Below are 72,089 nucleotides of genomic sequence, written 5' to 3' on the forward strand. Positions count from 1 at the left end.
TGCCATGTGTCAGCTGGCGGTTAAAGAGCCTTTGCGTTGCGCGACTGCATGACTCTTCCACCGTCACGTAGCGCGACGAGACCTAAATCAAAGTTTCTTCGTTTTTTGTGCCGGTTTCAGTCGTATGTGTCCGGGGTCTTGATTATGAATTGTTATGAGCCTTATTCTAGGGTTGTTATATCCTACAACCCCCTTTCTGTCGCAACCCCGACCCCTACCCCGGGAGCGGGCGGCCGCGAGATCCAGATTAGTGGTATCGGTGTTTATTAATTTGGCAGCGGAAATTAAACATCAGGACCGTAGTTAGGAGATAGTTTATCAGAGTTAAAACACCACACTTTTATAAATAATAAATACATGGGAAAAACCCAAGTTTTCATTAAAATATGTTTATAGGGATAAATCCTATTTTATTGAAATAAAACTTCTTGCTTATTTAGGTAACTTTTTATAGCCACTTTTCCAAGCCTCCAGTGCTCTCCAACTGGCTTCTATTTGGCTTTCACATTTTGTTACCTGAAACGCGTTTAAAAAAGTTTTATCAGCAAGAAAAACTGGCGAGTGCATCCCAGTTTAATCAAAATAAGCTTTTATAATTTCACAGTATTGAGAGCGATTACAATGTTTTTATCTACCCAATTACCACCCACGGTACTGTCAATCCTGACTTGTGGTCATTCAAAACCCCAACATACCGGGAGTAATTGTAGAATACATAGACTCAATCAGTGTTAAATATACTTTAAAATAATTGAGATTTTGTAAAAACAGTTTATAAAAATAAGATGTACTCACATTGCTATTTTAGATAATACTACTGCTTTCTGGTGACTTCCTGGTTATAATCTATTAAAATTAAACAATTCACACGTGTTAGTAAGATAACCCAATTTACATTAGCTATACCCCCGAGACAGAACTCCAACGATTGAGTCAGGCAGAGCCTTGACATGCGTTACGGAGCTCTAGATCAATCGGGCAGAGTAACTAATACGTAACCTGGGGGTTATAATACTTACAACGAGGCAGAGCTTCGCTTTTTAGGGGTATAATACCCGAGAGTTTTAGCTATTATATATCTTGAGAGAGAAAAGAAATTGAGCGACGATGAACTGAGCCTGAGGCCCCTTTTTATAGGGCTGATCGTGCTTCTCTCGCGCCCCGCGAGAGATAGAAGGGAAGGCCTTCGCGGCCCGCGAGGATGCTAGGGTAGGCCCTAGCTTTGTCGACTCAACCCACTAGACCCAACACGTTCAGGACACGTGGAGGAACCGGGTGCGGCCTGGTGTCACTGGGTCGCGGCCCGCGATGATCACAGAGAAGTCTGTCGCGCCACGCGAGCGACATAAAATTTTGTTTTTAATTGATTTTTATTAATATAAAGGTATTTTAGGGTTATTTTTCGTACACGGGGTATATTTTAGGACGTATAGGAGTATTTAAATGGTTTTGGGGGGACTTGTTATACTTTCACTTCAACAAGAAGATCAATCAAGTGAGGGTGAATTGGAAGTAAGTGAGGGTGGAATAGAAGTATAGTAGGGGATTCGATGTGATGTGGGAGTAAGAGGAGGTACATATCTACAATGTTAGGGGGAAAGACCACATGTAGGCAACCACAAACTTAACATAAGCAATTTAATTCTTTCAATTTTAGCTCAAGTTTGAGGTATTTGGGGCAAAATGAAAGAAAACGAGTATAGTTAATTAGTTTATGGGTTTTCATTAAACTGGATTGTACGTGTTTAGTCATCTTTGAGTAAAGGTAAGAATTTCTAAACAAAGTATATGCCTATTTGTTCACGTACAATATTTGTTTCTAGGTAAAGAGCTTTGGCCGGGAAATTTTATCAAACTGTAATAATGATTTCCCATATACGAGAGCTTACCCTCCTTCTAGACTAACTTGTTTCCCACAACATGATTCATGAAACTTAAAAATCAAGAGACTGGACAAATAGAAAACATCTCTCGAGAATTCGGACAACATCTAAGATTATTAAACGAAACCATGTGAACCAATAAAGGATACATCAAGTTCTCGGATATTAGAAATAGGGCTGTAAACGAACCGAACGTTCAGCGAACAGTTCGTGAACCGTTCTGCGGGAAGTTCGTTTATGTTCGTTCGTTTAATAAACGAACGAACACGAACAAGGAATTTTGTTCGATTAGTTAAATGAACGAACATGAACAAAGGTCTCGTTCGTTCTATTGTGTTCGTGAACGTTCGGTAAGGTGTTCGTGAACGTGTTCGTGAACATTCGTTCATTTGCGTTCGTTTATGTTTGCATGTTTTTCTTTTAATGAAATATTTTTGTACTTTCATATATTTTATCTATACTTCTTTATATAATTAAACTTATATTTATTTATTACCCTAAAAATTAAACTAAAAAAAACCTATTTAACCTTGTTTATGCACCATTTCCCTTTCATTTCTTATTATGTATATCGACGAATACGATCGACATCCGTTCCACAATAAGGAATTCAAGTTCAAGTGCTACTCTCTAGGCCATCCACCTTTATCCTTCGTCACATTCGCCAAATTTATTTGTGTTCGTGAACCGTTCGCGAACACCCTCATTTCCTTAATGAACGAACACGAACATAAAATCTCGTTCGGTAAGTGTTCATGAACCGTTCGTGAACACATTTATTTCCTTAACGAACGAACACGAACAAGGCCTTGTTCGTGTTCGTTCGGTTCGTTTACAGCCCTAAGAACCGACAAATAATAGCAGCAACCAAGATCCAAGAACAACATAAATGCAACCTTCTCAACATAACATAGACAATATGATCTTATCCGATATTGTTGCAACAATCCCTCAAGAATCAAAATAACAGACCAAAACAACTAGGATCATGCATTAGATGTATAAGACACTTATGATAATGTTTCCCTTGCCTTCATTTGTGTAAGTTTTTTAAAATTGATTGTGGTTATTCTAGTTAGTTAAATGTATTAAATATGTGTTAATGGAAATTGCTAGTGTAACTAATGTATATATGTGATGTCATATATTGACCATCAAAACTCTTGTTTTTGCTCTTTGGTTGTTACACAATAGATGGATAACATGTAGAGTTGATGAATACACTAGACTTTGACTCAAAAGATTGCTTTTCAAATGCTATATTAATGACGAGAAATCTTTATAATCTCTAAGGCTGCAGGGTACCGAGAGAGACTCAATTGTGCCATGTCAACGACACTTCAGCTCCACGTAAGCACACCAGTGCTACATAAGCAAAGGAGCCCCCCTAACAACCAAGGTATGGGTTAAAGCCCCCAATAGCGCCCCCAGTATTCAGTTTTTTTTATGTTTAAACTTGAAGTGGGGCCCACTTATCATACGCTAATGCTTGCTATTCCTATGGCTAGCATTGATTAGCGCCCCCTTCTAAATAGCTAGCATGATATGGTGTGGGGGCACTATTGAACAAAAAGTTGCTGAGGTGGATGGGCGATGACGCCCCCATACCCTCCGGCCTAACCATGTCGCACAGAATCCAACAGGGATGCGAAATCATAGGTAGTCTAGAATTAAACAAATTGATGTTAGCTTTTTACTAATAGGCAGTGTTAAGTGTTAACAACAAAAAACGTAACAGAAAGAACAAACATTCAGAGAATTCTTCGTGTTTTGAATATGTATTATGCACACTTTTCCTCTATACTTTATAGACAGTGACATCTTATCATAGTTGTTATTTGTGAGGAATGTTTTGATAGTGTTATCTAACAAGTTCATAATGGTATCTTCTTTTATGATAACTCGTACAATTAAAATCATAGATTTACTTCCCTCGTCTATTCTAATTTATTAAAGGCTAGCATGAACATGGGTAAAAGCAAAACAAATTACAAAGAAAAAAACATGGAATAAAAAATAAAAGAACATGGGTAAATTACTTTTTACTTTTATTTGAACAGAAAAGTTCTTAAAAATATTTTAACATACATTTACTTTTGAGTTGACTTGTTTTATATTTTTATTTATAATTGTAAATATATATTATCTGTAATCCACATGTAACAAAATATATGAGAAGTAAGCCATACATTCAAAAAATGTTCTTTTGGGGCTACTTTTATATTCCTCAAATGACAAAAGGTTATTTTAAAAGCTACGTATACAGAATATTTTCAGATATCGTAGTTTAACAATACTCTCTCGACATCAATCAATTATATATTTACTTACGTGTAAATATCAAATACGAATAAATCTTATTATATAAAATATCCTTAACGGAACAAATGTAGGAGAGATTTTTTTTCTGAAATTTTTTTCTCTACTACCTAAGAATAACATTTAATTGAAAAATAAAAAAAAATTCGTGATTTTACAGTAGTAGCATAATTATTATAGGGTAATTATGTAAGATCACAATTTTTTTTTAAATTCCAAGACTAAAATACGTCTCTAATAAGATTAGAAATAAAAATTCAAAAATAAGAAAAACAATATTTCACTTCTTACGTTAACAATATTTTATATATTAACACACATTTGTACAATAACTTTAACGCAATATATTTATCAAATAAAAGAAGCTTATTTCCAAAAAAATAAAAATAAAATACATTTGAATATATTCCAGTTTTATTATTTCCCACCTTTTTAAAGACCTCGTGGGACCCACTCACCCGTGCTTCAGTGCTTGCTTCACCGTCTATAAATACCCGCTAACATTTCCACCGTTCGGAAAAATAACCACTTCTCACTTTCCGGTTTCTAACTCCGTCACCGGAAACCTAAAACCGTCACCGGAGATTCAAAACTTTCACATCAGACCTCAAAATCTTCAAATTGGAGCTAAAAAACGAAACGAGATGGATATTTTCGATATTCATAACGTAAAAGTGGAGAAAGCGAATGCGATGCTACAATACCGAAGGTTTCGTAAAATCGCGAAGCTGTTCCGGCTCGTTGAGCTGTTTTTCGCTGTGATTTTGTTCTCGTGGACCTCAATTCGCTTGCCGTTCGTCATCGGAATACTTTCCGACTACTTCCGGCAGCTTTTTTCAATCATCGTCAGTCCGATCTTCATATTCCTGATCGGTAACGTGATTATTGTGTTTCTCGTAGTTAAATCCGGTCAAATTACTGAAAATTCTAGTGAATTAGATGATTCCGGAAGTGATTTGTATGAAAAAATTGCTAATAATGTTCAGGAAGATGATGTTCATGTTCATGATGTTCAACCGGTTATTGAACCGGAACAAATTGTTTATCAGGATAAACGAGTCGTATCTGAAGTGAATAATAAACCGATTAATGATAACAAAATTAAAGTTCGTCAAGCTACGAACAAAAATTTGAAGCCTAAACCGGTTTCAAATTCAGATCTGGAATATATGAAAGTTTACCGGAGGAGTCAATCGGAGAATCTGACGAAGAACGAGTGTTTTCCGGTGCCGGAAAAACTGAAGCGATCGGAGACGGAGATCGGACGGCGAACAGTTGAAACTCCGGCGACGGAGAATGTTGCGAACGACCTCGTCGTTGAGGAGCTGAGCAACGAGGAGTTTCAGAAACGGATCGAACGGTTTATCGCTAGACAGATTAAATTTCATCAAAAAGAAAAACTCGCAATTGTTGCGCATAAGTCATAAGTCGTAACTCTAGGCTTGGTAAAACAGGTATTATCGTGTTTAACACCTCAGGAATTGCTAGCGTTATTTGCAATTGTTACAGTGTTACTCATAAGTCATAACTCTAGGTTTGGTAAAACAGGTATTATCGTGTTTAACAGGTCAGGAATTGCCAGCGCAACGTTATTGATAAATGAATGTGATTGGTCCGTACAATTTTTGGGAAGAAAATGTGATAAGAGAAATGAGAGATCTCAGATTATCGTTGAATTGATGTACAGTTGTTTTAGTAATATCCAGATTTCAAATTTTACAAAAGTTACTTTGCAAGCTTTTGTTTTTTATTTTTGTTTTTCACTTTTTCGAGAATGCATGGATTCCGATTTTACTTTCGAGCTTTGAACTGCGTATCGTATGGTCTTTTCTCGTTTATGCATGGATTCCTATTTTATCTCTCACATGTGTATGTATTTGTGTTATATAACATAGGGTGTCTCTATTGAATAACAAAGTTTATATTCACATAACTAGTTATTTAAAATTGATTTTATATTGAATATGCCTGTATGATATAATTTATTCTATTGTTTAGCGTGTGGTTCATGGTAACTTTTCGACCCCTCAGGGGCGTGACTTTGTTTTTAGTAGATTAGGGTTTTCTATTCAGAAGTGGATGGCGGCACAGTTTGTTGCTCGTCAACCTACTATCCTTATGTAATTTGCCCTGATGATGTTTTGGATAATCTAAAGTTTTACAGTTAATTTATAACAGAGAGACATAAAATGTAAGACTGGAGATGTAAACTCGTGTGTAAATGCATCCGCGAGGGAGCAACTTAATTAAGAATTCCTTAACGTCCATGGTCGGTTGTGACTGTGAAGAGGTGCGGGAATTTTCAGGGTTATTGTCTTTTAAGCTAAAATGTAAGACTGGAGATGTCAACTCGTGTGTAAATGCATCCGCGAGGGAGCAACTTAATTAAGAAATCCTTAACGTCTATGGTCGGCTGTGTGACTGTGAGGAGGTGCGGGAATTTTCAGGGTTATTGTCTTTTAAGCTAAAAACTATATTTTAGGTACCATATTTCTACTTGCTCTGAGCCATTGCATTTTTAGAGATTCTCAGAAATGGTCATGTTCACGTCACTCTTGTCCGACGTGCCACCTTTATCTAATTCGAAAAAAACAAAACGCAAGTATCATGTAAATTTTCTCTCTTTTTTATTTTGAAAACATGTGAAGTTCTTACTCCATTTACATGTGGCATTCGCCTGGTTCGTGAATTGGAAAACCCTCTAAAGTAGTTTATGTCCAAACTAAATTATATAAACTAACCATGGAGAAAACTTTTAAAGCTTTATAATGTATATTAAATTAATATTAACGAGTTACCTTTCATTGCCACAAAGGGTTGTGTGATACCTGGATATGTCTAATAAAAATCAAATAACAAAATTAAAGAAAAATATGAGAAGTAATATAATGTATATATTTGTTTCCATGTCTCGAACATGAATGGCAAACATGCACCCGCACTAAAATTTACTTCTAAAATCAATCTATTGCTTGATATCTGAGACTCGAGCCTACATCTTTTTAATGAGGATGAACATTTGTTACTACTGGGTTAAGAGGCTATATCAGCATCCAACATATATATAAGCACATATGGGGTACTATCTTTTTTTTAATAGCAATTTTGAATCACTGTCATCGTGCTACCAGTGGAATCACCCGATCATATCTATCTCCACTAAGCAATGATGCATATATAACGTACCAATTTAGGAGGAAACCACCATCCGATCTCCATCTCCACTAGGCAATAATGCCTATACACCAATTCAGAAGGAAACCCAATAAACAGAGGCGCAGGATTTAAGGGGCGGGGAGGGGCGCCCGACCCCCCGAACTTTTCGGTCAGTAGTGTTATATATGTACGTTTTGTATAGGATTTTGTAGGAATATACGTTTTCGACCCCCCGGTTTTAATTTTTTTTTATTTATATAGCTCAAATAAAATATTTAATTAGCCCAAATATTATAACCCAAATCAAATCATTATATAGCTCAACTTAAAAGTCCACCCTATAAAAAAAACCCAAATTCGTTTACTTTGGGACATCGACCAGAAGAACAGAAGCCACAAGCCAGAACTGCAGAAAGGGGGGAAAACGCAGGTTCGAGAATTGTTTGACTTCAGCTTCTTGTTCGAGAACAAAAGCCAAAACGCTGCTCGTTGTTGTGGTCTTGTACTCTTGTTCGACTTCTTCAATCTTCATAAGGTTAAAGGTATGTGTTTTTTTATCCTTAGGTTTAATTTAGGGCAATAATTTATGTGATTTAGGTTGAAATTAGGAGTGAAATTGGTCCGAATTTTTGCCTTAAACTTGTTGAATCTTTCTGTAACTATGTCTAATTTTATTTGTTTAATCTTATTGTGATTTGATTTAGATAGAAATTAGAGTTTGAAATTTAGGGTGATTTGTTATTAGATTATGCTATGGGGAAGAATAAAATGATAACTTCTTTTTAATGTTTGAGAACGTTTTTTATTTGATATTAATGTTTGACCCGACCTGAATCGAATCACCGACGTTCGACCAGAACATACACCTCGAAACTACGCCATAGAAAATTTTGTTAGGTCCGTTACCTTCCGACCCCCCGAATTTTTTTTTCAAGCTTCGCCACTGCCAATAAATCTGGAAAAATCCTCCTTGTTGGAATCGAAACTAAAAGCTAATGATTCCTAAGTTTTATCCCACCCAAAGATGACACTATGCTATATAAACCAATTGGTGATACGTGATGTAGTCTATCAAACTTATATGTCTATAGTACAAAATTTGTTTTTATTAGATGTGGGATTGACTTTACACCTAACTATACGTACATCTCATCAGTTTGAACTGAGAACCTCTAATTCATAAATCGTAACTAAGAACAAAAACTGGACATAAAATTTGGTATATCTAATTAAGTTTACATAGTGACCAAGGATTGATTTCAAAAAAAAAAAAAAAAAAAAAAAAAATCCCTTCTAATCTTTCACATCTTTTGTCACAAATAGTTATCATCATTGTCATCTTCTTATAAGTTATTTCTTCTTGAATTAATACATTGATATCATATTTCCATTGGAAGTGACACGTTTAATATTTATAAATGAATACATTTACAACTTCATAATAAAAACTAACTACAAAATCATAATATTTTCCTTTAACATTATAACTTTTTTGTATAACAAACGAAATTATAAACACCATAATTACATGTGCACATGAATTTTTTTAGAAGCATTTCCATTAGGAATATGGATTAGACATTTAATAATCACTAGTACAAAAGTGAGCAAAAGATGCGGGTAAATTGGCTATAAGATGCGGTTTTAGACCCGCATCTTATGGCATAGCATCTTATGGCTATAGGCCAAAAGATGCGGTTTCAAGAGATGTGGTTCTAGACCCGCATCTTTTGATAATTTAACCAAAAACTACTTTTTTTCAATATATTCAAGAGATGCGGTTCTAGAACCGCATCTTTTGGTGTTTAAGCTAAAAAATATATTTTATTTTTGGTTCAATTTTCAGGAAATTTTATTAATAATTCCAAATAAATTCTTATTATATACATATTATCTAAAAACAAAATTAAAATATACAAAAACAAATTAAATTAAACCAATATAAAATAACCCAAGAATATAAATTACCAAGGTTTCAAAGTAACATAAATTTACAAAAGTTTCAAAGTAACATAAACTAGTAAAAGTATCCAGCGCGTTGCAACAGGGTACATATTGGCACATTAGACGCTTTCATTAGTGCTCGAACAAAAACTTTTACAATAAACTTGCATCCGTTTCTTCTAAATCAAATCAACAACAATATTCACCCATAAATAGAGAATCTCATGTCAATCTCAAGTCGGACAAATAGTAGATTTCAATCGTTGTAGAGAGTTATGAAATAGAGGTAATTAACAATCTTTAGCAACTTGATTAGATCCAGAATCATCAGCATGATCGGCAAAGTGATCCAATATACGTGTGTGGCAAGCTTTCTCTAAAAAAACTACGTACACAACCATATAAAAAAGGAACGTTATAGCTGGTATGGAAGCAAAAAAGTAGAAAATTATAAAGGTTGCGAAGGGAAGTACCATCCGTTTTTGTAACACTTGCATTAGCAACCTTTATAATCTGCAATCAACTGATGATCATACAATTGGAGGGCTAAAACAAAATTTGTCAAAAAGAAAGTTCGACTATGAATCAAATGACTTTCAATGCTTTGTGACTTCTATTCCATATCAAAGTGGCGATTTAATTGATTTACAAACAAAGTGCCATCAAAGGATTTAACTAATAAAATTGTAACTAATGACCTAAGAATAGAAGTCACAAACTTTAAGGATCAAATTGCATCAAGTAAACAAAGATAGGCACAAACTGAGAATTAGGAACCTGTGGAAACTCTAGGTAAGCTGTACCTGTCAGGTCCCCACATCACTCCATGAATCATCTTCTAGACATCTTTCAAGTAGGCCAAAGCCCGATGTGCCACCAACTTCGTTTAGCCTCTTTCGTTTCTATGATAAATCATAAAAATTAGTTTTTTTAAGAATGGGTGCTTCATCGATTTACCCGGTATATCCCATAACTACATCACGGAATCTCATGGCAGGGTCAACAATCACCTGTAAATTCCCATACAACAGAAAAATTAAGTGTTTATAAAAATAAACTACTTAATTTTAAACTCTTAATATAGAAAATATATCAAGTCACTACTAATAATTTTTTAAATAAAAATGATCTAAGGAGTTAAAGGATTGAAAACATACTTAAGGCCACAATGAAACCATTTCTCCTATTTGACCCATTTCCTTTTTAACTAACATACATTTTATCCATTATATATATATGAAGTATACCGCAATTGACTCATTCCTAAGTAAATGGAATGAAAATGTCACCTTAAATAAAACATACATTCTACATACCAGCAAAATCATAATGTGGTTGTCCTTAACGTCAAGCCAAACATCAGTTGTTCTTCGATCCGTTGCTGACGGCAACTTCATAATATACGAGTGGCATCAATAGCATCACAACAATTTTAAAGCCTCTAATATTCTCAAATTTGGATTTCATCTGTGTGAATTCCTTGTATGTTGTCAGCCATTGGAGGTGGTGGAGGAGCCCACATTGTTCAATTAACAAACCAAACTTTCAAGTACTAAAATGTTCAGAATTTTGTATTATGAACCAAGAGCTAAAGTAAATTGATGACATAAGAGCCAAGGTTAATTCACACAAAAAAAAAAAAATCATTCATCACCATTTAAACCAAAATCCTTTTACACAATCATCATCTTTAGAACTGGCAAAATCATCCAAGCAAATAAAACATAAAAAAAAAAAAAAGATCTTCAAAATCCAACCTCAGTTACTTCATAATCTAACCTCAAACCCTCTATAAATCCAGTAAAATCATACAACATACCATTTAATACAAACTAAATCAAACATTTAAAAATATCTTCAGCATAATTACAGTTCAATCTAGCCAAAACTTTCAACTAATTCTAGCATAGTTCACAATCTAAACGAGATATACTCCAATTTCAACAATCGACAAAAACATAAAAATTCATACAAAACAAATAAACAAAAGTAAACATGTAATATCTAAAAAAAAACGACGAATCTAGGTCAAAAAAGGGGGAAATTTACGGAGAGAAAAGGGGCTGATTCCCCGGGCTGTGCCCTCGTACCTTCTACAGGGTCTCTGCAACATAATAATATCTGGATAATAACAAACCAATTTCAAACACTATTAGTCTTTCAAAGATTTCAAATCCCCGATAATCTTGACTACACACATATAGTACAGATACACACACAATCCGATAACATACACATTAAGAAGGTTAGGGGTTTTCATCACCTCTTCAAATAACCGTGATGTTCGATTAGAGTTTAGGGTTCGTCGATTAGGGCGAAATTACCATGTGAGGTTGAGGTTGCCGTGGATTGCGTCCAGTCTTCTTCGGATGGATGGCTTCGAGGTTCAGCAGGCGGCAGACAGACGGTGGAGAGGAGAGGTGTTTGGAAGATGAGAGGAAGTTTTGGGGTTTAATTTTTTGGATACAGGAGGGAAGTGAATTTTTGTGAGGGAAATTGGGGTTTAATTTTTTGGAGATGGAGGGAAATGAATTTCGTTGGGGAAAATTAGGGACAATAAGTGCGGTCAACCATCTGCGCATCAAATGATGCGTGTGAAGCCATAAAACCACTAAAAACGCCAAAGAACCACCCAAAAGATGCGGTTTGAAGGGTGACCCGCACCTTTTAGCAATAGTCATTTGCATCTTTTGCTCTCTTTTGTACTAGTGAATTACATTTGCACATGAATTTTTTTTTAGAAACACCTCCATTAGGAGTATGGATTAAAAGGACATTTTGTCTAGCATTTGCTTGTGAAAAGGGTAGGAGAATGATGCATGTTGTCTCACAAGACTCTAAAGGCATATTCCTTTATAACTGTGTTTTGTGGTTAGACTAAGTTACGTGTATATGAAACTAACATAACCGAATCATGTGTCACATCTTTCTCGAACAGATAAATGTTTGTTCGTCATAAAATCTGGTTGGATTTATTAACGTAAATGAAATTGAAATAGCCGAAGCTTAAATCATTGAAGGGACTTCCCCTATAACAAAAGAAAAAAAAAATTCTTACTTCAAATTAGTGATCAGTTATGATAATCTAAAAACTAGGTTTAGTCACCGCACGACCCATTTAGGAAAAATGGATGGGTGAAACAAGAGGAATGTGTTCAAGATTCCTGAAACAAGTGGTGAACATGTCCATATGATGATGATGGGCATGGTTTACACAAGAATATGCCTAAAGGAAATTGTTCATAGTTACACTTTAAACCACTACAAACCTAATCGATTACACTTCATCATTTTGCATAAATGCCTTCCAGATATTTATTTTTCAAGTTGTTCTATGTTTATTCCACACTATCTTCAGTACTAATTCTACATGTGATATTCGGTCTAAGATGTCGGGATGGAGGAGTTTTGTTTCCTTCCGGCTTTGTGATGTGAAAAAAACTAACAATTGACCATGGACAATACGTTTAGAATTCGACAAAAAATGTTTTGTTTTATCAACGTCATCAGGATTCGTCATTGTTTATTTTGCTGAATATATAATATAGTACGTCTTAGAGATTGACTGGAAAGGGATAAATCTTAATATTTTATGTAGTTTAATTTGGATTTATGAATTAAGTAACTATTTTGAGCATCTTTAAATTATATCCATTATATCCTAAGTTGTTATGATGCTCTAAAAATAAGTGACAGGTGATAAATCTCAACCCTTGAAGTTGGTCATGTCATATCACATATCAAATCTTGTTACAAAGACATATGACATGTTAACTTTCAAGGGCATATGTTCTTTCTCACATCGGATATGGTTAAAAACATTATCACAATAAGATTGCTACCATGTATCCACTTTTAGATTTGTTGCATTTTCATTATTTTAGTTATATAATATGTTTTTTTGGTTGTCTTGACATTCACCAAATGGACATTTGTTATTGTAACTAAGGTTTTGGTCAAGTACCATTGCCAAAAAATATGTATAAAGCCATTATAAACAATTACTTGGTCAACAAATGTTCTACTAACTCACAAGTTCTTCTAAACAACTCACTTTTTATCTTTGCATCTTTTTGCTTGCTGAGTTCCACTAACAACTTGAACTTTAAAGTTGTTTTAAAGGGTTAGTAGAAGTTCTATGACTTACAGTTTTAAACACCTGACTTAGTGGACAATGCTTAGGAAGTTGTTTTAAAGGGTTAGTAGAAGTTCTATGACTTACAGTTTTAAACACCTGACTTAGTGGACAATGCTTAGGATGATCAACATATGATCACCTTTTTACATACTCGCGCGCGGTGCTCATTGTTACAACGTTATGTTTAATATACGAACATAAACTAAAATACATTAACGACGTTATGTTTAATATATGAAACAGAAATTAAAATACATTAGGAGTTTAACAAATCAAATTGAAGAAAAAATATACCAAAACAATAAGAAAAGGCAACTACACATAATAAGGATAAATTATAGGGTAATTATGAATCCCCATCTCATGTTTCCCTAACCTCAATATCTCTCTATAGATGAATAGTCAAATTTACTTTTCTATTATTTTTTAAGTTTATGTTTCCTTCATTAACTTATACTATTAATATTTTAATTGATGAAAATGTCTTTGGTTAATAATTCCACAATGTAAAATAAAAGGGAGTTTTAAAGTAAATTAGTTATGTCATTGGAGGCTAAAAGTGACCCTAACACATCATTTTTCCATATTCCACAATGTATATATCAAACACAATGGCCCGTTTCTTCTATTTTCATTCCTTTTGTGTTCTTTTGTCTTCCACATGCTCATCGCTTTGTTTTCTACCTAATAGAAAAGGTTATGATATTTGTTGGTAATAAATCTAGTAGCACTCTTGTATATAAATTCAAAACTTAAGTAATCAACACCCTCACAAGATTTTCTGTCATAAATATTTATGCAATCATCATGTTTGGGAATAAATATGATATATCAACCACCTTGTTTATGTAGACGGTTAAGGTGCTTCAAAATTTGATGTCGTAAACTCGTGAGGGAAATTACAATCTTTCCCTAACGAGTTATTACAAAGACAACACCACATTTTGAAGGTCACAATGTCATATATCTAATTTCATTGCTTTTGTCGTATATAATGAAGATGGTAGATGTGTTACATCTAGATTCTCAAACATGATAAATTGGGCAATAAGTGGATTTTATAAATGAATTTTAAGAGGGTGTATGTGTTCGTGTTAAAAAAATAGTATCTAGCGTTTTGCCTTGTTTTGTTTTTACAAACTAGAGTTAAGCAAGTTAGGGTGGAAGGGGTGCCCACTATTATTATATACATATCTGTGTAAACTAAAGTTGGTTTACGTTTCAACGTTTTTTTTTTTAAATAAGGTCAAATATATACGTTTTCAGTTGTTTTACGTTTTGAGATAAATTTTGTTTGGAAACAAGTGAGGTCCATCTTCCACCTTCTCATCCATTACATCTCTATACATACATGATTAAAACACATAATTATTAAGAACATGTAAAAACACATAATTATTAAGAACATGATATAATAGTTATTCTGCTAATATGGTATAATCTTCCAAGTTTTCCCTAATGGTCATCTTTTATAATCTTAGGGTTTATGGAGCTTAGTTTGATGACATTCAAATTCATCCATTCAATTTTAGTGCTAAACAACTAATATTCAAATCTCTATTCCTCTAGCTTTTGTTAAAATAAATAGTTGTTGGATAACTAATATGCAATGGGCAATGGCTTATTGCCCTAGTGGTATAGCTGTTTATCTCTGTCAAAGTGGTGTCAGTTCAAGTATCAGAAAGTGAATATTAGAAGCAAATTTTATATGATTGTCCTCGTTCTTAAAAATTAATATGCAATGAGAAGTCTCATGCTCCCAACTTCAAATGAAGAAATAGTGTTATATAGAATGCGCGCAAAAAGTGGTGGGCACCAATTAAACATCATGATTAGGGTTTTCCATGAGAATATATGTTGTTCAATGTTTTCTGAATGCTTGTTATTTGTGATCCATTAATACTTGCAAAAGTGCTTTTATGTATTTATTTGTATATTGAAAGGAAACCCTACCACTATATCTTTATTTGAAACAATTTTTTCAATCAAGAGAAAAGAATAATCATATAGTACTACTTGTTGCTGACTTGTTTCTAACTTTGAAACAAATATTATTTGAGATCAAGGATAAACACAAACTAAAACAAATCGCGATTTTGTGATATCCTAGACGCTTTAGCGAACTAAGGCATATATTCTATGTTAATAATAATCGAAGCATATATTCGCATGTCGTTTCAATCAAGTTAGATAAGAGATTCAGAGTATACTATCATAATATAAGTATGTTCAACTTTATAAGTTACAAAATGTATGGTGGAATATAAGTTAATTTGACGTCCACGATACATTCTTTAAAAGGTAGAATATATGCCAAGACTTCCCAAATCCACTCAATTAGAATAAAAGGAATGGTTGTTTGGATAATATGGCATAAAATTAACCAAAAGGAGCAATTTAGTTAAGTGTTGTAAGGCTTCTTTTTAGAAGAATGTTTTATTTGTGATGTTTGCCCCGTTTGCGGTATGCGCATATAAAGTATATATGTGTGAGTCCTCGGGGGCAAAAGTGAAAGTGCACTAATTTTAACGTTATTTTACCAATTTCGTGAAAATAACGTTAAAAGCGGGGGACAGTTAATCATTCATCATGTGATGGCGTTGATAGCCGAAAGACAAGGGGGTACATGCACTAATCGGCATTTGTGCTAATTTATGTTTGACATAATTAATCATGTATGTTTTTTTTTGTTATTCTTAACAATAAACAAGCACATCATTAAAAAAACAAGATAGAAGTTGTCCATGAGGCAAAATTTGTACTCCAGAGCTTAAAAAGAATCTTATATATTGTCTTTGTCGATATGCAAAGTTTGAAAGATAGTAGAAGAGAATATAGGAAGTAAGGATAACCATTCTTCTCAGCTTAATGTGTGTGTGGCTATATATCTATGAGTATGATAATAATCAGATAACACTGTATTATTATAAAAAAACAAAAGATCAAATATTGACGGTTTAAACTTTTTGATAAATCATTTATATTTTCTAATCAAGTGAACAACCCTCTTGATAGTAAACACTAGTGAACTAATCTTAACCCTTGATTATCAATTCCCAGATGCAAATCAATGGCCATGATTTGATGATAAAAATACACCAGTGTATTTTACGATTTGATGATGTAAATCAATTGCCAGGATTTGCTCACTCAGTTCACAAATATACTAGTGTTCACTCTATATATATGTATATACACACACACTAAATTATGTCCATTTAATATGCAAAAAGGTGTTTGTGGTGGAGAGGAGAAAACCATCTCATGATGATAATGTAGAGTGTCAAGTTCATCGTCAAGGTTTTTTTTTTAATTCATTTCCTCTTTAACCACAATTTTGGGCCCAATAACATAACCATGTTCTAGCCCATTTTGTGCCTCACAGACACAGAGTAGGCCCATGTAATGACCCATATAATTTTGCAAAGCTTGAGTTGAGATGGGTTTCAATCAAAATTTTAACTTTATGTTGCAGTGTGCCTAAAACTGAATTTAACCTTTTGAACAAGGCTTACACAAAATGGTAATGATTTTGAATTTTGTATTTTCCCTCATTAATTAATCAATACCCAATTTATATAAACCAATATTATTTGACATTGTATTGATTTGAAAAATACTCCTCATAAAATTCACTCAGATTTTATATAAACTACTTTTTTAGACTTTTTGGGTTTTTATAATTATTTGACCAGAGTAGGAAACTTATTCTTTGTACTCAGTGTCATGAAAGAGTGTCATTCATTTTGGCCCAAGATATGTTTGAGTATCTAGTCAATTATTCAAATTTATCTAGAGGTGATATATTCATCCACCGTAGAACCGGACGGACTGCAGATGGTGCTGATAACTTTTTTTTTGAACGGCGTACGGTTAGAAATAGTGAATGCATATGTAATAACCATTGTTTGGTAACCTTTTATCCAACAAGAATTAATGATTTCCTTTTCAAAGAGAAGTTTACTATGCAATGAAACACAAACTATGGTGTTAAAAAGACCAAACATTTTATTTGAACCTTACAACAAAACAGTAACATTTTTATTAAACAAATCATCACTAATATAAAATCATAATGTTCACCCTTTTCGAGTCATCGAAACAGTGACACAGACGTTGACGAGCTTGCTATCCTTTAAGGACAAGTGGTTCTTAAGTACATTCGTGTACCGTGTGAACACCTCCTCGATGATTGACTCGCCAAAGTGACTCAAGAGTAGAGGCTCTGCGACAGCTCTCATAGTTTTTCCCATATTCGTTCCTTGTGCATCCTCTTCGGATAACTTAACTTCAAAAACTTCAACGCAATCAATTACGAATGATCCTTCTTTATTCACTTCATTACTGACTTCTTTATGGCTAGGAAGATATTGTGGAATGTTGAATGAATCCATTTTCTCTTCTTTTATAAGTCCCTATTTTCAAAAGCATAATTAAATTAAGTTGTTTCTTTTCATTTCTCAAAGATGGGAACAAACAAAGCAAAAAAACAAAACAAAACAAAACAAAACAAAACGAAAGAATATATTACAAATATAAATGTTACCTCAACAACCATATTATTTAGGGTTTCGGCTAAGAGGTCCCAAAGGTAACAACATTCTTTGCTACAAGGATCGTCACTTCGTCTCCCTAGTGTTGTCAAAACCATACGACCTCCGCTTACCATCTCTTCCGCACGACACTTGAGAAACATCAAAAAATCTCTTTGAAATTGCTCGTGGTATGCTTTTATTACGCTCGGAGGGCTTGTTTTTGAGATGTATATGTTTCCTTTGTTTGTATTCTCCATTTCAGGAACCTGTTCAATAAATTTTTTTATTCCAACATTAACTTGTCACACATACCATTAGATAAAACATACAGAAAAAACTCTATTCTATCTCACATTTGTATTGAAATCATACTACGGATACCGTAATTACAAATATCTTATTACTAGAAACTTCAACTACAATGGAGCTACCTTAGTCATTTGGATCGTCAGACAATTTTGAACCAAGCTTAAAATAAATATATATGTAGGGATGTTAACACATACATACATAGATATATATTACGTTGAGAACTGTGAAAACTGCATAATACATTTGTAATAGTGCTTTGAATATGATACATAAAGTGTTTAGGTAACCGCCCCACTTTCTTAATGCCACTGCTTTGAGTATCTCGTATGTATCATGTACATGTGCATTATACGTTTCTCAGAGTGGTACCCATTTTACCCAATTTTCGGGCCGGTTTGGGTATCAGGTTGGTACGGTACCTGTATTTTGGTTAATTATTGATAAATACCAGTACCGGACCGTACTGATTATTTTCGATACCGGTACCTGTACCCATTTATCTAGTTTTTTGGGACCGGTGCCATGCTCATCCCTAACTTCCACTTATAACCGAATCCAAGGTTTCTCTCTCCTTAAGTGTGAGATAAGTTCTCACTCATTTCCCTTTCAGATTTTATAGCTTTCATAGCTTCAAACACACAACTTTGAGCATCCATATATTATTCATGTTGGCTTCGTTTTGGAAACGATTTAGATTTATGCAACTGTCTCACAAAGTATAATGCCAAGCTAGTAATAATTATAATAATCGTAATTACATATATTAAAGTTCTCAGATTTCTTATTTTCCGAGGGTTTTAGTGCGAGATTAAACCTAAATCGTTAAATTTTTCATGGTGGTTCATAGATTTTTTAAGTTTTTACCTTTTACATACAAATGTGTATGTTACATACATATACATAAAAATCAATTACATTAATTTGTTGCCATTTTTTTAACGTTTAACTTTTCCTACACATATACAGTTTATGTATAGGTAATTAATAATCCTATAATGAACTTGCACATGTGTAGATGTTACAATAAACAAAAGACTCATGTTGCTTTTTGGCTCATATTTTAATGGATGGGTCTTATCTAAGACACTTAACTGCTTAAGTATGTCTCACTTGTAATCATTCCCTTTTTCTAATTTGAAATATGTACAGATAGAGAGGAGAGAGAGAAGTAACCTGGGAGAGCCACATGAGACTATACGAAGAGTGCACAAAATGAAGGCTTTTGTTAAGAAAAAGTCTAGTATGAAATGATCCTGGGACTCCAGAAAAGTAACATGGTGGTAAAGACGAGTTGGGCTCCATCGGTTGTGTAAGGTTCTTTTGAAATTTCGACACCAAACGAAAAATGGTGTTGAAATCATTATGTGGAAGGTCATTCAAGTAGAATTGAATTTCGGGTGATTCATCATGACCTAACTTGAGTCTGATCTTGTCAATTGACTTGATGAGCTCTGATGCCACTAGTAATGTGTTGGGTCCAGATGAGCATCCAAGATCCGCCATGACTAGAGTTTTTGGGAAGTTCATACCACAATAAAGATTGGTCAAAGCATCTTCAATTATGGGTTTGATCATTGATATCACCTTTCTCTGTCACATATCAATATGTTGTGAACAAGAATTAGCAACCATTTCTTTATATGGGTGTATGCATGCATAAATTTATGAATAGGTCACAGTTGACGAAGTGGCAGAACTAGAACTTTTTTTTAGTCGTAATAGATTTCTTTAAAGGTTGAGAATAACTATAAGTTAATTGCTATAACATTTACTTCCATGTCCTGTAATAGATGTAAAATTGTATAGTATTCAAATGCATAATTTATTTTGTTATGTATACTCGTCTTTAAACTTTAATACGAAATACTTTAAAAAAATATATTTGTATATCGAATATAGTAATAAAGCAAAAAGAAAAAAAAACATAAACCTTATTTTATACTACATCAAATAACAGAAGCATGAATATTTTAAAATCAATGGGTTTATTTTGCCTACAATTCTTACTTAATTGATCAAAGAAGGCTGCAAATAGTAGTCCTACACATTCCATAGAGGTTTGAAAAGAGAAATAAATTATTATGTATTAGACTTTTTTTAAAACCAGCTTAATTTTGAAAAAGCCCAACTTAACTTTTTTTTGAACGACCAACAAAACCGTGTTTATTCATACACCAACCAGCGGGTAGCTGGAAAATTACACAGATTACAAACACCCGACTTGCCAATAACAAAAGAAAAGACCAAAGAGATTACACCATACCCGACCTAACTAAAATAGCCCAACCTAACTAAAATAGATATCTAAAATTCCACTTTTATATGGCGCAACCTCCGACAAATACCCAACACCACTTATCGCTTCCAACATTGTTGTCTCTTTTAATTTAAAAACATATATATTTGTAGGTAGAGGATCCTGTACATTAATCCAGAAGTGTGAGAAATGTATTATAACACTATATATAACACTACATAACACCATATAAATACCGTATAACACTATATAACACCATATAACACTATGTAACACTATATAACATTATATAACAAATATAACACTATATTTTGTCTGATAGCATGTCTATGATAGATGTATAGTGTTATATATTGTTATATATTGTTACATAGTGTTACATGGTGTTACATAGTGTTATACGGTGTTTATATGGTGTTATATAGTGTTATATATAGTGTTATAATACACTTCTCACACTTCTGAATTAATATACACTATCCCTACCCTATATTTGTATATCGAATATAGTAATAAAGCAAAAAGAAAAAAAACATAAACCTTATTTTATACTACATCAAATAACATAAGCATGAATATTTTAAAATCAATAGGTTTATTGCGTACAACTCTTACTTATTTGATCAAAGAAGGCTGCAAATAGGGTCCTACACATTCCATAGAAGTTTGAAAAGAGAAATAAATATGTATTAGACTTTTTTTAAAACCAGCTTAATTTTTAAACAGCCCAACCTAACTTTTTTTTGAACGACCAAACAAAACCACGTTTATTCATACACCAACCAGTGGGTAGCGGGCAAATCACAAACACCCGACTTGTTGAATAACAAAAGAAAAGACAAAAGAGATGACATCACACCCGACCTAACTAAAATAGCCCACCCTAACTAAAATAGATATCTAAAATTCCACTTTTATATGGCGTAGCTTCCGACAAATACCCAACACCACCTATCGCTTCCAACATTGTTGTTCACCGGTAAGAGATTTTTCGATCATGTCTCTTCACTTTAACAACTCAAAGGGTGATAATGAGGGGTCAAACAAAAAAATTAAGTCACTTGTTTTTGAAAAGTTAATCAGAAACTTGGTCCGCCAGAGTCATCGGATCCCCTCCCCTTGCCCTTGTAATTATTGCCTAGTGGAGATGGATATGATCGGGTGGTGCTGCTCAGTTATTTGTCGGTGATCCAAATTTCTCGTTGTCACCTCCCAAGGGTAAGGGGCAAGGGTAAGTTCCATAGGTACATCAACCCGTGCGGGTTTGGAGAGTAGGGTTTGAGGGCGGAGTCCATCTCTTGAATGTATGTGTGTGATTGGTGGGTAGAGTATACTAGTGAAGTCCATGGTTCAAGGGTACTTTGTAGTGTTTTAAGCATAATGGAAAACATGAATAACATAACTTAGATTGCAAGAGACAGGCCAACAGAGAATCCAGATGGAGACGCAGCAATAACGTTTGACATGATTGTCAGCTTAATCTGGTTCCTCCTTAAGGTGCAAACTAATGATGGTGATGAAGAACCGATAAAGGGTAATCGGCTAGGAGAGGAAGCGATTTGATGTTATGTGTAATTAGGTTGTCTTGAAGTCTTACCTTTTAACCTCTTCATTAGTCTTTATATACGCACCCAAAAGGAAACCTAATTAGTTAATAACGGTAATATAGTCCATCAACAATTATCAACAAATTATTTAATAGGTTGTTATATATTTTGATCTATATAATGTAAATGATTATAATGACTACTAGATTAAATACGACACCATAATATATTTAATCTTACAAGGGCGTCACTAGTGTTTTGTAGCGCAAGAATACTTTGTAAAGAATTTGACATAACGCTCGTTGATTGGTCGAAACAAGGATAGTACTTTTGGACCCCCTAAACAGATAAGTTACTTGGATCCAAGCTACAAATATGTTTTTTATTTATTTATAGTCACCGAGGTACATTTTTCAAGAATGAATATTACTTATATATACGTGTGTGTCAATACTAATTTGAGTTTATATACAAAAATATGTATGGTACCTGTATAAAAGAATTGTTTGAATAGCTACTATCTCCATCACCACCATTCATACGAAGCACCTCAATGACGTCCATATCTCTCTCACATATACTACAACAAAACACACACTACCAGTATATCGGTTGTGTTTGGACTACCTCTATTTATAGACAGAATGATAATGATGCTATTGAACCAAATGTTTAATTACTATTGGACCATTTATTTTATTCTATTTTAATTTAATGCTACGCAATTCTTTTCTTCCATTTTCCATTCATTTTTTTTTTTTTGAACGACCATGTTCCATTCAATTATAAAGGCTTTGACTTTTTAACATGTATTCTTTGATTCAAATGATATTTAAAACTTTAACACAAAAAATTTGTGGTATGTATGTTTTCCTCTTTTGATATCCTAGGCCACTAGGTGTGGGGCTCGGCAAGGCCCGTCCTGGTTTGTCGTCAGGCCTCAACACCATTTCGCCAGGCCCGTCGTCGTCGAGAACGTCGTGTGTGAGACGATGGAGACGCTCACAAAAGGACAAAAAAGGTGTATGCTCTCTCAATTACTCCGTCGATCCTCATCCTCTCTCACCAGAAAATCAAGCATCTACGGTGGTGGTAGTGGTGGCAGCAAAACAGGCGGCGACTGGTTATGGTGGAGAGTGAATGAAATATCTTCCAAGGACTACTCTCTCTCTCTCTCTCTCGCCGAAAAACATAAACTTCGGCCAAGTTGTTCATCATTCATACCGAGCTCAATTGAGTAAGTTCTTTACACGATTTTATTCGTTTACATCCGTCGAACAAAAGCCCTAATACAATTCCGATTAAACTTGCATCTTTCTATTCAATTTGGAGAATCAAAGGTTAGGGCTTGTTTGAGATTTATTTGGGGTAGATGGTATAAATTTACACTCAGTTGGAATGAGTTTTTTTAATGTAAATAAATTTGGGGAATTAAAGGTGGGGTAGGCTCATCCTCTATTTCTTTGGTTCCATCCTTGGAGGGGCATCTTCCAAGGATTATGACGTGGCGCTGAGGTGGAGGGTCATCCTCCAAGGATGAGGCTCACCCATACCGAGTAGCCTTACGAATGTTGTAGCGATATTTATGAGCATTTCTTATAATTTTAGTAAATTGATCAACTAAAAATTATATAAATTTGACATAAAACTGAGTTATACGTAGTAATGTTCAATTCATCGAAACACAAACAATTCTTTTCTTTCATTTTCCATTCAATTATAAAGTCTTTGACTTTTAATATACATTCTCTAATTCAAATGATATTTATTAAAACTTTAAGGGCATGTTTGGCTAAGCTGATTTCAGTTGAAAAGGACTTTTTGTAAAAATGACTTATTGATTTATAAATTTTTGAAAAAGAGTTTTTAGAAAAGTGTTTGGATTAGCTTATGAGATGAGAAAAACCAATAAGTCAATAAGTTGTTTTATAAAAAGTGTTTGGCTTAGCTTATAGATGTAAAATGACTAAAAGGGACATTCTTTCATAGGGAAACAAAATAAGGAGTGTTAAATCAGGGGTAATCTGGTAATTTGGTCTTTAAAAAGTTATAAGCTAATCAAAAAGTCACAAGCCCCTAACTTCTCAAAAATGACTTTTTGATGACTTTTTCTCATTTTCAAAAAGTCATTTTGAAAAGGACTTTTAGGTTTGTCAAACACTAAAACTCCTTTTTAGCTTTTTGATTAAGTCAATAAGTCATAAGTTGTGTTGAAAAAGCTTAGCCAAACATGCCCTAATACGAATTTGTGGTATGTATTTTTTTCCTCTTTTGATATCTTACGAATATTGTAGCGATAATTATGAGCATTTCTAATAATTTTAGTAAATTGATCAACTAAAATTCATATAAACTTGACTTAAAACTGAGTTGTACATAGTAACTTAGTAAGTGACCGAAACACACGAGTATATGTCATCAATTCTACACTGGTTAATTCTTTTCTTTTATAAACTGACGTCGTTTACGTTTTCATTATTTTTGTAATATAAAATAACGTTTAATAAAATTTCAAAAATATCATTGCGACGCACTTGTTTTTATCTATGTTTCCATAAAAGGTTTATTCGAACGAGTCAAAGATACAATAATTTTTTTTTACCATGAGGAACCAAATCGATACCTATAAAATACGTTGAAAACTAAGTTGTATTCGAAAAAGAGTTTTATTTTATACACTAAGCTAGAAAGAGTGATGGGTAACGGTACTATGACAAACCCAACCGATATCATCGAACAACATCAGTACCGATATTCGTTTTGTTGTGATTTTCAATCGATGTAAAACACGTGTCGATATCATTTTGAGCATGTTTTTTCGATTGCTATATCAAGTGTCAGTACCATATCGATACCTATCAAAAGACCGTTGTGAAGCGCGGGTGATCCCACTGGTTTGTAACATTTATTTCTTCAAGTTGAGAATGTCTATTCGTTTATTATTGTTTAAAATTAATAGGGTGAGGGAGTCGTCTCGTTTACCCAGATTCCTCCAGATGCCACATCAACTATCTACTTACTTTTCCTAGTTTTCTCTAGAATTCCATAGATTGCATGAAACCGTCCCAATTTTCATATTTCGCAATAAATTTTAAATTAAAAATAAATAACCTAAAATATGTGATATACATACTAGTGGGAATGCTCGCGCGTTGCGACGGATACTTTTATTTTTTTGGCGCACATTGTGTGACGGGTTTCACGTAATTTACATCCATCCACCACCACAAAAGACATATTTGGCTCCGTGGAGTATTAGCATAATTTTATTCTTATTCATTTATCATACTTTATATACCTCAAGAACTATATTCAATTTGGTGGTCAGCAAACAAAAATCTACAGTAACAATTTCCAACTCAAGATCAAAATATCTAGCTCCTCCACCTTTTTAGTAATTTATGTGATATCGAATAAAAAAGATAACATGATATTCCCCAGTAAAATAATGATGAACCAAGTTATATTGTTTTCATAGGTATAACAAGTAAACCAACTTAATAACATTTTTTTAAGATAGTATGTAATAAATGTCGTCAATGATCTCTAGATCAAGTGGTGGAGGGTTTGCATTTCTCTTGAGAGATGCAAGTTCAACTCCCACTTGGTGCAGAGTGAGGCACTGGTGGACAATGATAGGAGACCCAGGGAAACCTGGGTTGGATCCTTGAGCCAAATGGGTTTTACCGGTAATTTCACTCTCGTGCCTACGGGCGGGTGGGTTACCGGGTTTTCCCCGGAATTGGTGGTGGACTCGGGTTACTCTCGGAGTACTCTGTTTGTCCATTGGGTGCCCCGAGAGTGCTCGGGATTGATTCTGTTGGCCGTTAAAAAAAAGTAGGTAATAAATATCATAAAAAAACTAACATAAATAATCAAAATAATCTTCTTTAAGTTTACTACCATAAAATGACGTAATGAATAGGTTTTTTCTATTTTGTTTTTCACAAATCATTCGTAAACATGAATATGTTTGTCCAATAATATACGTAACAATTGCTTTAAAATTAGTTAAGTATTTGATATATTATTTATCACAATTGAAATAACCATGTATTTTGTATGTTACTGTTACTAAATATAAGCATCAAATATTAACAAGTCACAACTAACACAACCATTGCAAGAGGATAAATTACCACACTTAATATTTGTACATAACAATTGAAATTCGAGGTGTGATGTTAAATCAAATTTACGGAACAATTGACATTTACGAAAGTAATAATAAGTTAAATTATATTAAGAAATACTTTACTCTTTTGATGTAGTAGTAAATCTCACATAACCCAATATTACAGGAGTTATGATATTGTGAATGTTTTGAGAGAATCAAGACAAAACTAATGTATATGAATCTCAATGTAGCCCAAAATCGTATGAATTAAAATATGGGTTTTCTTTGAAATATGAACAAAAACAAGTTAATTAGATGGTGTTGACTTACCATACGATAATATGCCTCAACTTCAAAACTAAGTCGTGCTAATAATGTGTAGTAAAACAACTACTCCTATTAGCACAATAGAAAGAGACAAGGAAGAGAGATGTGGAATAATTTTTTTATTGATGTAAAGCATGAACTACAAAGCCTCTATTTATATGCTTACAAATATGAGAGTTAAGTACATGGAGAGTCACTATATTATGATGAACACATGTGGATAGTCACACATTAAAGATAATAATTCATAACATTTGCTTTATATAGTTATTAGACTCTTCACATGTCATCTTAATTATAGATTACGAAGGTGTCGAAATCACTAAAATGCCCCTAAAGTGTCTTAAATTTTTGGACAATAGTCAAGTTTACCCCCTCTAAAATAACTTGACTTGTACATATTGCTTCAAAATGTGTACACAATGTAAAATTACCAAAAAGGTAAAAATCCTAGTTCTCTTAATAAGGTAGTATAGATGTATATGGGGAGGATAAAACGAAAACTCATTTAAGTTAAAAAGAATCCTAGAAAAACCTTATGTAAATTTTTTATTTTTATACAGAGGATCTAACATATATATAATTGAACATTTTAACCAAAAAATGTAAAAAGCCCCAAACTAGCTTTTTTATATTCAAAATTTGTATGTTATATTTTTTTTTTTGACATATATATTTTGTAACATGAAATTTTTAACAGATTTTATAAAAAACTACTTAACGCTTTTTGTTTTTGTTTTCTTACAAAAATGTTCAGATATATTATGTTACATTACCTATTTTTTTGGAAAAATAAAATAAAACTGTTACATAGGATTTTTACAAAGGTTTCTTTAGTTTTTCAACTAAAAATGTTACATAGGATTTTACAAAGGTTTGTAGAGTGAACACTAGTGTATTTGTGAACTGAGTGAACAAATCCTGACCATTGATTTACATCATTAAACCGTAAAATACACTAATGTATTTTCATCATCAAACCCGGTCACTGATTTACATTTGTGTATTGATAATCAAGGGCTAGGATTAGTTCACACAGTTCATTATCAAGGGGGTTGTTCACAAATGAACCTAACCCTATAAATATTATGTTACCCCTTTTCAAAGTCCAAACAATTTTTATACTAACCAATACCCAATACTTATTAGCCCAACCCAACATTTAGTTATTATAGCCCAAAATTGATTTGAATGATCTTCCTTCGGATCCCTCCGATAGACCACCTATTACTAGTTATCATCCTAATCAAATAGACGACATAAGAAGAACGTATCTTGCTAAAAATGCTTTTTAATCATGAGGTCATGACTTTAAATGGACAAACTATTCTAGTGGCCGGAGACGTTTTAATGTTAAATGGTTTGATAAATATCATTGGTTGGAGTTTAGCACTAAACAAGAAATGCTCTATCAAAACATCTTAAAAAAAGAGTCAAGACTTGTAGAAGCATCTCATTTGATAAGCGGGACAAAACGAGCTTTGAAATCATCTAAGACAAAATGGGTTTGAAAAGATGTTGACAAACGTGACATCTTTTTGTGAAAAAAAAAATATCAAAATGTTAGATATGGCGGAAAGTTATGGTAATCAAAGAAACCAAAGATATGTCATTACTAACCAACTTCATTTTGAAGTTGAGGTTTTTAATACGGTTTTAGATATGCAATTTCAAGAACTTGGAAGCCGATTTAGTGAGGTCTCAACTAGTTTGATAGAAAATATATCGGGTTTAAATTCTTGTAATTCGTTTGCGAAATTTGACATATCTAAGATAGTGAAATTTTCAGAGATGTATCCAAACGACTTTAATAAAGAAGAAAGAGGGTGTCTTGTGGGTGATCTTTCGGTCTTCTATCACACTTCAACGGAAGAAGAAAATTTTGCCAGTTTGACTGGATTAAGTGACCTTGCTTGTGTAATGGTGGAAACCAGAAAAAATGAAACTTTTCCTTTGGTTTATCGAACATTGAAGCTAGCATTGGTTTTACCGGCTGCATGCAACCGTTGAAAGATGTTTTTTTCTAAAATGAAGCTTATCAAGACGGATTTACGCAATCGGGTGGGTCATGAGTATTTGAATAATGCTCTAATTTGTGTGGTCGAAAAAGAAAGTTTTTGTAAGGTAAAAGAAGAGGATGTCATGGCTCGGTTTCAAGCTTTCAAAAACCAAAGAGGAGAAATCATTTAGGTATATGTTTAAAATTATTTATTACCGCGCTACTATCGTTATTTCGTTTACATTGTATAAAGTATGTTAAAAAATATTTTTGAAACATTATCCCTTTAGTAATTTTCTACATCCGCCAATAAACGTGTCACACAGCTTCTTTATATAGGATTAAAAATATAACTTTAAATGACACATTTGACCAAAATGGTAGCAAATGTCATATATGGTATACAGCGATTATATCATGTGACTTCGCTTTGGACTTCTGTCATTTAAGAATGATTTTTGATAGTAGGCAAAAGAAAATTTGATTTTTGCTTCAGAAGAAAATTGTTTCTTGACCTCAAGCATAGACTTTTCAATGTCAAAACTGAATTATATATTATTAAAATCACATGTCGATCTGCATTGACGGTAAATGAGCTTTTTTATTAAGTTTCAGCTATCTATCTTTCGTTAACTATTTTTTTTTTAAAAAAAGAGTTAAATGCGATTTTAGTCCATGTGGTTATGGGTGTAGCATAGTGGGGGCGGGAGGGGACGACCGACTCCTCGAACTTTTAGCTCAATAGTAGAAACTATGTAGTTTTCGTATAGAAATTTTTTGGTATACACGTTTTTGACCCCTCCCCTCCCCCTCGGTTTTATAGAACTTTCTGGTTTGGGTATATACGTTTTCGACCCCACGGTCGGAAATCTCAAGCTTCGCCACTGCCTGTGGTTTGGTCATTTTGTCAGTTTAGTCCAAAGGTTTCATTTTTCGCATGTGGGTCCAAAAAGATTTCACCGTTGTCATTTTATTCCACTGGGTCAACTTCATCCATTTTTCTGTTAACAAGAAGGGCAACTTGGTCATTTTATATGTAATTCTGTTAACTAGAAGGGCAATTCGGCCATACAAAATGACCGAATTGCCATTCTCGTTAACAGAAAAAATGGATGAAGTTAATCACATCAGACTAAAATGGCAATGATGAAACCTTTTTAGACCCACAATAGAAAAATGAAACCTTTGGACTAAACTATAAAAATTGCCCAAACCACATAGACTAAAATAGCATTTAACTCTTTTAAAAAATATGTTGTATACGCAATGCTGTTTAATCATTTTTTTCTCAACATTTTGGTATAATTTATACTAGAAACATCACCCGCCGCAATGCGGCGGTGATTCATTAGTTATATACCATGTTAGATGAAAGACAAATGTTTCTCACATGACCACGAGCCTATGTGTAAAACCGAGAAAAAATAACTAAGTCGATCTCTGACTCGCACGTTACGACAGACCTATCAAACGGGAAAAATAGACGCGTTGCGACGGACATGCCAAGCAGGAAAAAAATAGATGAAAAAACGTTGAACCCACACGCACGTTGCGGCGTGTTAACTCGGAAACTTAGAACGACACGTTAAACGGAGAACTTATGAAAGATGAAAAATATATTAGAGACTAAAGTTGAAAGTAATAAAATGTTGAGATTAAATTGCGAAAGATGAAAAACTTTGGGTTGAAAGTAAAAAAAAAAATTAAAGGGGTTAAATTACAAAAGATGAAAACTTTTGAATTGGAAGTGAAAAATCAAATTAATCAAAGGGGTTAAAATACCAAAAATTGAAACTATAGACTTAAATTGCTAAAGATTGAGACTTTAGAGTTAAAAAAGAAATCAATTTCAGATTATGAAAACAAAAGAGATAAATAAATTTAGTTAAATTGATGTTTATTATTTAATTTAATAAAAGAGATAAATAAAAAAATAAGGGTGAGAAATTACCAGAGAATGACACGTGTCCAAAAAAGATTTTTGTTTATTAGTATAGAAAGATTGAAAGCGAAGAGTTTATTGAGCCGTAAAAGATAAATGTTATAATTAATCTGAACTGATTACAAGACACTATATATATAATAGGATATTACAATTAAATACCCTATACAATGACTAGAATAAATAACGATCCTAACTTAATTAATATGTTCTAACATTCCTCCGCAAGTTGAGGGCGGGGAACGACCTGTAACTTAGACCGTAAAAATAGAAAACGTTGTGAAGATAACGACTTAGTAAACACATCAGCAATTTCATCACTCGTAGATATAAACTTGACATTTAGATCACCTTGAGCCACCTGTTCACGAACAAAGTGAAAATCCACTTCAACATGTTTCGTACGAGCATGAAATACTGGATTAGCTGAAAGATAAGTAGCCCCCAAATTATCACATCAAAGAGTGGGTGAAGAGTTTGTAGCAACACCAAGTTCACAAAGAAGGGCCTTTAGCCAAATTAGTTCTGCTACTGTATTAGCAAGCGTTTTAAACTCTGATTCGGTAGAAGAGCAAGACACAATTCATTGTATTCGTGTTGTCCATGATACAAGATTCGATCCAAGATAGACAGCACCCCCCACGGTGGATCAACGATCAACTGGACAGCCAGACCAGTCAGAATCCGAATAGGCCTGTACCGAGTTATTCCAGTGAACATCAGTAAACGCGTGAAGGAGAGAACCCGAATTATGGCGAATATGTAAACCCAAATCAGTAGTGCCCTTTAAGTAACGAAGTATACGCTTGACCACGATCCAATGCTTTTCTGTAGGAGCATGCATGAACTGACATACCTTTTAACTGAAAAGGCAATATCTGGACGTGATAAAGTAGCATATTGTAGTCCACCAACAACCTGGCGGTACTTAGTCGGATCCGGTAACAAAGGACTATCATCAAGCATAAGAATCTGAGAGGTGCTCATAGGAGAACTGACAGGCTTACAGTCAGACAAGCCAGACCGTTGTAAAATATACCATATGTATTTCTTTTGAGACAAAATAAGATCAAGACCATTACGAACAACTTCAATGCCCAAGAAATAATGTAGAGAGCCAAGATCCTTTACAACAAACATTGAACTGAGACGCTAAATAATGTGATCCATGGCCTGGTTGTTCTCGGTAATTATAATGTCATCAACATAAATAAATAAATATGAACATAAACAATTGTACCTCGTGAGTTGAGAATAAACAAGGATGGATCAGTTTTGGAACTAGTAAAACCAAGTTGATGGAGAGCAGTGGATAGTCTAGTAAACCATTGTTTAAGTCCATACAGAGACTTATGAAGAAGACAAACATGATGCGGTTTGCTAAGATCTACAAAGCCAGGGGTTGTTTCATATAGACAGTTTCCTGTGAATCACCATGAACGAAAGCATTTCGTACATCAAGTTGTCTTAGAGACCACTTATGAGTGACCACAAGAGACAACACCACATGAATAGTAGTAGCTTTCCCGACAGGGCTATAAGTTTCATGATAGTCAATACCAGGTTATTGATGAAACCCTTTGGCTACAAGACGAGCTTTGTAGCGAGTAACCTTGCCCTGTGCATCTCTCTTTAACCTGTATACCCACTTACAATCAACCAAGTTAGTATTGTTAACATAGGGAACTAAAGATCATGTTTCGTTTTTATGTAGTGCATGAAACTCTTTACTCATGGCATGACGCCACTCTGGTGACTTGTTAGCAACGGTAAAAGAGGTAGGTTCGGTAGGCTGATCAAGGAAGGTGTTGGTGTAGTAGGCCGACAGGTTATAGTGATTTGGAAGGTTTGGGTTAGGATGTAGGTTAGGGGGCGAGCTCAGACAGGAGGGATGGCGGAGTGGTTTTGGGTCGGGATGTTGTGGGTACGGGTGTAGCGATTAGGCTAGGTACGGGTCCAGTGAAGTGAGTAGGGTCGAGTGCGGGAGTGGGCTCAGGTGGGCACTCGAGTCGGCTGATGAGAAATTAGGTGGCGGTTGGGGAAAATAGAAGTATAGGGTGGTTGGGTTGGTACTGGTAGTGGGGGTAAGCGAAAAGGAAGTACATGTTCATTAAAACGAACATGGCGTGCGACATAGACATGTTCAGTGACCGGTTCAAGCACCGGTAACCATAATGGTCAGGGCTATAATCAAGGAAGACGCATAGTGCGGAGCGGAAGTCGATTTGTGACGATTGTATGGGCAGAGATAAGGAAAACACTAACACCCGAAAACCCGAAGAAATGAGTAGTCGAGTTTACGGTTGTAGACATGTTGGTAAGGGGATTTGTTGGATGAAATCTAGGATTGTAAACGGTTAATGAGATAAGTGGTTGTGTCAAAACCAAAGTGCCAGAATCGTTGTGGAAGATTAGAGTGAGCAAGAAGGGTAGGGCCAGTTTCCACAACATGTCGATTACGGTGTTCAACAATGCCATTTTGCTCACTGGTGTGAGGACATGATCGACGATGAATTATGCCAAGAGAGGTAAAATGGTGTTAGGTTTCTAAATTCCTCGTCCCAGTCAGTTTGAACACTTTTTAATTTTGTATTAAATTGTCGTTAAGCCATTATTACAAAATTCATAAAAGTTGTGTAGACATCAGATTTGTGTGCCAATGGATAGAACCACATGTAACGGGAAAATAATCAACACGTAATAGAAAAAAAGTGATAACCATTAATAGATAAAGTTGGTGAGGGACCCCAAACATTACAATAAACCAAATCCAAGAAATTATTACTATGAAAAGTAGAAGGTTTTAAAGACAATTTAGACGATTTTCTCAACTAGCAAGAAGTACATAAACAAGATGATAGTTTTGTTGAAACAGGTAAGGAACAACTAGAAATAATAGACTGAAAAAGACAATGATGCGGGTGTCCAAGATGATGATTCCAAATGGTGGCTGATTCTTTGATAGTAGGGAAGGAAACATTAGGAAAAGACTTGAGATGTGGAAGGCGAATGGAGTAGAGACCCTGTTCACTTGGGCCCGTAAGGAGGGTAGTGCGTGTAGACTCGTCCTTCACAACAAAAAAAGGAGGAGTGATATTCAAAGAAAACGTCATTATCATAACAAAATTTTTGTATAGAAAGTAGGTTTTGTTTAAGTTCGGGAACATGAAGAATATTGGAAAGCTTAAATGTTTTACAGGGTGTGAAAATTTTTGAGGAACCAATATGAAAAATTGGAAGAGGTGTATCGTCGCCAACATGGAGAGAATCATTACCTTGATAAGCTTCTGAGTTGTCAAGACTAGATAAATTTGGAGAAGCATGGCTAATAGCACCAGTATCGGGTTTCCAAGCAGCTTCATACTGAGATCCAACATTTAAAAATTTTGCAAAGTTTTCTTGAGAAGGCTGCCTAGATTAACCTGGTGTGTTGGGACATTGGGATGGTATATGACCAATACAATACCTTTTTCAGTGACCAAAAACCGTGTTCTGAGTAGAAGCCCAGGAGAACGGTCGGTTGTTACTGTTTGTGTCACGGCCCCGTTAATTATAGGAATTTCCACGTGGGTTCCCATGAGAGTTACCGTGTCGATTGCCACGGTTGTTATTGAAAGACCGCGGAGTAAAGTAGGCCTGAGGTAGACTGTATGCTTGGGTTTGCTGGTTGGTGTTGGAGATTGGGTTTGGATGATACCCAAGTTGTGAAGCTAGGTTTGTAGGTTTTGAAGTTGTAATTGGATGGTGCCGATAGTAGGTGGCGGGTTTCTAGTAGTGGAGTTATAGACTTGCGGGACCATAGGGGGTGGGTTGTCAATAGTTTTATTTATCATGTAGTCATGGTCAGTTAAGAGGCTATGTAATTCTTGAAACTTAACCGATGGGGAACGAGCTAAGAGATCACCTTTTAACCCATTGTACTCCTCGCGTAGACCTGTGATTGCAAGCATAACCATATCCTTGTCCTTCATTGGCTCACCAGTAGTGGCGAGAGCCGTGGCATATTCCTGAGCACGACTCAAATATTCAACTGATTTTTCATTTCCTTTCATGGTTAGTTGAAGGAGTTTAGTTTTAAATGTGTATTAATGAGAGGCCGTTTGCGGTGCATAGGCACGTACCAGAGAAAGCCAAACAGCCCAAAGAAAGCCGGAAAAAAAAATTGTACGACATTATGGTGTAACCTAGCTCTATTACCATATTCAGCTCTTAAAGATAATAGTTTTTATTAATCTCAACTGATTACAAGACACTATATATATAATAGGATATTACAACTCAATACCCTATACAATGACTTGAATAAAAAACGATCCCAACTTAATTAATATGTTCTAACATACTTATTCAAAAGGAAAATTGGAAAATAATAATCCCATCTTTATGAAATTGTCCGATAATAATCCCAAGTCAGTTATTAGCCAATAATAATCTGACCTCGTCCAATTTTTTTTGTAAAATAGTCCGCCGTTAAAATAGCTTAACGGAGTTAAGTTTTTTTTCGAATTACAAACCGATGTTTTAGGGCTTTTGATCAGAACGAGGTTACGAGTTGATTGATGTAAAACTTACCTCAAAATACTGCCCCCAACCCATGAAAACGGTGCTTCAATTCGGGTGTTTAACTTCCAATTAACAAAATTCAAGCCATTTCGAACACAATTTCGAGGTAAGTTTTACATCAATCAACTCATATCCTCGTTCTGATCAAAAGCCCTAAAACATTGGTTTATAATTCGGAAAAAAACTTAACTCCGTTAAGCTTATTTTAACGACGGTTTATTTTACAAAAAAATTGGACGAGGTCGGATTATTATTGGCTAATAACTCAGGCAATTTCAGAAAGAAAGATGAGATTATTATTTTCCAATTTGCCTATTCAAAATATAGTGTTTTTAAGTATAAAAAACTATAGCGAATGTTGGTACCTTGACGAATCAAACCAATACCGACCAACCATTGTAATTTATTCAGAAAATAATAATATAACAGAAAATGTTTTTTACCGTACCGAGTAATGTTACTGTACCGAACTGAACTACTACTGACCGAACAACATCGACACCGGTATTGATATCTATTTTTATGGATTTTTTGTTTCGACATGAGTCAGTTAAAATATTTTTCCACTACCCGTACCGAATCAGTATGTAACTTTATTTTTGGTGTATATTCCAAATTCACGTTGCACCACGTAGGGGAATTCCACTGATTATATTTATATTTATCGTTCCTTATCTTTGAGAAAAGTAGTGATGTTAGGGTTTGGGGTTTAAATTTTCAAATTTCGGATATTCGAAATTTTGGATACGGATTCGGACATTGAGCAACAAGCCTTTGGAACCACTCATAGACCCGAGTGGACTAGTGAAGTCTCGTGAGAGTTTATGCAGAACATACCCACAACGTTCATTTAACTAAAATGCAAAAAAGTAAAATAAAACAAATAAAGATACAAATTATACAACATTCATATCTGATGTTCTTTCATGGTGGTCAAAGTTAACACTTGCCTGCCGAATTTTCAATGTAAGCTCTATAGTCGACATGCCATATCCAACTTACTTTTTCATGTCCGACACATCTATATAAATTAAATGTGGGTCCACTTCTTACTGATTTGCTCAATGTCTTGCATTACCATCTTCCTAATCTTTGCTCTCAAAGCCACATCCCTAACCTTGTTAGTTGGAGATGAAGCGGAATAGGATAAACCTGTATTATATCAATCGCTAATTCCTCAGTAGGTGCCAAGTCTTCATGTAGATTTAAGCATATAATTTTTAAGTTCAGGAAGACTTTCAACCTCTTCTTCATTTTCATCAGTTGCTAATTCCTCAATAGGTGCCAACTCTCATGGACAATTGTATGTCGCTAAGTCAAGGGTGAAAAGCAAGGCTGGTTTAAAGTTGTTATATAACAAATAAGGATGACAATGTTACCAATAAAACGTCTAATGTTGTATACAAAGAAGTTTTTAGAGATTTATGAATTATCATGTATTATGTTAAATACTCGATTCTATTTATAATTCGCTTTACTGCTTTAAAACGATTAAAGATGTTTGTTATTCATTTATCATTTATAAGATGTCCCTTGCTAAGTCCGTGTATCACACGGGTGCTAAACATAGTATTTTATAAACTATAGGTTTAAGATATTACTTAACCTGTATGTTTAGGCTTTTAATGTAATCAAAGTATATTTTGTATTTCCTTGGCCACACACTGCCCCAACATAAAATATCATGCTTGATCTTACTTGTTATTTTACTATAAAACCCCAGCTGTGGATCTATCCGTTATATATTTTAACTACCGTTGTTGGTAAGCTTTTATCCAACAAGAATTAATGTTTTTCTTTGTATAGTTGTAAAAGAAGATATGTAATGAAGCACAAACTATGGTGTTCAAAACACCAAACATTTATTTGAACCTTACAATAAGGGCCCTTACATTTTTATTAGAATAAAGCAGTCATTGGTGCTCACAACACAAAAGTTCACCCTTTTCGGGTCATCGAAACAGTAACATTGACGAGCTTGGCATCTTCTATCGACATCCGATTCTTGATGACATTCGTGTACCTTGCGAACACCTCCTCCATGATTGACTCACCAAAGTGACTCAAGAGCAAAGGTTCTGCAACAGCTCTCATACATTTACTCATATTAACTCCTTGTGTATCATCTTCGGATAAATTAAGATTCTGGTCTGTGCATGCATCCCAATTCACTTCAGAAACCTCAAGGCAATCAACTACAAATGACCCTTCTTTATTCACTTCATTACTAACTTCTTTAAGGCTAGGAGTGTACTGTGGAATGTTGAACAAATCCATTTTCTCTTCTTTTATAAGTCCCTATATTGAGTATTTTCAATAGTTCATAATCAATTTTAAGCTGTTTTTTTTCTTTTGTTTCTTAATTAACGGAACAAATAAGGATTATTGGATTTTAATAATCTTAAGTTTCACCTGTTGGTCGATAATACTCCCAACTTAAAAAATTTCCTCCAACAATCCCAACTTGTAAGAATTTGACCCCCATCGATTTTTTTCTAACTGGGTCTAATCCAGTTAGTTTTTACTTATGTGGACATGATGTAGAAGCTGACATGGATATACGATGATGTGGATATACGTCATCGTATATCCATGTCAGTGTCCACGTCATCATCCACATCAGCAAAAACTAACTGGGTAAGACTCAGTTAGAAAAAAAATCGATGAGGGACAAATTCTTACAAGTTGGGATTGTTGGAGGAAATTTTTTAAGTTGTGATTTAGCAAGTGAAAGTTAGGATTATTAAAATCCAATAAAGCATAAAAACAAAATAAATTGTTACCTCAACAACCATATCATTTAGGGTTTCGGCTAAGAGGTCCCAATGGTAACAACATTCTTTGCTACAAGGATCGTCACTTCGTCTCCCTAGTATTGTCAAAACCATACGCCCTCCTCCCACCATCTCCTCGGCACGACATTTGAGAAACATAAAAAAATCTCTTTGAAATTGCTCGTGGTATGCTCTTATTACGCTTGGAGGGCTTGTTGTTGATATGTATATGCTCCCTTTGTTAGTATTTTCCATGTCAGGAACCTATTCAAAAAAATTACTATTCCATCATTAATTTTGTCACCACGCATAATATACACAAATAAGTCTATATTCTTTCACAACACCGTGGCGTTTAGGAATTTTACGACAAATACCATAACTAAGAATATCTTATGACTAAAAACTTCAACACAATTTAGCGACCCTATTGGATGCTTTAGCTTCACCCTTTAAATACTACAACGTAGCGACCCTAGTGGATATATACTCTAGCTTCACTAAGGGTGAGCAAGTTTAGGTCCGGACCGAAAATAACCGAGAACCGAACCGAAAATATACCCAACCCGACCCGAACCCAAGTACCTAGGTATTTAGATCGGTTCCAATTTTTCATATAAAATCAGGTCGGGTCGGGTCGGTTCTCTCGGTTCTTTTCATGGTGAAACCCGACTTTGACATATGGACCGGAACCGACCTTATATTTAGGGTAGTGAATCGGTTCTGTATTTTATGTTTGATTGGTTCTCGGGTCGGGTCGGGTAATGGTCGGGTAGGGTCGGGTTTTTCCTTTTGCTCACCCCTAAGCTTCACCATACGCTCTCGCCCCTGACGCGGTGCGGTTCAGTAACACCGCACATGTTAAGGGGCAGAATTTTGTGTTTAGCAGGGTAGGGTTTGCTATTCAGAAAGGGGTAGCGGCGCAGCTTGTTGCTCGTCTACCTGCCATTAGTTTGTAATCGTATTGTGTTTGTTTATAATATATAAATTATATATCTAGCTTCACCATACACTCACCCCTTTAAAATATTCAATCTAGCTTTACCATACAGTCACCCCTTTATATACAGGGTTAAGTTTATTTGCGTCTAGTAGCCTTCGACAGTTTGCGTCTAAGGTAGAAGATGCGTCCAAGATGTAGAGGATGCGTCTAAGATGAGCACAATGACATGATGCGTCTATAGGTTGCTTGATGCGTCTAAGATTGTATCGTGGGTTTTCACGCCAACTTTTTTTTCTTTTCCACCACAATTTTTAAACGAGCATAACTTTTTTCATACGATGGAGAGAGAGAGAAAGAGATGACTAGGTGAGTTAACACACATAGGGCGATTCCACAAGGGTTAAATTCGTTTGCACCATAATTATGTACGTTGTTAACAATTACACACAAATTATGCAACATAGATAGTAGAGTCGTCTCCGAATATTTAAGTGCCTCGGTCGAGCCGGAGAAAAAAAGGTATTGGTCTAACGAATTACATAAACTATTTTGTTGAAACGACAATTAATATTACACCAATAAACATAAAAAAATATAAGGATGCTAAATTCACCGGTTTCTAATGTAACAAATAGCTTAAACTCCATATAAAGTTTATCACCATCAATATCCGATCTTTACGGATCAAAATAAGACTAATGAGCCCAATGTTTTAAAAGATTTTAGATATGGATAAAAAAAATATATTACTTGTGCCGAATAGGTTGTAAGGTTACATTTTTACAGAGAGGGTCCAATAAATTATATAGATAGATGTTTGGGAAATTAATATTGATCAAAAAAGACTAATGAGCCCAATATATTATAAGATTTTAAATATGGATAAAACAAATTATTTGTGTCCACTAAATTGTAAGATTAGATTTTCATAGAGAGGTTCAATAAATTTTTCAGTTTCAAAGTTTTAAAAGTATATATAAAAAACTGTTTCTCAGCCAAAAAACCAAACCCCAAAAAACCCAAAACCCAAAATCCTAAAAACCTCGAAGAACACTCCTAGTTAACAGGGTTGGCCCTGAGAATTCGTGTACCCTGTTCGAGCTCGAAAAAACGTGCCCTTAGGCCTTAACCAAATTGGGTATTGGGCTCACTAACGGTCTAAACCTAATGTTAGTGGGCTGATAACTAATCTAGACTATAAGAATAGTTATGTAAATGTGTCTATGTTGGTACTAATTCTATGGGTATACCCTATTAAAAAATTTACATATACATATCTGATTTTTTTCATAACGTACCCTTCAAAATATCAGCAACCCACCCCTACTTAGGCATGTCAATATATTAATTATGACACATTGGTTGGTAGCACTCTTATCTTTTTTCTTTGATTATCTAAGGCAATATATGAGAAGTAACTTAGTGGAAACACTACTTTTTCATTGGGATCAATTTGGTACTTAACAATCAAAGTGAAAATTAGATGTGAGTGATCAAGTTAATATTATTTTAGCATCGTTTAATGAATTATAGTTTGAATTATTAAAATCAAATTTATCTAACCTGCTTTATATTGCAGCGGCGTCGAAACCTAAAGTAACTTGAATTTGTATTGTCAATTATTTAACCCGACTTGTTTCCAAACAAAACTTATGTCAAAAATATAGACCAACTGAAAACATACATAAAATAAGCACGGAAACTTTTCGTATTATATTCGACTTGACTTATTACTTAGAAAAATTTACGTAAAAAATGTAAGTTAACTTGGATTTATACCAAAACGTACTTAAATAAAGCACATAAGAAAATAGTTTTTTTAAGTTAATGAATGGTAACGTGTGTTGCGATGAAGTTGAAGCGTAAAGTAACCCGAACTTATATACCGTCTAGGGCTACAAACGAACCGAACGAACACGAACAAGGCCTTGTTCGTGTCCGTTCGTTAAGGATATAATGTGTTCACGAACGTTTCATGAATACTTGCCAAACGTGATTTTATGTTTGTGTCTGTTCACTAAGCAAAGGAAAGTGTTCATGAACGGTTCACGAACACAGATAAAATTGGCGAAGATGACAATGGATAAAGGTGGATGGTGAGAGGGAGCGACTCTAGACCTTGAATCCCTAATTTTTGAATGATGGTTGATGGTTATTTTCGATGTGAATAATGAGAAGGAAAGTGGAACGGTGCATAAACAAGGTAGAGATAAGGTTTCCGATTTTATTTGTTCAAGTAATGAGATAAATAAAAATTAAAGAATATAAAAGGTTTAGATAAAATAAATAAATGCTAAAAAATCTTTAATGAACAACATAAATAAATGAACATGAATGGACGTTGATGAACAAACTACCGAACGTTCACGAACGCAATGGAACGAACGAGATATTTATTCGTGTCCGTTCATTTAACTAACCGAACGTAATTTCTTGTTCATGTTCGTTAATTAACTAAGCGATCAAACGTAAACGAACTTCCCGCCGAACGGTTCATGAACCGTTTGTTGAATCTTCGATTCGTTTACGGCCCTAAATTACCGCCTACTGAAAACGTATTATATATGACAAAACTTAGACCAACTGAAAATATACATAAAGATAAGCACAAAAACGTATTGACAAAAACATAGACCAACCGAAAAAATACATAAAAATAAACACGAAAACCTATTATATTTGACTCGCTTACATAAAAATAAAAACATAAAACTCGAAGGAGTCAAAATGATATTTTACAAAGTTGTTATAGATCTAAAAGGTATAAATCGAGGGTTAACACATAAAAAATAACAAAAAAAAAAGACAAAAGAAATCAACTATAAAAATATAAAAAAAAAACCTTGATTTGACTAATGCTACAGTGCAAAACCTTTCAACAAATGTTATATACTAGTATTTTCACCTTGGTTTAGTTTAAATCAGCTCGTTTATAACCGTACATATTCGTAACCTAACGGACAATAATTGGTAGTCATGTCTCTATTATTATTATATATAATTTGTTCCAATTAAAAGAAATGGAACCATGTTTTGCCTCTTCGATTATATTTTAATGGATAGATGACTAGATTAACACAAAGCTAAATGTGTATCTTTCATTATATGAATCACTCGCAATTAGTTCCTTTATCTTATATAAATAACACGTGAAAAAGATTTATTTAGTTTAAGTTTTTTCATAATTACATATACGCATTTTTTTTTTAATAATTATGCATAGAGAGAGAAGTAACCTTAGAGAGCCACATGAGACTATAGGATGAGTGGACAAAATGAAGGCTTTTGTTGAGAAAAAGCCTTGTATAGAATGATCCTGGGACTCCAAAAAAGTAACATGGTGGTAAAGACGAGTTGTGGACCAGTAGCTGTGTAAGGTTCTTTTGAAATTTCGATACAGAGAGAAAAAGAGTGTTGAAATCATTATGTGGAAGATCATTCAAGTAGAACTGGATTTCTGGTGATTCATCATGACCTAATTTGAGTCTGATCTCGTGAATTGACTTGATAAGTTCCGATGCCACTAGCAAAGTGTTGGGTCCAGATGAACATCCAAGATCCGCCATGACTAGAGTTTTTGGGAAGTTCATACCACAATAAAGATTGGTCAAAGCATCTTCAATTATGGGTTTTGTCATTAATATCACCTTTCTCTGTCATACATAAGTAGTAAATTGTAAACAAGAATTAACAATGAGTTTCTTTATGTGTGTATGATCTATATCACTATATGTATGCATGCATAAACAGTTTTCATACTTTCACTATATCATGCTCATCTTTCAAGAATGAATATTACTATATCAAGAGTTTGATGACCCATGATATCACAATCAAACATTATAAATAAATAAACTATAACCCAATAATACATACATACATATATACAAACATACCTATGTGTGATTGTGTGTGCATATGTGGTTACGTATAGGGTTTATGCTAGCCTTCTTGGGTCGATATTGGTTTTAATTTCAAGAACATGACGACTGATCAGAGTTTAATATGCTATATATGGCATTTGTGTATGTATCTGTATACATATATACATGAGGTTATATACAAAAATATATATGCATGGTACCTGTAGAAGAGAATTGTTTGAATAGCTATAATCTCCATCACCACCATTCATACGAAGTACCTCAGTGACGTCCATGAAACACACTAGACCAAAACACACTCTCAATATACATCGATTGGGTTGGAATACATCCTATTTATATACAAATTGATGCTATTTTATAATCATAACAAACATGTAATAATATTTTATAATCATTAATTTTTTTGTTCCATTCTTCTTTGCATCATACATTACAATATTTTATAATCATAACAAACATGTAACAATGGTTTTATAATTCAAGTTGAAATTTTTATTCGCTTATTATCATTTTAAAATAATTGTTTTATTTAATTGTAAGTTTCTGTTGCCCAATGGTCTTTGTTAAAGTATTTATTACATAAATATAAATAACGTTTTAATAAAATATTATCAACTATCTATGAATCCAAGTTAATAAAATTAAATTATTAAATTTACAATTATAAGCAAACATTTTAACATGGACAGTACTACAACAATATAATAAGTCATATCTATACTATATTATAATACATGAGGGAAGGATTCCCAAAAGTTAAGAACTTCTTCCCCCATTATTTATAAATAAACCCCTAGAATGAGGGTAAAGTGGTCTTTTAAACCATAATTATTTTTTAGTCCCTCAATCTATTACATTTAAATCCTTGACATTTAACATAATTATGGGTAATTAGTTACACTCCCCCCCCCCCCCTTAATTCTTTAATATATTCCTGCGATATCTTATAACCCGTAATGTTTTAAAAAAAAATCCGAAGGTACCATGACGATCGGCACATTTTTTTAGACGTTTCGATAGTTGTCTTTTTTAGTTTCGTCGTGCGTTCATAAAGTACAAATAGCTGATGCGTAAATGTACAATTGATTAAAGCCAACATTTGTTTTTTACCCAAGCCAGCTTTAACCATTACCTAGCTACCGTGCATTAACATTTGTTTTTTACCCAAGTTTTTTATTTTGAACGACATTAATAAACTAAAATATTCCCTAATTTTACTTGTACAGAGTCAGTTTGTTGTGGCATGTTTAATATAGTAAGTATAGATAAAACTCACAACAAACTTTCTATTAAACATGCCACAACAAACTAAACAGGATATGTGCATCTTATTTTAAAAACTTAAAACTCACAACAAACTTCCTAAATAAATGGATGACCAATCTAAAACTAAACCCTAATGGACTACTATAAATACATAGCAAACACTCACAATTCTACATTTCTGTTGCTAAACAGATTTAAAATATGGAGCCAGTTCTGAATTTACTTGATGTGAAAAAACAAGCATGCGCTATCTGAAAAATCTAAGGTCGGTTCTATGATAAGTTTTGTTATATCGCAATAATGAATGATTGTTTTCTTTTATTTACTTTTATGTGAATACTAACTTATTTGATTTTTCAGATTCAATACACCAATTTAAACACCCCAGTTGTCGAACAAACTTTTGTTAGTTTTTAAGTAATATTTTCGCTTATAATCTTTCATATTAACAAGTTCGTTATGTTATTATTTGGTGTTTTATTGTAGGATGATGGTGATAATAGTGTTGAAATTATTTCTTATGGTGCAATGTTCGGTCCATACAAGTCTAAGCTTCAACGTCAATTTAGTGAAGAGGTAATTTTAAAATTTATTTAATCTTTTTTAAATTTTTTTATTCAATAATTGTTCTTTTTTAAATTTATTTAATCATTTTTTAACTTTTTTATTAAATTTTTGTTTTTTAAGGATCGGAAGTATGACAAAAGAAAAGATCTAAGAGACTCTCTGAATGGAAATGGGTCGAGGTTATAAATTTAGATGATTCTGAGGACGATGAGAAAAAAGATGAATTAGATGATACTGCTAATTCGAGCACAAACAAGAAAAACGGATCAAAAAGGAAGAGATTTTAGATGAAATATATCAAGTGTTTTTATGGTTTTTTCATTTTCAGTTGTTTTTGTTTGATATAGACTATCCCATGAATAATAAAGTTTATTTTATATTTGAAGTTTATGTTTTGTGTTATTTTATTGCACTTATAATTTACATCTCGATTGAACTAATATACTTTAGTACTTAATCATTTTCGTATTATATAATTTACATGTTCGTACTTGATCATTTCCAAAGAGATAAATTCGATTACCAAGAATGGCCAAAACATGAAAACTACCTCTTGGTTTGGAGTAAATTCAAGATTGTATTTACAAAGCACACTAAACTTATTCAATTTAACAGTCATGTTCCACGAGGATTTCGTATATATCGATTAGTGCCTTCTATAAAAAAAACTGTTGGACGACACGAGATATGAAAAAATAATTATATAATATTATAGATTTTTCGAATAATTTGTATTTCTTAAATAAAAAGATAAAGTTAATAAAGATATAAACTTTTACATCCTATTTTTTTTATAAAAATTGTTTTATAAAAATATGATTTTTTAAATATTTATAAAAATGAAATTTAACATTAGTTAAAGGTGTTTAAAACGTACCTACAAGTCACCTACTATTTTTTACTTTTTACTTTTTCAAAAACGAAAATTTTAAAATTAAAGTTTATTGGATGAGTATGATGTGGATATTTAAAAAAGTCATGGACTTTAAACAATAAAATTATAAACTTTATCATTTCACCAACAAAATAAATTTACTTTATAACGATAGCAACTTATTTTTTATTTTTTGTCATTTGTTTAGTATTTTTTATTAACAACGAATCTTTACATGTTTAAAACAGTTTTTCTATACTTTATTTATTATTAATTTTTATAACAAAACAAAACTTTGATATTTAGTAGATAGAAGATAAACTATGTTCCAAAATTTTAGGAATTATTTAATACTAATTTACGGATTAGTAGATAGATAGTAAACTATATCCCAAAATTTTAGGAATTATTTAATACTAATTTACAATATTTAGTAGATAAATATTAAACTATGTCCCAAAATTTTAGGAATTATAAGTCAACTAATAAAAAAAATAATTATTGCATTTATTCTTGGATATTAATCTAATAATTTGTATTTTTTAATTAAAAAGTAATAAAGTAATAAACTTTAAAGCTAAACTAAAAAACTGAACTTACTATGATATAAAGTTAATAAAAAAATAATTATTTTATAAACATTTTTATAACAAATAATATAAATAAAATACTCCAGAAATTTACAATCTTTACTAGATAAATTCTAAACTGGGTTCCAAATTTTTAGGAATTATAAGTTCAACTATATTGTTATTGATAATATTAGTCAGTTCTAAAATAATTATTTACCAACTTGACTAGATACATAGTAATAGATTGTGTTGCATATTTTTACGGATTATTAGTTAAAAGTAGACTCATATAGATAAGATTAGTTAGGAACTAAAAATTTGAACTTAGTATGATATAAAGTTAATAAAGATATAAACTCCTATCATCCTATTTTTTATAAAAACAGTTTATGAAATCTTATAAAACTATAAATTTTTTATATTTGTAAAAACCCAAAATTTAACAATTTAAGTTAAAGCTCTAAAACGTACTTACGAGTCAAATACTATTTTTTGTTTTTTATAAAAACGAAAATTTTAAACTTAAAGTTTATTGGATGAGTACTATGTGGATATTTATGAAAAGTTATGAACTTTAAAGAATAAAATTATACCTTATAGTTTAACCAATAAAATAGACAAACTTTACAATTATAACAACTTATCTTTTATTTTTTGTCTTTTGATTATTAATTTTTATACAAAAAAAAAAAACAATAGTTTTTGTCTTTTGGTTATTATTTTTTATAAAAGAACAAAACTTTTACATATGTGTAAACTTATGACATATATCCACCACAATAATGTTATCATAAATATTATACGAATAAGAAAACTAACAGAAACGAGTGTTGCAATGCAAAGTGTCGCCCCCGCCGCATCGCGCGGGCACCCTACTAGTATATTATAATGCATGAGGGAGGGGTATTTTAAGATACCCAAAAAAATAAGAACTTTTCCTCCCTTTATTTATAGAAAGACCCCTAAAATGAGGGTAGTTTGGTCTTTTAAACACTATTTATTTTTTAGCCCCTAAACTTATTATACTTAAATCCCTGAGATTTTAACAAAATTATAGATAATTAGTTACAATTCACACCTCCACAACAACTTATAATTTTTTTACATATTCTTGATATATCTTATAAACTATATTGTTTTAAAAAATCCAAAGATAGCACGACGACCTACACATTTTTGTCGACGTTTCGGTAGTTGTCTTGTTCAGTATCGATGTACGGGTTAAAAGGTACAAGTAGATGATGCGTTGTACAAGTGATTAAAGCAATGTGTGATATCACAATTTAATTTAATGTTATAATATAAGTTAAATTTTAACAGAAGGTGAGTGGGAGGTTTTCCGGGTGACATGTTTCAAATTTCAAAAGGTTTTGAAAGGGGGGGGGGGGGAAGGAGAGAGGGAAAAAGAGAGCCAGATCTGCAAAACAAACTCTCCTATCTTCTCAAACCCTACTTCCAATTCTCCCTCACGCCACTCTCAAACCCTACTCTCCAATTTAGAAACGATACAATGGAGTCGGAAAACAACGAAGGTATATTTTGATGTTTCCTGACTTTTTTTATTGTTCATCTGAGTGTGTTAAAATCCAGTGGCGGGCAGCCTAGGTTCCAAACGTGATCACCGGTTATCGAATGACGATGGAAGATACCGGGTGCGGTCCACGAAGAGGTAAGATATGGCTTCTGTTATTATCATTCTGAGCTATAGTTGGTAGTTTTGGTCAGATTAAAGTTTAACCATGGTTGATGTTGGTTATTTCGACGAATAGAGGCGGAGGTGGTGACTACCGGTTGCGGTGCTGACCTCCGGTTGCCGAAAAAGTGATGGTTGGCGATGATAGCAACGTGGGTATTGGGTGCTGGTCGATCAAGTATGGATCCAACTAGAGGTTGTTTGGTGAGGTTATTCCATCTTTCATTGTTCAACATGGTTTTCTGTAGATTCAATTGCTTTTACTTTGATAGTTTGACTTTAGTAATTTGAATACAATAAGCATTCGTATGTTGCATATTCAACTTTTTATTAGCTACAGGTTCATTATAGCATTTCAATTTTGTAAGCATTAAACACAACATAATTCCTATCTATAAGAAGAATATGTTAGTTATTACACATTCTTCTAATAACCAGAGAGTTCATATTAAAATATGAAAAAATAAAATATGAATTTGGTTTTTAGATTGATGATTTACAATTAAGATACATTTTATTTTTTTATAAATTAATCATTGTATAGTTTTACTTTTGGTGCCAAACTAAGAAGCTAAGAACTGAATAGATGATTGTAGTGCTATTTATTTATAATAACTATAGTCTTGGTGAGAATTTATCTATGCAATAGGCAGAACTGGAAAATGCCATTTCTCATTTTCTTTTTCTTTATGGCCAAATTTTGCTTCCCTTTCTGTTGATGCTGATGGTGTTAGAGAAAATCAATGTCAGCCTAATTTTAGGAAAAATGTTGTACCCACCAACTGATGTAGTTCTTATCATCTAAAAAAATAATTAAAATGTTTGGTAACAAGTATTGCTACATTCTATTTCAAATGCTTTTTATTGCATACTTTTGCTATGCGTAATCACATATCCAACTATTGCGAATGAAAGTTATAGGTGTTGAGGGGGGCTATGATGACTAAATGAGATTCGCCAGCTTAAATCCTGTGACTTTGGAAGTCCAAAAGTTCTGGTAAGTTTTGGTTTAAAAATATGTAGATTTCAATACACAAATATCATTCATCTTGTTTGTAAAGCTTTGACATATTACATATATTCCTTTCATCTTCTAGCTTTGCTTTCATTGGATAAGGTTTTCTATGTTTAATAGGTCAAAGGGGGAACCAAATATATCCTACATTTGTACTACATATTATCATGCACCTAAGCTCATATTTGGTGCAACTGAATACACGACTGCAATGGGTATATGGTCAGATTGTTATGTCCTTGCAGAATTTCTTCTTGGGCAGGTTCTTTTCAACACCATCTCTTAGGGTTTGTTTGGCTAGCTGTAATCAAATAATAAATTGATGAAACAAACTAGGTAATGAGATCAAAATAGTAATGGAATGATCATTGCATTCCAATATCATGTTGGGTTGAGGTGTGAGTGTAGGAGCAAAATTAGTTATAAATATTTTAATGCATTATATATATTTTTTTGAAGAGTGACTTTTTATGTACATGACTTAGCTGTCACCGGGAGTTTGTCAAAGACAAACTCCTGTCAGCCCCGCACTTGAGGATGCGATGTTCTATCGGGCCCCGGCCCCCGCGCAAGCTGATCTCCCCCCGGAAACCATACTGCCCCCACACGAGAGACTCGCTGAGGTAACAGCTGGGTAAAACCGGGTGTGCCCTCAGGACCGCACCATGCCTCGGTAGGATACGATCCATCATTGGGACCGCTACTTATGGAAAATAAAGAAGTAATTTAGTAAAAAAAACTGAAATTTATTATAAGAGATTGTTAGTGAAAATAAAACCATTGTAATTTTTCATACCATTACATGACGAAATGACAAAAAAAAACACCTAATTACAGCATATAAAATGCTACCTTATATCATGCTCTTACTTGCTATATATACTTTGTGGGTTTTTAGTTTTATAATTTTCCTCTGCAACATTTTTCATTCTTAGCCTATTTTTCCAGGTGAGAGTGGAGTTGGCCAATTTGTAGATACAAGAAATTATAGAGGACGCTGATCTCGATGATGAGAAATGATGGTGTGACAATATGGATGAGATCTTTGAGATGTTTAAGCTGTATGATTACTAAATTTTTAACCTCATGATCCAAAGTACTTGACACTTGAGCTTTTAGTTTTCAACATTTATGTTTAAGACTTATCTTTCCTTATTTGTGTGTTATTTTATATAACATTTAATTATGTTTAAGACTTATTTTTCCTTATTCGTGTGTTACTTTATTACACCAATGGTTTCTTGAAGTACTTAATAATTTAAATTCTAAATTTAGCAACTACTAGACATGTATAACACTTATGACATATATCCACCACAATAATATTATCATAAATATTATACGAATAAAAAAACTAGCAGAAACGAGTGCCGCAATACAAAGTGTTGCTCCCGCCGCATCGCGCGGGCACCCTGCTAGTATATATATATGGGAGGGTTTAAATGAGAACGCTAAATATCGCGAGAACCGTGAGAACGAATCAAAAAACCGCGAGAACTTTGTCAAAAACAATTCAAATTCAAAATTTCTTTTTACACTTATCGTTATTATTCGAATACAATGTTATAAATTTCATTTATACGTTTAAATTTACGTGAATTCGTAAATAAAGAAAATTTACACATGTGTAAGTTTGCCATTTACACATGTGTAAATTTGTTATATTTACACATGTGTAAATATTCTAATAAAATTGATTTTGAGAGGAGAAATGAATTATTTGATGTTGTAAATTCTTTTTTTTTTTTTTGATGTTGAATTTTAATTACAATGAGGTTAGTATTAAAAAATTTGGTTTTGATTGTTTTTTTATTCGTTCTCACGGTTCTCGCAATATTTAGCGTTCTCAAGATAACCCTCCCCTATATATATATATATATATATATATATATATATATATATATATATATATATATATATATATATATATATATATATATATATATGAGAAGGATAAATCGAAAACCCACTTGAGTTGAGAAAACTCAGAAAACCTTTGTAAAAAAACCATGTAAACTCAAGAAACATTTCTAAAAAAAATAGAAAATGTAATATACATATATTTGAACATTTTTAAAAAAGAAACACAAAAAACACCAAGTAGTTTTTTTTTAAAAAAATGTTACAAAATTTCAGGTTACATAATATATATGTCCAAAAAAATGTAACATACAAATTTTCAACATTTAAAAAAAATAATAAGCGTATTTTACATTTTTTTCATAAATAGGTCCGTGTACATTTATATTACATTTCCTATTTTTTTAGAAAAAAATAAAAATGTTACATAGGGTTTATTTGGGTTTTCTCAACTCACATGGGTTTTCGATTTATCTTTCCCCGCCGCCTGTCTCTCCTCTCCATCCTCTCGTTCCTCTCCCTCCTCAGTCGCATATACTCACGGTATCTCTCTCTCTCTCCTCCTCCCTTCCACCCCTCCTCAGTCTCTCCCCCGCCATAATACCTTGCAAAATTATATATAGGAGTGTTATCTTAAGAACTTTAAATATTGCAAGAACCATAAGAACTAATAAAAAAAACCAATCAAAATCATTTTTAATACAACTCACATTATATAACCCTACAAAAAAGCATGCCTCTCTAGAATGAAAAGTTGCAACTTTTAAAAAACCACACAAATACCTAATGGTTTGGATATAGACATAATGGTTTGGATAAAAGGTTTTAAATACATCACACACCTTCAAAAAAGTCACAACATTTCAAACTACTTTTTGTTGTGAAACAACGACCTACTAGCAACTAACATACAGACAAGAACAAGGATTATATATATTATAGAGAGAAATATAGAATATGGAATTCGTATTCATTCAGATGTATAATATCAATTACATGAAACCTCTATTTATAGATGCTTAACATTAATACAAAGGTAATAAATATATGGAGGTTACATATGTGGAGAGTCACCACATTATGATGCATTCATTCACCACATTATGATGCATTCATAACACTCCCCCTTGACTATCCACATGTTGAAATATAATAGTCTACTGTTCTTTTAATACGCTAGTTGATGCTGCCTCGTTAAAACCTTGCTAGAAAAACCCAGTGAGATAAAACCATAGCTAAGGAAAAAAGAGTGCAGTGCGTATTTCCCCCTGATACTTTTGGATCAGGTGTGTGCCTCATTAAAAACCTTGCTAATAAAACCCATTGGGATAAAACTTAGTTAAGGGAAAAAGAGTGCAACTTGAATAAATCTCCCCCTCATTATAATATGTATCCTTTAAGTAAAGTGTGTCCATCATCCTCGAAAGTTGCTCAAAACTTTTGTAGAATGATTTGTAGTTTGATGCCTTGAAGTGCAATCCTTTATGTTGAGTAATATTGTAAAATCTTCTTGTGAGACTTCTAGTGCTTCCTCTTGCGCACAAATACCATAAGATCCAAGACTATTTGTGTTACATTCTTTATATCTACAACACTAACAGAACTAACTTTCATGGGATTAGTAAAATATAGACACATATCATTCTTACCTTTAGGGTATCGACATATCTGCTTTACCATTCAAATGTCTCCTCATTGGACATGTGCTATATCATGTTGATAAATTCAAATAAAAAATATATATTATCAACATTTAAGTTAATGCACAATTGCACTTTAGCCATGGTACTTTTTGACTAAGTAGTTCAACATCCCTTTCTTGGGGTTGATAAGAATATTTTTTCTATATCAAGCGATCAGACAATTGTTCATGTACTCAACAAATGAGCTTTTTCTATATAACATCTTCTAGATGTAGTCAGATTGATGAGCAAAAATAGTACATATATACTCGAATTACAGGTCGAGAATAACTACACTTTGTAAAGGTCATTCAAAATTTTCCTCTTTAGTTTGAGAGTTCCCTCTCGATGATGTTTACATTATCACTGTAAGAGTGAAATCTTGTTTAAATAGATGTAGCTCATTTTATCAAAATTATACCTCTCTTTTCAGAGTATAGTCAACTGTACCACATACGAGTAGTTTCCCGTGAAAACCCGAACTTTCAATGTTAGTAATGTTAATTTTGTGACTCTAACTTCTCGTTATTTACTTCTCTCCAATGCGTTGCGTCGAATATTTTGTGTTATTATAACTCGGTTAGTTAACCTGTTTGTATAATTGAGCCACACATATTGGGCCTCATGTTTACTACCCGTATCGGCCACACACACACACTCGGGGCCCAAACCAAACGCACGTATCCACCCAAACACAACCGAACCTTAGAGTTGAGCCCACTCCTCATGGACTTTGAATGTGTTAACTAGAATTATGTGACTATAGTAAATTCACTTTAAATCCTTGTTACCCCAAGGCCTGGTCGCGCGAGCCCAAACTGAACCAAGCCCACCTTCTTAATTTCTTGTTTACGTAGATTTGTAAAAGAGTAATTGAATATTTGCAAACCCTAATGAACCCCACTCCTCTCTTGGATCATGACGGCAGTGGACACCCCCTCTTGAGACATCAACCCATTTGATCAAGCGATTGGTTAGTGATCTCTATTTAGTGATCTTATTTGTGAGCAATCTTGATTAATAAATTATATATGCATGATAATGTTATGCTTTTGTATGATGTAAACGATGCTAGGAAGGATATGATGAATCTGATTTAACACATGCACTCTTGCATGAACTGTTACATAAATGAATGATTTAACATATGTGAACGATGAGTATTGAGGAGTATATTTGTAGATGTATGTTAGGGTTCATGCTAGAATTAATGTTGTATGATGAAACATGATGCGATGGATCTTTGTATGCGACTCGACATTAAGAGTAATAGGTTAAGATCTCATATGAATGATTTAGTGATGTAAAACTCATGGTTATGACCTCTAGATGTAGGCATGTAATCGGCCAAGAAAGAGGATGATCATTGATGTAGTGTTAGTGGTAAATATTACAGATTGTTTTATGATGATGATGGAACTAGTAGCATGTTTAGTATAAGGATTAATCGGGTCAAGTAAATGTGTGAATTAGGAGGCAAATCAATGGTAAAACACATAGCAATGGGTTGGGCTGCAGGGATGTAACATCTGGGCCGGTGTTGCTTGGGCTGCCCATGTAGGGCCTCACATCACACCACGTTTGGGCCGGTCCGAGTGGGCCATGAGCTGAAATAGAAAACCACAAAAGGGTTGCGGGCTGAGACATGTTTGGATCTGGGTCTCTCATGTCGGGCCTCGGGCCAACTGGGTTGCACCCTCGACTATAAGTGCATAGGCCTGTTTACATTATTGGGCCGCACATGTATAACGCGTGGACTTGAAGTATATGCAAGTAAATTTTATTTGTATGTATGAAGTATGTTTGATCTACTACATGCTAAGTATGTTCATATGTATGAAGTATGCTTGATTTTCCATAAATGATAACTAGAAGTCTTTAGGTTAGTGGGTAAATTGGATGGGTAATATGTTAACGTGGTTGGGCTTTCCACTGTTGCCGAACCAAACGAATTAGTAAGCCCATTCTAACAGGATTTGGGCCTCATCATAATGAGTGGGCGGGATAAACGGTGATGGGCTGGGTATGTCTTTGGGTTAAGATTGTTGGGTCGGGTAGTGTGGTTTGGACTGAACGGGAAAGTGCAGGCTATATATATATATATATATATATATATATATATATATATATATATGTGTGTGTGTGTGTGTGTGTGTGTGTGTGTTTATGTTGGGCCGAAGTCTGATGGGTTGTGGCAACTCAAGGTATTGAAAACTAGTGTTAACATTAGTTATGTTATCAAGGTAATTTTGGGCTCGATGGGCTACATACACACTGACATCGATAGAGCCAGTGGGCCGCACCATAATTGGAATAATGTAACAAGCTGGCAAGTGTTATTAGTCGGTTATGTTGCGATATGTAGTTATCTGTGATTTGAATATTTATTGTGCATTATGTGAACTACATGTGATATGTACCTACGTGAACTATTATGCTATGCGTGCCACGAGATGATCAGTCTGTGTTTACAACTTGTTATAATAAGTGCATTTTTGGTGCATGAGTCTGATTGATATCGGTAACCATGTTAGGATTGATTTGAGCAATTGAACACGTAATTAGTCTTACCGAGCAAACCAAAGGTGAGTTCACTACTTTTGAGCATGCGTCCCGGTGGTTGGGACAGTCAGTGGGTATCCCCGGGAGGGATAAGTCTTTTGGGTAAAACTGGTATATTGAATAATATTCTCATTCTATCACTCTTAAGTCCCATCTTTTGTTACCGGGGAGGTAACGGGGTATTAGTTGGTAGCGCTACTTAGGTTTGGCACCCTCACACCGTACCAGGGAGGACGGTTGTGAACTCATGACCCAATCGGGCCCAGTGTTTTGATAGGAGCACTGGGGAACGGGCAAAACATACATCAGGAGCCGTCTTGTTCAGTATCGAGATATTATCAATATTACTTTTGTATTTGTTAATGAACTGGAATAATCACTTGGTAATAAACATTTTCATAAACTGTGAACTCGCTAGCTTTGTCTGATACACTTGTTGCATGCTCGCAGGTCATTAGATATCTTGGATTTGGGAACTTGCTGTTTGGAGTAGCAGGAGTGGTCATGGGTCGATTGGAGGGATTTATGTGATTGAACTATTGATATCATACATTGGTTTTTGAAACAGTTTAACATTGATTTATTATTTGCTTCCGCTGAACATGTTGGTTTCATTTAAACTCGTTATTGGTATTTTTCTTAAATAATTGAGGATTTCATTTCGAAGCTTGTATGGGTTCAAGGTGATTAGTGGCTCGTTATTGGTATGTCACACGCCTAACAGGGAAACTCCCTAGCTGGTATTTTGGGGGTGTGACAGTTTGGTATCAGAGCCACTGGTTATAGTGAACTTGGTTTTAAAATGTTTTCATAAGACCAGACTATCAGGGGTGTTTAAAAAAATCCGGATCCGAAACCGAATCCGAAATATCCGAAAATCCGTATCCGAAATATCCGAAATTTCGGATATCCGAAAATTCGGATATCCGAAAACCGGATAATCCGAATTTTCGGATTCGGATTCGGATATGAATTTCAAAAATTTCGGATAATCCGATTATCCGATATCCGAAAACTAATTATTTTTTTATAAATATATATAGTATATGAGCATTATATTTTGTTTGAAGTATTGTAAAAGTTAGTAAAAAAAGTAGCAAATAATTATATTCGTGTGAATTTATGATTGTTTTTAGTTTTAAATGTTGGAAATTTATAAAATCGAATATAAGTTTAGTTTTAATTTATACACGAAACGGATTTTTTGATTTTTTTTTATAAATTCGGATATCCGTTTGGATATCCGAATCCGTATCCGAAATTTCGGATATCCGAAAATCGGATATCCGAAATTTCGGATACGGATTCGGATATCAATATTCACTATCCGAAATTTTCGGATATCCGGTTTTCGGATATCCGAAAACCGGATAATCCGATCTTGAACACCCCTACAGACTATAACCGAACAGTTCCAAAGTCGCCCATGACACTCAGCTCCAGACTACAAGGTTCGTTTCTCGTTTACTATTGCATAGTATATCTAGTGTTTGCTTATGAATAACATCACACATGAATGCACACTTAGCACTGTAATATGAACTTCTATGTTACCAACCCATGTTACGTGTTTTAAGAGTGCGATTCTTCTTGAACTTTCATGATCTATGTTGTGGTGCCATCTGTCTTATTGCTCGAATTCGGGGAACCTTTTAGCGCGAGTTAAGAGGCACTGAGATAAGCATGCAAATTGCCTTATTATTATGGGTGCACACATAATAATAATGTGGGGTGCATGTAAGTCCTAGTGAGGGTTAACGAGTGTGAGAGTGGTTCCGCTCTGTTAATTGATGTTATGTTAGAACTCAGCAGTCTATAGGAGTCATAGCAGTGATTGCCTCCTACTCGAACATGATCTTCTCACCCCTTTCTGAATCCTTACGAATCTCGATGCTATCGAGTATCACATGATCACACATCTGAACGCCTAGCGAACTGTGTAGAATGTTAGGTGCTAGTATGAACGTCCCTGAGTTGGATGGCTCAGCATCAAATGATTGGACTATACTTTCCTCACTTATCTTTGTTTGCTGGAACTTAGCGTGTTGACGCCTTAGATCCCAAAGTACGATCACTTCTACAACACTCTAGCAACATTCCGTGTATTACCCCAGTAGACTTTCAAGAACAATGGACAAGAGGGCGAGCGTAGTGCCTTACCAACCCCAGTATTAGAACGACCCTGGTTACCAGCAACGAACACCAGCAGACTGATTGCAACTGAATCCCTAACCCTAGTCAGTGACTTATGGTGGTCAACTCTTACGAATCAATTTGGACATAAGCGATGACAACAGATTATAGTGTGGGATGTGTGACTATCAGCATGACGAGTAGCGCTTTAGGACATGGCACAGGATGTGAAAAGATAGACCCTGTTGGTGAAAGATTGTAGGGCTCCGTTTCAAGCAACGGCATTAAAGGCAACAGTCACGGTGACATCAAGGTACTCATAATCGTAGCCTACCGTATGGAAACAAGGGTAACTTCGACAAGGATTGACTGGTATTAAGTCAAATGTTAACAACCAAGGAAATGATGACAGTATTGGGAATCCACGTAACCGTAACCACACTGGTGGTGGTGCTTGTGGAAGGGCATATAGGATTGGCGTGAGCAACGCCAGGTATAACAGCAACATGGTAGCTAGTGTGAGTAACTAATCGCTTCGTCTCTGTTCTGTTTAACACTGACGCTTCTTGAAGTCGAACCTGTTGTGGAATTGACGGAGGGCAAGACGATCGAAATCTCATGGGTTTGTTGGGATGCAAACTTGACCTTGTGGGACAAGTGTTCAACATCGGCCTTCCTTCTACTACCCCTGATGGTTACAATGCAGTAGTTAGTGTGGATTGGTTATCCAGAGATCGCGCAGATACACTAGTGAGGAGAAAATTTTGTGTGGAGAATCGTTATTTATTCTAAAGCGTCAGAGTGGTGCAAAGGTTAGCGTCATTTCAGCTATGAAGGCCAGAAGTGTCTACGAAGGGATTACTCCGCTATACTGACAACCGTTACTGATGTTAGGGCTAAGGAAACAGAGCATCGAGGATCCACCAACCATTTTTGATTCCTTTCGGTGTGCTACCCAAGGCACTTTCGGGCTTACTTCCACAACTGTTAGGCGAAATCTCAGTCTGATCTCGCGCCAGAGGCAGCCCTGACTACACGCACTCTTACCGTCTTGCACCAGGAGGGTTGCAAGAGCTGTCTAAACAACTGCAGGAACTGTTGGACAAGAGTTTTGTCGGACCTAGCTTTTCGCTTTGGGGAGCCCCGGTTATATCCATGAAGATAAGCCTTTTCGTATGTGTACTGATTTTCAAGAACTCCATAAGGTGACAATAGAGAACTGTTTGCCTCGACCATGTATTGACGGAAGACCAAGAGGAGAATGTTCCTGAAACGGCATATCGAACGCAATACGGCCATTGCGACTTTGTACATCATGACCATGGAGTTAATCAACCCACTAGTAGCTTTATGGACCACATGAATCGACCATATTTATGGATGGCGTTCTGGATCATTTCCAAGAGGAAGGAACATCATGGGCGACAGTTGTATCTAATTTTAGAGCTCCTGAGGGAGGAGCCCCTCCGTGCGAAGTCTTATTAAAGGTAACTTCTGGATTCGAGAGATACCTTTTCGGTCATATGATCAACGAAGTAGGAAATACACGTGGATCTTGTTAAAGAACCATTTCGTTAGATATTGTTTGGCACCAAGGATCCCTTCGAGGATGCAGCAATTTCTTGGTCACACTAGACTTTATCGCAGATTCACCACAGGATTTTCGAAGATCGCGCAGCTTAAATCTCTTTAGCACAGTAGGGTGTTGTGTTCATGAAAGACAAAACAGAAGGACTTCTTTTCAGCATTCGAATCCCAACTCTGCAATGTTTACACACCGACGCAACACGAGAGAGTGATGACTTACGTAATGGACTTATAGGAAGAACTACACGAGTCACGACCTGCGGTGGAAGCCGTAGTCTTTGGATTTAAATTGGAGGCATTACTTGGACGGTACCGAATGCACCACTTAGACTGATCACAAGGGCCTCCCGTGTACCCTTGTTTCAAGAGAGCTAAACATGTGATGGCAACGCTGGGTGGAACTTTTGAATGAATACGACCGTGAAACCTGGACGTGCACGAGCTTTGCAGCTCGCTATCGACTTTAACATACCTGATCAGACTAGCCTTATTCAAGTTGAAGAACTGAAGGAAGAGAGTTCTCAAGATTGACCCATGCGGAGCATGGGGAAGCAACCTTTGGCAGGACAAACGATATTTGCTACTTCATGGAACGAAATTTGGACCTCACTATACATCAACCTTAGGGAACTGGTGCAGGCGAAGCACACGGGCCTCGATATCCTATTCATCTGAGTTTTGATAGGATGTATTAAAACCCGAAGACCATGTACGGCTGACCGGGCCTGAAGGCCCACATAGCAACACAAGAGAACAATGTTTGACTTGTGGGAAAGTCAAGGTGGGATATTAGCAACCAGAAACACATTTATGGAAATGAGAACAGACTGCCATGGGTTTTATCACTGGTCTACTTACAACTCGAAACGGAAACATTATCATCTGAATGATCGTTGATGGACTCACGTTACCAGCACACTTTCTTGCAATCCAGAAAACTGATTAGTCTTCACAGTTGTGAATGTTCCTCTGAGAGAGGCGGCCTTTAGGCACGAGGTGCCAACTCCTGTTACCACTGAATTTGACCTATGCATGATTTATGTCAGGCAATATACAACACCCTTGGCTCACGTCAGGACCAGAGCATTGCTTATCGCCATTGGGCAAACGATCGGAGGAAGCAAACTCTCCTGGCATTCGAAGACATGCTGCGAGCATGTGTATGACTGGCTTTGGTGCAAATTTGAAGGACTTTTACCTATGGTTGAGTACTACGGTGGCAGTTATCATCTTGGTAACCAGACAGCTCTGTTGAGGCATTACATAGATGATAATGCCAACCTTCTTGATAGACTGGGATGGTTGACAACTTAATTACTTGTCCAGGACTGGTACTCGAAACTCTTGGGAAGGTTGTTGGATCGGGAGTCGATTGGCGGCAACGCGTGACTGTCAGGAAAACTGATAAACTGGGGAAATGTTGGAAGATCGCTGTAGGCGATTGTGTCATGTTGAAAGTCTCACCCTGGGAGGGTGTGGAATGCTTGGGAAGCATGGTGAGCTTAACTGACGTCACGATGGATTATTCAACAGTCTGGGAAGAATCGGTAGCGTAACCTACAAACTCAAGTTACTTGACGAATTAGATAACGTACACGATGTCAATTTATGTCTCGAACCTAAAGAAGCGTCTGTTCGACGCAACACTTGTGATACCCTTGTTAGAGCCTAAAGTTAACGACAAGTTGCGGTTGTCAAGGAACCTATCGAAAACATGAACCAGGAAACCAAGGTTAGTTAACATGGTCGCATCCCAATCGCGAGAGTTCGTTGGGACTCAAGACGTGGACCGGAGTTCACATGGGAACGTGAGGATCAAATGAAGCTCAAGTATCCTCAATTTTTTTTCTTGACGACCAATCTAATTCTGATGTAACTAGTGAATTTCGGGACGAAATTCCTCTTCAAGTTGGGGATGATGTGGCATCTGAGGAAAATCTACAACAATCTTATCTTGATTTATCACTCCACTCCTCTGTGCTTACTTGTCAAATTTCGGGACGAAATTTTCCTTTAAGATTCATATATATAACACCTATGGGGTTATTGTTTCATAATGCTTTGAGCATTTTTAATCCTTCAGGGGGTTTTCATACAGATGTCATTTGCAATTATCTCATACATGTATACGGTGATGACATCCATAAGTTGTTTTATTTGAAGTCATTCTGAGATTGCGAGGCCGCTTAAATATCTAAAGATTATCGCATCCACTACAAGGGTATACGTTTCCTCGTAATCAACTGCTGGGATTTAGGAAAAATCTTTATGTTAAAACGTGTGCCTTACATAAAAAAAACTCATTATTTACGTTTCCTTTTATTTAAAGACACTTATTTATAACCTACTGGTTTGACATCTATGGGTGTTCGAACTGCTGGTTCGAAAACGTTTAGTTTGTCGAGCAAATTTAGTTCAACCTTAAGTCATGTAGCCGTTTTGGCTATTTGTGTGCGTACACTCTTGCACACTTTCTATATACGTAATTTTTTTTCATCGATTACATCTATTGCTATAGCATAATCAAATATATCATTTTACACGTGTTTCATTACGGTTCCATATTGTACTTATTTTGTACATAATTCATCGCGATCTCATATTTGTTTGGTACTAGAGTTTCTTTTAGAAATCCATTAGCCTCTTTTGGGGTTTTGACAACAACCTTCTTTAAGTTTTAGTATGCAACCACTTATGGGGTTTTGTATGCAACCACTTATGGTGTTTTATGTGCCACCTCTTTTGGGGTTACACCAACTGCGTTACTCTGCTCTTTTTGTGTTTGTGGGTTTTATCTTTTTTGAACCGAATTATCTCTCACAATTTATTAATATGATAATCATTTTGTGAGTACTTCCATTCGATCAGATAAGTTTAAGCTGGTATATGTGACTTTGTCACCTTATTTGTGTTAGTGAATGCATCTTGTATTTCATTTGTTATTATTTGCAAATACACGCTCTTTCTTTTGGACTTCAGATTTGCATTGACCACTTCAGGGGTCGATATATAATATGATACATTTTTTTTTATGTTACCAGTCTTTCATTTTCTTGTCTCCCCCTAAGACTGGGAATACGATGTACATATCCCATTTTATATGTTATGGTGGTGCTATTGGTACATAGGCTGCACAACAAAATATATAAAAAAATGGAAACTTGGTTCTCTTCAGGAGACTAGTTGTAATGGGGAGTATTTGTGATAAGCAGTTGGTTTTGAATTGATATAATCAATCGACGAATTCCGTCTCGATTACGTATGCCTCTCACTATATTTCACATTGTGCCCAACAATGGTCCCTACAATTAGGTTGTCAAAGAACAGTGTTAAACCATGTAAAAAAAAACAACGTTCCATAGTGTTGGGCATATGCTACATACGGGTAGCTAAAACTCACATGTAACCATGTATGAATGCCACAATCCACACAATTGTACATTTCAATGGTCCCATATAAGAGGGATTGTTTGTAGGAGTTTATTGTTTGGAAGGGCATAAAAATTTATTTGCCAAAAAAAAACTAACTATACATATGATAAAGCATTTTGGGAGCAATGTTTTTAGATTACTTAGAGGTGCTAAGGTGCCGGTTAGCATGTTTGATTGTTTAGCATATCATGATGCTATCTTGATGACCTATTTGGTCATGCCGTGTGGTGAACGTATAAATATTCTAGTAACTTCTGGTTACTCACCATATTTGATTTAATGGAATATTGTGGAAAATTAGTATCATTTCTAGTAACTTCTAATATAGTCTTCTGACCATATTTGCTATACTCCCATACAACGTTCATGGTGGCATCATTACAATTTTCTTAGTTATGTATATGATCATAACCTTTGAATTGATCATCATCACATTCATATTAGGGAATAGGGCTGCAAACGAACCAAACGTTCGGCGAACAGTTCGTGAACCGTTCGGCGGGAAGTTCATTTGTGTTCGTTCATTTATTAAACAAACGAACATGAACAGAGGTCATGTTCGTTCGTTTATGTTCGTGAACGTTCGGTAACATGTTCGTTTGTGTTCGATAGTTCATTAGTGTTTTTAGTTTTTATATTTACTTAAATACTTCAAAATTCCGACAAATTAAATATCTAATAAGTATCGGTGTCAGTGTATTATATGTTCTGTTCATGAACGATTGTTTGTGTTCGTTTGTATTCATGAACATTAGTTTGTGCTCATTTGTGTTCGTCAACGTTCGTTTTTGTTCGAGTTGCCTAAAATTAACAAACAAACACAAACGAACACGAACAAGTTCATTTCCTTAACAAACGAATACGAACATAAAATCTCGTTCGATAAGTGTTCGTGAACGGTTCGCGAACACATATATTTCTTAACAAACGAACACGAACTACGTCTTGTTCGTGTTCGTTCGGTTCGTTTGCAGCCCTATTAGGGAATGGAGTAGAACCAAAACAAGCTTCATAACTTTTCATTATTTACTCACTCACATGAGTATAAAATCATTTCATTTTTTTTCATAACTCTTATAATGATTTTGCTACTTTAGGAGCATATGTCTCAAATGTGACAAGTGAAAAGAATTTAATCGATTTTTCTTGTAAATAATGTTCTCTTTGCTTACCATCAATTGAGAAGTAGTTGAGTCGTATAAAATTTATCAATCTTATATCTTACCACCTTTATATCGATCATTGTATAGTCATCACATTATTAAAAAGGTTGATCTCACTATTAACATGAGTATCATAACAATTTCCTCATTACCATGACCGTGAACTTTACAATGATCACTATATCATTACATTCACTTCAAGGAATGGATTATAATCGGACAACTTTCATGGTGTCATAATTACAATTTCCTTAACTATGTATATAATCGTGACCTTTTCACAAATATTTAATTAAATTTCACAAACAATGTATATGATAAAGACAATGTTGTAACAACTTCAGTACGTGTTGCCAAACTTGTAATATCAAAAACCCATGATCCAGAAACTCCATACACATCGATATAAATTTTCTTAATTCATTTTGGGGATATAACATACTCACATAACCTTATTTTGTTGTAAATTGTTGTATAACGAGTTAACGCTACCCGCGCGTTGCGACGGGATGTTGATTATCAAAGTTTGTAGTATCAAATGCGAAAATACTTTTAGAAAATTATGGGGCACATGCATAAACAATGACAAAGTTGAAATAACGTTGAGGGATCCTTTGTCAAATCTCCTAGTAATACACATTCAATCTCCTAGCACCAAAGAAAATTAAAGAATTGTCTTTTCTAAGTAAGGAGATTTGAAAAAATGGATTAAGTAGGCGTAGAAAATTGTATTTAAACCCATACAAACACATAAAAACACACCATGCTGTCCAAGTGAACAATTTAACAATATAAATCCCCAATTAAAACGGTTATTACACATTAGAGTGAAGTGTCACTTCACTCCGTTCAATTATAGTTTTAATATCAAGTAGAGAAGTGTCAATTCTTCCTTGTTCAATTATAGCTTTAATATGAATTATGCATGTAGAACATATTTGGAGTGGTTTTACTTGAGTGGAAAAAAACATTCATATTAAGCATCCTTTGTTCTCGTTCAATTTTCTATTGAAACAAAATCAACTTAGACCAAAAGAAATCCATGGGCACTTGTGGCTACTTTGATTTATTTATGTTTATAATAATAATGCATAATAACAAACTAAATAGTGTGACTAAAATATAAGTCAACATGTTAACCAATTATGTGTAAAACTTTCATTGTTAGTTTCTTAATAATTGAAAAATTAGTACACATCATTGGTTAAAATAGTTTTTAAAACTTATTATTTACATTAACATTTATCATTAATTTATATATTTAGAAATTACCTACTCTGATTCATCCAATGTATATGCTGATAAAAAAAAGTAGGCCCATATAAAAACAACAAAGCCAAATGTAGAATCAACAAAGACATAGAGATTAATTTCTCATTAAAATGACCCTAGCAAAACATCAAAGCCAACTTTATAATAAACATTTTAGATGAAATTTCGGCATTGATTTGTTGCAATTAAAAAACAGGTTACATCAACCATGAAAAAGATAAGTATACATTAAAAGGGCATCTTAGAACCCACTGATTTCAAACCGTGTAAACCAAAAGAATTAAATCAGATGGTGTTATAAATTTCTAGGTTAGGTTTTGGCATTTAATGAGCAACATGAATGAAAAAATATAATGGAAAGAATATCACTGATGTCATGAAAAAACCTAAAGCACAACAAACCTTTTAGTTTCTGACAAATAAATAACATATGTTTTCTACATATAATGTACAAAGAATAGCCACAAATGATTATATATGAGATACTCAAACCCAAAGTAACAACGGTGCCATTCACTGCGTGAAGATTCATTAAACCCAAAAATAAGCAGAAAAGAAACCAAAACTTTCAAGCAAAATTGGTTTTTAATCATGTAAGATACTATATTAAAAATAACAAATGTTGTACTTTATTTAAATTAGTTATCATAGACTTGAAAACCTAAACTTGGATTAACAATGATATATGCCTAATCCATATAGAATAACGAAATGAAGGAAAGAGTACGAAGACATACCAATACTGCCTAATTGCATAGACGTCGGTTATTAACTAACATAAATGCTTCAATTGCTTTGTCATAAAATTATCATTCAGTTGCAATAGAAAAGATGCATCATTGCCAGTTTTCTACTTAATCGTCTACTCTCATGAGTATCAAACTGAGCAATAACATTTGCATGTCATAAAAAATCAAATACCCACAAATCCTAAGTATTTTAGATTTTATCAGAAAGGCACAGTTTAGTTTCCTAGTAAAATTATTAAAAATTGAAAACAGAATTTTATATTTTAACTTGAGAATTAAAATTTTATATTAAAAAAATTAAACTTACATTAAATATCACACTTTCGTTTACCAACAAAATTATGATTTTCTTACAAGTCACTCTTTTAACTTTTGATCTTCTTGGCTTCTCGTTTTTTCTTGGTTCTACCGGAAACATTACAACCGCAATGGTTGCCTTCAATAAGTGATTCTACCCCCAGGGGCGGACCCACATTGGTGCCACCGGGGTCCCCAGACCCCAGTCTTTTTTAAAAAAATAGTAGATTCGGTATATTAAATTGTATATAGACCCTATAAATACAATTAGGTGGACACCATAGAAATAAAAAGAAAGTTGGTGTAGTGGTAAAAATCTAGTTCAAACCTCACTTTAACTCGACCCGAACGAGGACTGACCCGAAAATGGACCCCATTGAAATAAAATCCTGGGTCCGCCACTGATTCTACCCTCTTCATAATTGCACCTCTTGCAATTCTTGTTTTCAACCACACACAGGTTTAATGGTGTTAACAACGAACCACATCCCTAATTTCAAACTTCAGGCATCAATGATATGGAAATCAAGGAAATCCACTCTCCTACGGCATATCGTTTTGGAACCGGTAAGCGCCACTCTGCGAATTTAGGGTTACTAAAAACGAAGCGATGATCGATCTTCTTCCTGCGCATTGATTCCATTTGGTTGTATAAATTGGATCGATTAACACGAAATATGGTTTGGTTGCATGGATCTGAAGAATTAGGAAAAAGGAAGAAATAAAAAGGAGATGGGTAGTAGGAAAAGGGCAGATACGGAAGGCGGGAAAATGGGATTCTAATTAAGTGTGTATAAAAATGTGGGGTAAAACAGTAAAACCGATGCGAGTGGGAATTGAACGGACGTCAGCGAGCTTTTGAAGAGGGGGTATAACCGTCCCAACAGGTGCCTCTTTATGTTACCAACTCCTTTTAATTAACACATATATTAATGATTCGGTGTAGTATATAGTAATAAACTAAAGGGTGTGACTTTTAGGCAAATAGGACATAACTCAAGTTGCTAATTGTATAAGGGTATAATAAGCTTTAACAAAAATCAAATGATAAAAAAATTAAAGGTCGAATTTGTAAAGCATTAAAAAGAACGACCCGTAGGAAACTCAAATCACATACATAGTGAAAGTTAAAAACGTGGTTAACAAAGACAAGGCTAATGGAAGTCCACCAACTACTTTGAATTAAATTTAATGATTTCATCCATGGTACCCATAATTTGGAATAATTTTTCATTTTGTTAACATATACCACTCAATTTATGAAAACCAATAATACGATATCTGAGATAATGGATACCACTAACTAGTTCATTTTCTTTTTTTCTTTTTTTTTTTAAAGAAAACTAGTTCATTTTCTAGTAACTACAGTCTACATAAAATAAATAATCATAGCATCATGTAAATGTTTACTAATTGTCAGGTCTAACAACCTAATGAATGATTAAATACTTAATTAAAAATATTAAACTAACGAGCTTTTAAAATATTAGTTACCTCATTTAAATATCTATTGGATAGAGGACTGAGACCCAAACTTTGTTTTGTTTTCTATGATAAAAGTTAATTTTCAAAAACTAAAGAAAATAGTTCACCTTATTCGATTCTTTTGAAAATTATTTAATGTTTTAACTTTTAACTTTAATCAAGCTTCAATTACGAACTTTGAAAAATATTTAATGTTTCAATCAAACTTCAGTTACGAAATCCCCTTTTTCTAAAACAAAATAGCATTTATAGCTATAGAATTGAATGCAATAAATAATATTACGGTTTCTTGATTAATTAAGTTTATATGAATAAAATAATATTATTACAATATAAAAGCTTTTATATATTAATATAAATATTCACAAGGATAATGTGATATGATGATCTTCAACAGTTACAAATTTACTCTTTAAATTTGAATAAACAAAGAGTCACATAAATACTACACGATTGAAGATTGAACACACTTTGAGTTAGTTACAATTGACTAAATATAATTAATTAGACAATAAAAAGAATTTATTCAATTTAAATAAGATAATAAACGGACCCTTCCATTCATTAAATCTGGTCTAATAATCTTATCCAACAACACGGTTGTTAGCAAAAACTATTTTCAACTTGATGGTTTTATTCATGATATTTTTCATTTAAAAAAAGGAGGTTATCCGAACCAAGTGACTCAAAAGATTTCAACCAAAAAATTGTTCTAAGGTCATCTTAATTTTATTTTTTCTATTTCAATGGTTACTATCCATAAACATATCAGATATATAATTAGTTGTATTCAAATACTTCTAAACAAAATACTTGTGTGCGATGTGTGTATTGCATATAAGATCAAGGGATGATCTAGAAGGTACCTTAATTGCAAAATAGTTAGATGCACTCAATCGGTCGTTGGTAGCTTCAAGCGGTTGTGAAACGAAAATGCAAACAAAAAAAATTGTTTGGGGTGTAGCGAAATTGAGGACTATCGTAACATACGATAATATGATCTAACTTCAAATGCGAATCGTGCTGATAACGTGTTGTGAAAGAACGACCTACTAGCAACTAACATACAGACAAGAACAAGGATTATATGTATTGTAGAGAGAAATATAGAATATGGAATTCGTATTCATTGAGATGTATAATACCAATTACATGAAACCTCTATTTATAAAGGCTTAACATTAATACAAAGGTAATAAATATATGGAGGTTACATATGTGGAGAGTCACCACATTATGATGCATTCATTCACCACATTATGATGCATTCATAACACTTTTAAATATATCACACCCCTTACAAAAAGTCATAAGTTTTAAATGTATCACACCCGTTACAAAAAGTCACAACTTTTAAATATATCACACCCTTTCAAAAAGTCACAACTTTTAAATATATCACACCCTTTCAAAAAGCCACACCCCTTTAAACTACTTTTAAATATATCACGTCCCTTACAATAAAAAAACCCCTCTTATATATACATACAAAAAGTCACAACACTTCAAATTAATTTTAAATATATCACACCTCTTATAAAAAGTCACAACTCTTAAATATATCACACCTCTTCAAAAAGTCGCAGACGTTTAAACTACTTTTAAATATATCACGCCCCTTACAAAAGTCGCAACCCTTCATATATGTATATATACACACACACAAAAAATGCAATAAAATTTCATATGAAATGAGCGACTATGTATATGTAAATTACCATGCACCAAGTAATTTACTCTAAATTTTAATTAAATATGATATAGTATATATTATTACTACAGTGCAATTGTATATCAAATACATAATTTAATACACCACATTCTTGTTTTTGTTGATGCATCAATTTAATCAAAAGCTAAGAAAATTTTTTCAACCGACATGCACAACAAATGATGTAACAATACTTTCTTCAAACGTTGCATAACTTTTTTGCAACCGACATATTTAGAATGAAAGAATGTATATAGTAATTAAATTACCAACACTTTCGTTAAACGGTGCATCACTTAATTGTTATATTTTTTTGCAACCGACATGCATAACAAATGATGTATATGATAATTAATTTGCCAACACTTTCTTTAAATGACGCGTCACTTTTTTTTACAACCGACTAACATGATTCGCGACCATTTAGAATGAAAGTCGCAACTCTAATCTAAACCACAGATGGCATCGTTTTCAAATACCATCTTTCTTAGAGAAGAAAATCAAAGAATTTTCGCTTCTATCTAACATAGTAATAATAAACATTTATAACCAACATCCCGCTGCAACGCACGAGTAGCGCATAACGCGTTATAATTAAAATATAACATTAAGAAAATAATTTACTCTTTAAATAATTAATTTGTCATCTAAAAATCACTCTTAATACTTTTTTACACGTGTATAAATAAAATAAATTTACAAATATGTAAATCAAACAAATTTACACGTGTAAATGACAACTTACACATGTGTACTTTTTTTATTTACTAATACATGCAATTTTAAACATGGAATTATTTTCTAGAAAAAAGATAAAATACAAATAAATTTAACGTACAAAACGTATGAACCGAAGGTTTTGCTGAAAAAACGCGGTGGGATTTTCGTAATTATAAGTAATTATCAAAATTACTCTACAAATGATCATGTAGAGTACTTTTGATCTTTATAGAGTAATTTTGTAAAATGTTCTTGTAGAGTAATTTTGATCTTGTAGGGTAATTATCAAAATTACTCTACAAGTTTATCAAAATTATTTTACAAGTGAATCAAAATTATTCTGCAAGTTTATCAAACAACATACAATTCAAAATTACTCTACAAATGATCCTGTAGACTAATTTTGTAAAATGACCCTGTAGAGTAATTTTGATCTTGTAGAGTAATTTTGTAAATTTTTTGTAGCATTTAGTTTTTGGGTTTAGCTTTATGGTTTAGTTTTTAGCATTTAGTTTGGGTGTGCGAGGGGGGAGGGTAGGTTTTTTTAGGTTTTTGGGGGTGGGGGTTAGGCTTTTTTTTGGGGGGGGGGGGTTAAGCTTTTTGTGGGTTTTTTGATAAGGTATAGTTTTTGATTAAAATTACTCTACAAGAACATTTTACAAAATTACTCTGCAAGATCAAAATTACTCTACAGTATCATTTGTAGAGTAATTTTGATAATTACCCTACAAACAGATAATTACAAAAAATGTCATCACGTGTTTTTATCTTTTTCATGTTATTCGTACGTTTAGTACGTTAAAGTTATTTGTACGAACTTTATTGTTATCTTCTAATATTATATTCAAATAATAAGTGAAAAAAATGAATTTGAATGGTTTTTTACTAAATTCTCATGATTCTAACGAACTATATGAGTTCTCATTTTAATTTTACTCTGTCTATCTTTCTCTCTCTCTCTATATATATATATATATATATAATGTATATATATATATATATACATAATGTGTCTGTGAAAAAGATCAAATGAAAACTCAAAATTATAGTGAGAACCGCTAGAATTCATTAAAATTTACGTGTTTATATTTTAATATATTCATTCGTGTATTGAAAAAATTACATATGTGTAAGTTTATCATCTATAAATATGTAAGTTTTTTCCATTTATACATGTAAGAAATTTAAGTAAAAGTATTTTAGAGATGAGAGATAAATCATTTAAAATCTTGTATTATATATATATATATATAGAGAGAGAGAGAGAGGGGCCAGTTAACGTGCAATACAGCTTAACGTACATCACGTATGACAAATAATTACGCACGTTCATTTGAAAATTACCCACGTTATAAACTAAAAAAACCCAAATCACGCATGTTGGAAAACATTAATCACGCATGTTGGAAAACATTAATCACGCATGATGAAAACATTAATCACGCACATTATACACATAATCACGCACGTTGTCGTACGTGATGTACGTTAAGCCGTATTGTATTTTACACTTTTTCCTATATATATATATGGTGGGGTTCGGCTAGAAAGTCTATTTTTCCTACAAAGTGTACAAAGTCATGAACACCACAATTTCAGCCATAAAACACACTCAAAACCCATAAATAACAGAGTGAAGATCACTAAAACACAATATCCAAACCCTAATAGTTCATAAAAACTTTAAACACATCATCGTAGAACTATGAATATAAAACACAATATGATAATCAACCTGAAACACACTAATATTAGTCATTCGATAATCAAAGCCTTATCATCCAAAAATACAACACAAAACCCATAAATATGTTGTTTTAGTAATCTTCACTTTGTTATTTGTGCGTTTTGAGCGTGTTTTATGGTTGACATTATGGTGTTTTATGACTTTTACACTTTGTAGAAAAAATGTAGTGGCGGATCCAGGGGTGTTTTGGAGGTTCCCGGGAACCTCCTCGGTTTGGAAAAAAAAATGAAAAAATTAGTGGAAATTTTATGTGATTTTAAAAAAAAATTGTGAGAATTAGTGAAAATTTACCAAAAGAAAGCCGGTAGAAAAAATTTCTGGATCCGTCACTGTAAAAATGGATTTTGTAGCCAACTCCCGCTCTCTCTCTCTATATATATATATATTTCATTACAAATAATGATTTTGATTGGTTTCCAACAAGTTTCATTATTTTTAAAATATTTAGAGTTCTCAGTATAGCTTAATATTATAGTATTTTGGTTGCCCTCGAAGACACAAGGGTATTTATAGGGCTCTAAGAGCATTCACATCCAATCCATCAAATTATACATACATTCCACTAAAAAACAACTCCTATATCAATATACTTCCACTAAAAACAAATACTTTTTCTCTCTCCTTTCAATTAAATAATATTATCATTACCTTTTTCTCTCACTTCCACTCACAACCACTTTCAAAATATATTAAAAAATTATAACGGGTGAACAGTGTCCCCCCAAATATACAGATGAACAGTAACATTTTCTCTCTCCTCTACTCACAACCACTTTTTATACCCTTTATAATATAAAAACCCCTCCTCACATAATTTGATGGTTAGGATGTCAATGCTCTAAGGGACCCAAATACTAGAGCCTAGGTTGAGGGAGCTATTTGGGTCCTCGTTGACTAGTCAACGAACCTCTCCTGTATATAGAATCACCATAGCTCCGCCATGAAAACACTAATTCTGGAACTCCGCACCATCATAACAACTGGAATCATCATACACAGACCTAAATAGAGACTTTTTATCCTAGAACTACATGAACAACGAGAAAGACATGGACATGG

At 33.8% G+C, this 72,089-nt stretch overlaps 4 protein-coding genes and 1 long non-coding RNA gene across 6 annotated transcripts; 2 read left to right on the top strand and 3 right to left on the bottom strand.

Annotated features, from left to right (window-relative positions):
- The first annotated feature begins 4,734 nt into the window (after positions 1-4,734).
- LOC110889460 lies at positions 4,735-5,926 on the top strand. The gene is made up of 2 exons (XM_022136989.2): positions 4,735-5,656; positions 5,770-5,926. The coding sequence occupies exon 1, from the start codon at positions 4,847-4,849 to the stop codon at positions 5,627-5,629; it is 783 nt and encodes a 260-aa protein (XP_021992681.1). The 5' UTR covers positions 4,735-4,846; the 3' UTR covers positions 5,630-5,656; positions 5,770-5,926.
- Positions 5,927-9,284: 3,358 nt separating this feature from the next.
- On the bottom strand, positions 9,285-11,971 carry LOC110889461. Of its 2 annotated transcripts, XR_002563604.2 has the most exons (4): positions 10,619-11,967; positions 10,106-10,312; positions 9,776-9,815; positions 9,285-9,687 (listed from the first exon to the last, which is right to left on the bottom strand). It is a non-coding gene; the product is annotated as an uncharacterized LOC110889461 (long non-coding RNA). The 2 variants fall into 2 exon arrangements; XR_004871964.1 differs by having other exon boundaries at positions 9,776-10,312; positions 10,619-11,971.
- Positions 11,972-17,425: 5,454 nt separating this feature from the next.
- On the bottom strand, positions 17,426-22,700 carry LOC110889462 (salicylate carboxymethyltransferase-like). Its single transcript, XM_022136990.2, has 4 exons — positions 22,581-22,700; positions 19,461-19,877; positions 17,987-18,241; positions 17,426-17,855 (listed from the first exon to the last, which is right to left on the bottom strand). Exons 1-4 carry the CDS (start codon positions 22,653-22,655, stop codon positions 17,520-17,522), a joined length of 1,083 nt encoding a protein of 360 aa, XP_021992682.1. The 5' UTR covers positions 22,656-22,700; the 3' UTR covers positions 17,426-17,519.
- Positions 22,701-28,104: 5,404 nt separating this feature from the next.
- Positions 28,105-28,545, top strand: LOC110887700. Its single transcript, XM_022135272.1, has one exon. The coding sequence runs from the start codon at positions 28,105-28,107 to the stop codon at positions 28,543-28,545; it is 441 nt and encodes a 146-aa protein (XP_021990964.1).
- Positions 28,546-36,851: 8,306 nt separating this feature from the next.
- On the bottom strand, positions 36,852-42,942 carry LOC110889463 (salicylate carboxymethyltransferase-like). The gene is made up of 4 exons (XM_022136991.2): positions 42,841-42,942; positions 41,993-42,409; positions 37,823-38,077; positions 36,852-37,337 (listed from the first exon to the last, which is right to left on the bottom strand). Exons 1-4 carry the CDS (start codon positions 42,913-42,915, stop codon positions 36,978-36,980), a joined length of 1,107 nt encoding a protein of 368 aa, XP_021992683.1. The 5' UTR covers positions 42,916-42,942; the 3' UTR covers positions 36,852-36,977.
- Positions 42,943-72,089: the final 29,147 nt, after the last annotated feature.

Source organism: Helianthus annuus, chromosome 11 (genome assembly GCF_002127325.2).
Source record: "Helianthus annuus cultivar XRQ/B chromosome 11, HanXRQr2.0-SUNRISE, whole genome shotgun sequence".
NCBI classification, from domain to species: Eukaryota; Viridiplantae; Streptophyta; class Magnoliopsida; order Asterales; family Asteraceae; genus Helianthus; species Helianthus annuus.

Coding starts and splice junctions, on each gene's coding strand:
- LOC110889460 (XM_022136989.2), top strand. CDS start 4,847: ATGGATATTTTCGATATTCATAACGTAAAAGTGGAGAAAGCGAATGCG.
- LOC110889463 (XM_022136991.2), bottom strand. CDS start 42,915: ATGGACGTCACTGAGGTACTTCGTATGAATGGTGGTGATGGAGATTAT. Junction 38,078..41,992: donor GTCTCATGTGGCTCTCTAAG/GTTACTTCTCTC, acceptor TTTTTTGAATAG/GTTCCTGACATGGAAAATAC. Junction 37,338..37,822: donor TAAATGATATGGTTGTTGAG/GTAACAATTTAT, acceptor TACTCAATATAG/GGACTTATAAAAGAAGAGAA.
- LOC110887700 (XM_022135272.1), top strand. CDS start 28,105: ATGGCGGAAAGTTATGGTAATCAAAGAAACCAAAGATATGTCATTACT.
- LOC110889462 (XM_022136990.2), bottom strand. CDS start 22,655: ATGGACGTCATTGAGGTGCTTCGTATGAATGGTGGTGATGGAGATAGT. Junction 18,242..19,460: donor GTCTCATGTGGCTCTCCCAG/GTTACTTCTCTC, acceptor TTTATTGAACAG/GTTCCTGAAATGGAGAATAC. Junction 17,856..17,986: donor TAAATAATATGGTTGTTGAG/GTAACATTTATA, acceptor TTTTGAAAATAG/GGACTTATAAAAGAAGAGAA.